This window comes from Periophthalmus magnuspinnatus, chromosome 16 (assembly GCF_009829125.3).
Source record: "Periophthalmus magnuspinnatus isolate fPerMag1 chromosome 16, fPerMag1.2.pri, whole genome shotgun sequence".
NCBI lineage: Eukaryota > Metazoa > Chordata > Actinopteri > Gobiiformes > Gobiidae > Periophthalmus > Periophthalmus magnuspinnatus.
Genome location: NC_047141.1, coordinates 20,755,088 through 20,808,354, shown reverse-complemented (window position 1 = coordinate 20,808,354; position 53,267 = coordinate 20,755,088). Strand labels below are relative to the sequence as shown.

The 53,267-nt window shown below is 38.3% G+C and overlaps 3 protein-coding genes across 4 annotated transcripts; 1 reads left to right on the top strand and 2 right to left on the bottom strand.

Annotated features, from left to right (window-relative positions):
- Nucleotides 1-556: 556 nt before the first annotated feature.
- LOC117383269 (cholecystokinin-like) lies at nt 557-4,919 on the top strand. Its single transcript, XM_033980391.2, has 4 exons — nt 557-628; nt 2,427-2,506; nt 2,583-2,748; nt 3,739-4,919. Exons 2-4 carry the CDS (start codon nt 2,429-2,431, stop codon nt 3,876-3,878), a joined length of 384 nt encoding a protein of 127 aa, XP_033836282.1. The 5' UTR covers nt 557-628; nt 2,427-2,428; the 3' UTR covers nt 3,879-4,919.
- Nucleotides 4,920-5,255: 336 nt separating this feature from the next.
- Nucleotides 5,256-19,727, bottom strand: mroh1 (maestro heat-like repeat family member 1). 2 transcript variants are annotated; one of them, XM_033980389.2, is made up of 45 exons: nt 19,578-19,722; nt 19,183-19,248; nt 18,958-19,103; nt 18,553-18,684; nt 18,294-18,456; nt 17,870-17,968; nt 17,625-17,776; nt 17,331-17,474; nt 17,155-17,247; nt 16,711-16,789; nt 16,371-16,484; nt 16,206-16,279; nt 15,950-16,072; nt 15,699-15,806; nt 15,478-15,622; nt 15,360-15,400; nt 15,145-15,286; nt 15,002-15,054; nt 14,826-14,933; nt 14,602-14,721; nt 14,412-14,534; nt 13,910-14,056; nt 13,743-13,769; nt 12,568-12,690; nt 12,401-12,480; nt 12,173-12,314; nt 12,004-12,099; nt 11,782-11,886; nt 11,566-11,701; nt 11,332-11,444; nt 10,789-10,941; nt 10,662-10,718; nt 10,405-10,502; nt 10,157-10,322; nt 9,913-10,079; nt 9,199-9,336; nt 9,002-9,116; nt 8,784-8,930; nt 8,242-8,308; nt 8,014-8,135; nt 7,794-7,943; nt 7,563-7,697; nt 7,003-7,105; nt 6,841-6,906; nt 5,256-6,776 (listed from the first exon to the last, which is right to left on the bottom strand). In XM_033980389.2, exons 2-45 carry the CDS (start codon nt 19,202-19,204, stop codon nt 6,700-6,702), a joined length of 4,911 nt encoding a protein of 1,636 aa, XP_033836280.1. In that variant the 5' UTR covers nt 19,205-19,248; nt 19,578-19,722; the 3' UTR covers nt 5,256-6,699. The 2 variants fall into 2 exon arrangements, with proteins under 2 accessions (XP_033836280.1, XP_033836281.1); XM_033980390.2 differs by lacking the exon at nt 13,743-13,769 and having other exon boundaries at nt 19,578-19,727.
- Nucleotides 19,728-23,595: 3,868 nt separating this feature from the next.
- On the bottom strand, nt 23,596-29,823 carry ncam3 (neural cell adhesion molecule 3). The gene is made up of 16 exons (XM_055227915.1): nt 29,724-29,823; nt 29,527-29,598; nt 29,242-29,439; nt 28,771-28,908; nt 28,558-28,701; nt 28,362-28,479; nt 26,882-27,036; nt 26,672-26,805; nt 26,449-26,584; nt 26,198-26,365; nt 25,950-26,069; nt 25,090-25,217; nt 24,724-24,892; nt 24,452-24,647; nt 24,244-24,372; nt 23,596-23,762 (listed from the first exon to the last, which is right to left on the bottom strand). Exons 1-16 carry the CDS (start codon nt 29,785-29,787, stop codon nt 23,720-23,722), a joined length of 2,112 nt encoding a protein of 703 aa, XP_055083890.1. The 5' UTR covers nt 29,788-29,823; the 3' UTR covers nt 23,596-23,719.
- Between the last annotated feature and the right edge of the window lie 23,444 nt (nt 29,824-53,267).

Here is a 53,267-nt window from a genome sequence, read left to right as displayed (position 1 = left end):
AAATCTGATATACTTAACTTTTTCTTCAAGAATGTTAATTAATTTTTCTATTATTTTTATTTATATTTGCTGCGGTTCAAATATTTAAGATCTGTCTTTAATGTGGACCTAGTATTATCTCTGCTACTATAAAACTGTTGCAGTTTTAAGATTACCTGCTACTTTGTTTCATGGGTTTCAGAGTGATGAAAAATTTGCACTGTTGCCTGAGAACTAAACAATTTATGACCAAGTATGATATCTTTTGAATAGTGAAACCCTCAGAATTGTACCTATCCATTCTACAAAAAACACACTATTGTGATGTACATTTTTTCAACCACTGATTTGGAAGTTAGTCAACTTTTCTGTCAAGTTAAGTTCACCTTTTTCTCATCCTCCCTTCTTTTACTGTGTGTTTTTTACGTAATATGCAGGGTTTTGTGAGTGCATGAATGCGTCTTGAATTGCGTCAGTTGACTGTAGTTTGTGCGCTAGCATCAAGCCCCGCCCCCCTTTGGCAGGCCCTCACCCTTCCTGTGTGGTCCTATAAAAGCCACCTCCTCCTCTGAGCCTCAGACTTGAACTGATCACTGGAGCAAAAAGTCTGCATCTTCTGCCTGGTCCTCCTCCACATCTACTGCTGCAGGTAAGAAATAGATTTCATGGAGAACATACTTCAATAAGATAATTATATTGAATTTAAAATTAAATAACTAAAGCTGCGCCACAACTGCTATTATGTTGTGTCTCAGTCATGGGTGTCATTTAAATAATATTAAAATTTGCAATCAGAAAAGTAAAAATAAAAATATCACTGAGCACTTTGTAATTAGGACTGATTGGGTGAATTCATTTATTGGATATTGATTTAATTTAATTTAAGAATCAATAAAGTTTATGTAATCTAATTATTGCATAACAAATTAGATTCAATTTGACTACCAGCCAATTGAATAATGAATGAGCGACTATGACCACATGCTAACTGGAACTATATTTGCATTTCGATAATGAGAAGTTGGATTCACGCTGCTTTATCTATTATCTATAACACTGGCATAAAATGTACAAGTGTGATGAGTCAAAACAACCTAAACAGGACTTGAAACAGAAAATGGTGCAGTTGATTTAATGTAGGATATGGAGTGATTGGATTGTATATTTGCACAAACACAAGTACTAGTAGTAGTCTAAAAACTTCCGGATACATTTCTTTGGAAAATCTGCACAATCTACAATGTGGCAAGAAAAGTATGTATGTTGGAAAATTGTTCAATTAAATCTCTGTATCATTGACTAGTTAAAATAAATACAGATTGGGCTACTTCCTTTGAATGCACTGAATGTATGAAGTACACACTTTTATCATTTAGTTTAATTTATTGATTGGTTGTATTGTTTTGGCTTGTGTATTGCAACTAGCAACAGTCAGTAATAATAAAAACTGAAGCGTACTGAAGCATGAATTAGTCAATCCAAGCCTCGAAGCGGCTGGTGCTATTGCTTTTATTTAATTGGATCATTTGTTTTGGATGAGCAGGAATCCAAAATATGGCTTCATTTATTACTGTACAAATAACCATGTTAAACCAGTGAGCAATTAGCATCCCCTTAGAGAGATTTTATTGATTTAAACTTTCCTATCACTGGAAAATATACTTGTATTGAAACTTGCCCAGTGCCTCAAAACCATCAGTGCATTATTGTAGCTTGTTAATAAGAATGAGAAATGCAGTCATGGACACACAAATGAGTCCCTATGGTGTGGAGCTTCACAGGCTTTCAAGTAAAACTGGTCTGGAGAAAAAGAAAAAAAACAAAACATGAAAATGAAAATGAAGATTTGCAGATAATTGGCAGATTCCCTTTGGGACGTAGCTGTTGTTGCCAGATTGCATTAATCACAACACAAACACAGACTGTGAGGGGCAAACTGCTGCTCTTTTAACACCATGGAAAACAGCGCTCACTTTGTTCAAAAGCACTTTTTTTTAACCCTAAAACCTCACATAGACTCAAATACCTAATTATTTACATAATATCAAGAAATAATGAAAACCAAAACTAATCAAACAACAGTTGATTGCATCATGAATTTTCCAGTCCTAGTTTCTATTCAATTCCTTCCTGATTTGAAGGAGTTTGTGAGGACTCATAGAGGACCTTTCCCCATTCAAAAGATATAATATTTTGATTTGATTTGCTTAATTGCTATGACCGCGGAGGACGGTTGAAACCCATGAATACTGTAATATCAAGATCAAATTAAGATTAGAATCATTAAAGACCACACAACAATTTGGTAGGATTTGATTTCACTACACAATGCTCAGGGTTTATAGACAAAAAATCCATGCTGTGTTTAGTAAAGAGATTGGTGCTGTGTGTTATAGCAGATATCACAATAAGAATGTGACATTTATTGTCTTTATTTCCTTGGCTAGACATGAATTTAGGTATGAGTGTGTGTGTCCTCCTGGCTGCTCTCTTCAGCAGTTCCTTGAGTCTGCCTTCACAAACCACGGTGAGTCATTATAAAAGATTTGTTTTGTTATGTAGTTGGTGTGATTATTATTGAACATAGTGTCATTTATTCACAGTCACAGAATACAGAGATAGACCCCCGAGTGTCAGAGACCCTTGCTACGCCCTCTGAGGACAGTCACACTCGCCAGGTCCGCTCTGTGGGTTCAGAGCTGTCCCACGATGAAACAGAGGCAAGCAACACCCTCAACCAGCTGCTGGTCAAGCTGCTCTCTAGGAAAGGTGAGCTGCAGAGGTCACTGGCTACACTTATGTGCATTTAAGCAAATCCGTCCATCTTTGGTGTCTCCTCATAACATAGTGATGTGACACAGGTACATAATGATATTCATTTGCTGCCTGCTTGTCTCCATGGAGATATTATTGCTTTGGATGGAGTGTTCCACAGTGTGGCTTTAAATGTGTCCATCTCCAAGGAGACAATTAGGTGACATTACCAGGTTAACTTATAGGCCAGATCTGTGGAGAGGTTTATCTACTCACACTTTTTGGAAAAGTGAAATACCTGAAATTTAATACATGTAAGGTTGATAGTTTAGTGCCGTACTGCAGAATATTCCAAACAAAACGTTAGCATCCATAAGAACTCAAGCAGGTGGTGAAAAGCCAGAAAGGTTACATAGTTCACCTTAAAATCCAAGAAAAATGCATTTCTCTACTGCTATTAATTAGGCCTTCATAGAAGTTATCTAATCAGATTACATCAGAAAAAAACCTTCTGATGAAATGGGCATAATTTTACCTTGATATAAAAATGAATACCGGGCATTGCCTGCCCATAAAACCTTATTAAACCCCGTTAAATACACCAGGTCAGCATGTAAACACCGTGTCCTATTTTTTTTCTCTGTGTGATCTAGCGTCCCTCGTGCCATGCTGCCGTCCCACCATCTGTCCCCTGTCCCACCTCCCTGTGTCCCCCCGCAAACCCATCTGAGGCCCCACTCTATCATTGTCCCTCCCTTGTCTCATCACAGCCACTTATTCCCATAAGTAATCTTTTTGCATATGTACTTTACAGTGCATCTGTCTTTTTACCATCACCTACTGAGCTTATTGATTTTCATTTCAGTCTGTACAAACAAGCCAGTAGGAGTTATAGAACAAGCCCACTGGGGACAGTTTTGCATTGCTGGTTTCATTGGCTGCATTTTATCTATTCACTTCATCAGTGGTTAAAATACTTTTAAAACTTCTTAATGTCTTTCCCAGCTGCAGAGTCCCACCCACGGTCCTCCCTGAGCAGCAGAGCCAGCGGGCTGGCCCCAGGACACAGGATAAAGGACAGAGACTACCTGGGCTGGATGGACTTTGGGAGACGTAGTGCTGAGGAGTATGAGTACGCCTCTTAAGACCTGTCTCCACCTACAACATCAATGACAGAAATAAGGCCTTTTCTCACTGCACTTAACTCTATTCCACAACACAATGTATCAAGTTAATTCATGTATTCAGGGCATATATACATATTGTAAATGGCTATGTTGCCATGTTATGATACTATTATTCTAAGGAAAAAACAACACAGCTACTCATATGTATCATTAAATTGTGATTTAAAGCCTTATTAAATGTGTTTTATTTTCAAATGTGTTTATGAATGTATCCTCTAGTGCTGCACAATATTCAAAAACTTTCATTATATTGCCAGATCATATAAATTAGACCTTTATAATGTCTTGTATGGGATTCTCTTTAAAAATATACAATCAGTGCAAATGGGAAAATAACCCAAGGTCTACTTTTATTGTGGGTTTAATAGTGTAATGATTTGCATAGGCTTGTATGTTCAATATATTGTGCAGCCCTAGTTTTCCTCTTGAGGTCTCCAATTTCCAAATACAAAAGCACTGAAAGAGGCTTCATTCACATTTGTGGTACACGAGTGAACTATAAAAGACAAACAATTTTGAAAATATTAGTACTGAGAGAAAAGCTGGTAATATAAAGGAACTTTTCACTTTCTCTGCCCCAGAGCAGTCTGCCTCACAATCTAATATTGTTACTTTTGGCCCGTTTTGTATTGAGAGGCTGACGCTGAGCACCTCCTCGTTTTTTAGAGGAGCAGTGTAGTACATCAACAATATGTGTGTTTGGAGTAATTGAGGAGGGGACACTACTTTTCATCAAAGCCAAGCCATGCTCATTAGAAACAAACATATTCACTACTTATATTTGCATTTCAAATAGTACCTGAATGCTTAAATGTGTTGTTGGAAACCTGCCTACTCAAAAAAGGTTCTTTATTTAATGAAATGTCTCTAATGTTTTTTGCGTTTTAATTTAAATATGTATATTGTATAAATCATGAATTATTTGGTGAATACAAGAGTTATGTCTTCACTTAATCCAGGAATCCAATTCATAAATAAAACTGAACTGCCTCACTGCTAAATGTGTTGCTCATGTTACAGTTTTTGAGGTTATTTCATAATTTGCCTGAATGACAATAAGGGTAAACAATTAGCAGAATATTGTAAGTAGTGAATTGGGAAATCTAATACAGTCGCTAAGCTTGATGTGCAATTTCAATAACTGTTGTGTTTTGAACATAAACGGAAAACAAAAGGCATACAAACAGCATACATATGATAACATACTTATAAATATATAAGAAATCAGAGGTTGTAGTAACTATTCTCCCTTGTAACTGGTACTTTACTGCCACCAAAAGGTTAAAAACTGCAAATGCAATATTTACAAGCTGTCCACACATGTACATATTTTTTAACAATATGGTTTTATTATCATTTACATATGTTTCCATGGTCCACCTAAACCCATACCTTAGTGCCGTATGTCCTAGACTCTTGCATTTTAAGATGTAAATGACATTCATAAAACAGAGCAGGAAAAAGTATAGAACAGGTTCTTAAAATGCAATAGTTTTACGTCAGTTTCAAGCAGTATGCACACTTCAATAATAGGATCATATAGTTTTGCAAAGTGCCATTGGTTTCTCTTTAAAAGTCCACATCAGGTACAGAATATGACAGGTATTACATATAATGAGATTTAATTTGAGATTTATCGCCTTTAAAATAACATTTTACAGGCCTCAACTTTAGGGATTATTTAACAACACGGAGAAAGTGCAAAAGGAAAAAGAACACAACTTACATTATAGTGCTCAATAAATGTTGATATGTTCCAAATAGATACACACAAATAAGACAATTTTCTTCAAGCATGGATTACAACTGTGTATAAAGGCATTCCTTTGGATTATTCAGTTAAAATTGGATGATAATGAAGCTATGGCACCAATTGTGAGGCTACATTTTGTTCAGATTCATACAGGACTACTGCCAAGTTGTGCACTACAGACGGGCCAAAATGTATTTACTTTGGCAACTGAGCCGTCCCCACTTTTGAGACATCCAAGATAGCAAATGATTTTTGGCTCATTACAAATTTCAGTTCATTGTTTTGTAGATGATTTAAGTGAAAATGTGCTGAGGCAGACATCTCTCAATTAAGCAACAATTCACACAATTAATTACAAATGCTGGTATGGACCAGTAACTTAAAGGATACTATTCAATTTTCTGCTGGAGATCAGTCATCTACTTGTGTCCGAGGAGATGTCATTTCTTTGCCTGGAATGCATTATATATGCATTCTTACAGTGAGTTCACCTCTCCACAGATCTAACCTGTGACTTGGCCTCATAGTCACTTGCTTGTCTTCATAGAGATAAATAGGTTCAATGCTATACTGGGAAACATTCTAGGAAAAGTTATGACTTCTATGTGGAAACAAGCAGGTAGCAGACCATAAACCAGAATTTACATAGTGCACCTTTACATAATTTAAATTTTAACTACCTCCAACACACTGTCATGTACTAAATATAGACTTTTCTATTCACATATCAAGTTATAAAATAATGAATATGTACTATACTTTTCTTCTAAAATGTGTTCTGCAATTTGCACATTGACAAAACACTGATTATTGCCCTCCTAAATGCTACAGAAACACAGTCTTTGGTCACAAAAATAAAGTTAACGTAAGCATTCAAGTACCAGAGATTAAAGTAAAATGTTTGCTGCTGACTACTCTCTATGGCTCCGTATGTACAAGAATCAGTGTAGTTAATGTCATGTACAAACAAATGCATCTCTCTGAGTTCCAGTTATTTTCAAACATTGTCATACAACTTATTTTGAGTCACTGAAAATGCCCCATGGCCTCAGCAGCTTTAACCCGCACAATGGGATCTGGATCTTGAAGCAGCATCACAAGACCTTTTGAAAGCAGCACATACGGAGTTAAAATCCTGTTGACGTAAAAGGGGAGTGATGATAGTACCTTTAGTGATAATGCCCATGTTGAGGTGGGAGAGATGCTCCTCTTGTAGGTTACCAAGCAGAAATCCTGATTAAAAACATTTAAAAAGGTTAATTTAAAGGCATACGGCTACAGGCAGCTAAAGCTAACATAGTTCATTAAGAGGTAAAGCTAATGTCATACCAATAAACATGGCGGCTCCAGCTCTGACTTCAGGCCAGTTACTTTTGAAGAACTGGATCACGGAGATGTGATAGAAGTTTAGCATGCTTGAGAAGTCCTGGATCTACAAACAAATAGTTACCAAACCTCAAAGGGGGATTATAAATGAATAACAAGCTTGATTGAGGAACCAAAACTAATCCCTGATACTTTGATTTTAACCTACTTGTTATGCAACAAAATACAACAATTTTTTCTCCATTAGTCTGTTCAAGAAACCAGCTGAAAGAGTACTATCTCTTTTTTACACAGCAGTACTGTCACTGTAATAACTATAGTCTAATTTTGCTGTAGTAATTAGATATATTGACCTATAGAGGGTCAAATCATTGACATACAAACATGATTAAGCGCATTGTGTTTCATTACAGTGTTTATTTGTTGTTGCTTAAGGGTTTTATCCTTTTAACAGTGGCATAAAGAAAGATTATCACATCACATGCAACTGAAACTACATATTTAGATTTAGGTTACCATATCACCAGTTGAGAATCACTGCATTTATGATAACATTGTCTCACCAGGTATTTAGTGAGGTCATTGATGAACTCTCCGTAGTGCAGGTTCTTGTCTTCATGAAGGTGGTTTTGAAACATGGACGTGATCTGCTCCGAGCCCACCACAGGAGCACAAATACGCATTGCATACTTACAGGCCTAAGATAAAACCACAAATACAACCATTTTGAAAACAATCGTGTAACAATAGAATCTACTTTACTTTAAATGTTATTATTAAAAGTTTTTTCTTACCTTAACGACTTCAGGGTTTGGATCAACCAGGTGCAGTAGCAGGCTCACTAGGACATTATGTATCTGGTCTTTGAAGACTGGCTCTCCTGATCCAAACTTTGACAGGTTTCCCATCAGATGTATAGACGCACAGCGAATCTCATCATTCTCCTAGATAAAATTATACAAAAGATATAAAAATAACTGTTACTTTTTATGACTGTGAAAAGATCTTACTTACACTCTCCAAGAATGGTTTAATCTTCATAAAAATATAGACCACCAGTAAATGAACATTTTTCTTATCAAGATGAAGGAGAACTTTTGACAGACCAGACATGGCCTCAAGAGTTATCAGTTTCCCTGAAGGAAAAAGGCATAATAAATGATAATCAGTAAAACATGATGGTTCTCTGCCATTCACTTTTTAGAAAGTGGAGACATAACAAAAAGCTGTTTATTAGTTTACCCGGATCATCCTTCTCCTCCATGCCTGAGCTCATAGCTGCCAGCAGCTCCTTTGCATATTTATTCACCTAGAAAGTGTAGATTGTTAATTGTACTGTCATACAAAATTAGATAATAGTGTACATACAGTCAGTGTAAAATGTGTATATATGAATATTATATATTGTAAGATTTTTTTTTTACTCATACACACACTTATATATATATATATATATACACACACACATATATACACAGTATTATACATCTATACACACCCACAATGCTGTGAAAAAGTGTTTGTGCCCCCCTTCCTGATTTCTTATTTTTTTGCATGTGTGTCACATGTAACTGTTTTAGATCATCAAACAAATTTAAATATTAAACAAAGATAACCCAAGTAAACATAAAATGCATAAATTTCTATGATGATTTTAGTTGTTAAGAGAGAAAACTATCCAAACCTACATGACCCTGTGTGAAAAATTAATTCCCCCCCTTGTTAAATGATGAGGTAACTGTGATTAACCATATTATTATGGTGCACCTAAATGAGATTTGTACCTTTTCAGGTGACCCCACCGCTATATTGCCCAACCCCCTCACAGCCAACATTCGGACCGTGCTGCAGTGGTCCGATATCCTCTCCATCATGTTGTTCATTAACACATCAATCAGCATCAGTTCTGTCACCACGTGATGGTTTAACAGCTACAGGGGATGAGACAAGCATGTTTAGTGAAAACGTGTTACTATCCCAACAATGACACCACAGGAGTTACCTCAGAAAAGAAAGCTGTGACAGTAATCCTCTGACATTCATAGATGTTACTTAGAGATGGACACAAGCATTCAACAATCGCTGGTAACCGTGGACCTGCATGCTTAGCAACAGCTCTATTCAAAACAAAAACGTGCTTTTAATGCTTCCAACATTAAGTTATAGTGACCACTACATATTTATGTAGTAGACGCAAACCTGGCCAGTAGTGTAATTCCACTTATGTGTGAATTAGGCTCTCTCATTGCATCCCAGGCCTTATCTTCATCTAGTCTTTTCATGACTTCATCCATCTGGGCTCGTGCTAATAAGATCCTCAGTGCGTCACTTGCAACCCTGTACAGGGGCAGAAAAAAATATTAGCCATATAGAGAAGTATGAAATATTATGTTATTTTACTATTTGTTAAAAGTCTTATATAATGCAAAATTGACTGTTCTGAGCTTTAAGTAATGTTACAATGTTGTCAAAAAGATACCTGGACTTGTGTTTCGTTTCATTCACATATGTTTGAATGATAATTTATTATTAGTCTGCGTACATCTTCAAAGCTCAAAATGCTTTGTTCCACCTTGTGATGTCATGTAGCTGTAGTTTTCAAGTTAACAGCTCCTTTTACCTTTAGTTCAGTAGAGAGTGTCAATTCCAGGATGGAAATTATCCAAATGATTCTGGTGGAGGTGTATGAAGTTTAAAACACAGTGGAGCATTTCCTGTGTTTTCATCAGAAGGTGGAACAGAATGTTTTCTGTTTGAGTGAAGACGTCGGAATAAATCTACAGGGTTTGTGTATTTAACATGTGCAAATGAAAAAAAGACACAACTCCAGGTATGTTTTTGATGAAGAAACATGTCATAGATCAGAAAATGGCATAATATGGGCCCTTTAAGTTTAGCAAATATGTTACCCACCCTGCTACATGGACAGTCCCAGTTTGTTTTGCATTGTCTTTAGGAGCAGCAACACCAACACTTGCCCCAATTCTCACAGTGAGAGATGAGAAAAGCTGTGGGAACAAGCTCAGAGCAGGCTCTTGACTTTGGCCATTTAATAATAGGTCTTTCAGTCCACATGTCATCTGAAAAAAGGTACATAAGACCACTTATAATCTTAAATGTTCATTTATATTAATTTAATTATGGCCCAGTAACTTACAGCAAGAGGCTGATTTGTGGCTATTTTAGTAGTTCCTCCTCTGATCATTCCATCTTTGCGGTCAACGTATGGAGCCAAAATTAGCAGTTTTTCCATCACCATTTCCATTATTTGTTTGGCTACAACAGCATCTGATCCCAAAGCCATCCACATCTCACTGGTCCAACTTGAAATAAGATAAAAGATCCACAAATATTATGCATGATATATCACACACAGAAAAGCTCCGGTTGTGTTTTGGTTTGTACCTGTCATATGGAAGTGGCTGGTTTATTAGTGTGTTGATTACAGTTTGTAGATGCTGAGAAGCCAAGATCAATACTGTCTGTCCCACTGCGACTCTGACCTACAAACATACAACATAACACACAACAAGACCATTTGAAAGCTTGAGGCAACATTTGATATTTGATGAAAGCACAATAAAGAATATCAAATTGTTAAAGTGCTGTTTAGATACAACTATCAGATTTAACTTATATGTTTACATATAACAAACACTTACCTGGTCTTCTGTAATGTTCTGCAATCGTACATGTAGCACCTCAAGCATCTCAGGGACCTAAGAAGGATAAAATATATTAAAGATACAAACGAGACTATTTTATGCTCTCTCTTCTACTGTGAGTTACCAGTTCTTGCAGTCCGCCTCCTCTGTTCTTGAGAAGAGTATTGAGGATGACAGAAGAGGCTCTGCAGCAGTTTGCCTGGCTGTCCACTAGTCCCTCAAACAGCATGAAAATCAGTGTTGTCAACTGGTGCTGTGGCAATCGTTTACTCATAACCTGAGTGCAAAAGCAGTTAAATACATTATATACGTTGCCACTTAAAAAGGTACCATATATTATTTTTCTGCTTATCTGATAGTCCACTGTATGAATATATCCAAGATGGTTAAGTATAATGCCAATTAAATGTTTTATTGCCTTAAAAAAATCCACTTCATTCATTTCTAAAGTGTGATTGCCTATCAACAGATCTGACCACTTGATCTGGTGGTGTCTCCTGCTTTTCTCAATAAGAAAAGATAAATAAGTTTAATGCCATAGTGTGGAATATTCTGGGCAAAGCAGTACGCAACTCAATGAAGACAAACATGTGGCAGAACCCTCCACCAGAAAAGGTACATATTGCCCATTTATATTATCACACGAGAGAAAAGTTCTGTTTTGTACCTTGGTGATGTCTGAACAAGTTTTATATAGGACAGCATGGTCTGGGTTTTCTAGACTTTCTTTTAATTGGAGCAAACTGTCCACACCTTCATCCTTATAATCAAGGGCAAATCCTGAAAAATGTAAAAAACGTGCAATCAGGTTTTCTTAATAATTTAATAGCTACATCTTTGATTAGATATGTGTATGTATATTTAAAAGTATAATGCACTATAAGCTTTAGTTTGACTGTACCTTCATATCGTAATTGTATGTAAAGCAGAGTATATAGACAGTCAATGGCAGCGGTTCGTACAGTGAGAATAGGATCGGAGCAACGTGGAGATAGCCGCCCCAGAAGAGCTCCAAGATTGTGGAAAGCAACCATATTCTAAAAACAAGATATTAAAATGGATTAGGTTATCTTAATTATGACAATTTATGTATGCATGTACAGGGCCATGGGTATACCTTCACTGTGAGGCTATCTAGATAGTATGATAGTATGTTAGCTATAACGGAAATGGCTCTCTCCCTCTCGTGATCCTGACTTGAACTTATCCAGGATTCAATGTGCTGAAAAATACAATAAAAATACAGCTAAAATCTGACAAATTAATTAAAAGAAATCTCAATTTCAAAGACACAAGAACTTAAAGATTTACAAGTAAAAAAATATTATATTGACCTCACCTTAAAAACACTCTGCAGGCCATCTGGAGTGGGATCCCTGGACAAGACACTCCTAAGCAGATCTTGAAGTGCAGCTAAAGTGTCTTTGTAAAGCGTCTGCACAGATTTCAAATGATAATTCATCAAAACAAAACAAAAGTGAGTTTTCCTTTTGAAGTGGATATTGTACCTGTTTTTGTTTAGGATCAAGTGTTTCCTCTTCTTTAACTTTCTCAGGTGTGTGTGTCTCAGGTGGCAATGAAAACACACTGTTCACACAAACCTTCAGCAAATCAAAAGTCTCATTCTCGCTCAGAGCAGGGTCAAGAGCGCTGGGGTGGGAGTTAAAGATCTAGAAGTACTTTCAGTACAGTTGAAACCAGAGCTTTTATATTGCACAGCCTTGTATGAAGGATACATCAGGTTGGCACAAGTTGTCATCACTAGATGGCGCACTGGGGTTCTCAAAGAGTCAGCTGCCTCAGCCTTTATGAAATCCTTTCAATCAAATGGGAAGATGTAAAAACTATTAACAATAACAATAACAATAATAATAATAATAATAATAGTTTTACTTTTACTAACCAACATAGTTGTGATCAGTTCTTGTTTGCGAGTGAAAACATAGCCCTGTTTCTTCACAGACTCACTGATGGCTTTGGCAATAAAACCAACACTCTGGATCAAGCTCAGCTTCATGGTCATGTCCTGAAGCAAAACAATAAAAAAAACTGGAGAAATAGATTCAGGTCAAGCCCAAGAGGTTAAATTTAGAGTAGCTTTATAGTTATAAAAATGCACACGGCAATGCATTTAGACACTAAGCAAAAGCAAAGCTCTACTTGAATCAAATTCAAACAACAAGCAAGAATGTTGATCAAATAGGTTTTAGAGATATACTGACAAGTGACAAGTGGTATTAGGGGAGATATGTTTCAGCAGCGACCACCAGCTAAAACTACAGGCTGAAGTCTAGAGGTAAAGATGATCATTTCTCACCTTGAACCACATCACTGATTTAAATGTTAATTACAAAGCTATGCAGAAGAGACACCTGAGAGGAAAGGAAGACAGCAAAAGTGTTGTTCAACCAAATAAGAGGAAGCCTGAAACTAAAAATATAAGCATTTCAAATTAGATTAGTGGGTTAAATATTTCAAAATCATAACATAGGATCTACAGTTTTCTTTTTGGTGCAGAACAGCAGTACAGCAATGCATTGACTAAATATAACCTAGTAGTACTTATTACAAGTAATACCTTTAAGCTTAATATTCAAATCCATAGTAGATTGTATTGCTCTTCAACAGCATAAAGAAATCTTGTAGCCAACAACTTGTAGGTTTAAGTGTGTAAATTGCCCTTTAAAGCTACAGAGCAGAAGTATGCATTCAATTCACACAATAAGAATTCTGTTTGGGTTAAGCTACACACTTCAATATGTCAGTAGGATTTCCCAATTGGGGTCACCCACTAGTGATAATATTAAATTACATTCATTGACTTAAACCATACTGTTATTAAGAAACTTTATCAACTACACTATGACAATGTGATCCTTTACACTGCAGCTTTAAAGGGTAAAAGGCCAGTGATGCAGCAAGTCACTAACTACCGGTCAGACCTTTTAAAGTTTTACCAACTGCATTGCATAAACAATACAAGAAACAATGAAAGATTTAGATTAAAGATAGAAAAGGCAGGAGCAAAGTTACTTATTCTAAAATTAGAAGAAACCCCATGTAGTTTGATGACGATACCTTAGTCTCTACTTTTATCCCCAGAACCTGTGTGGAGTAGAGGTGACAATGGTCATAAGACTGTACTGCTATACCTACCTTTATGACTCTCCTTACCAAGTATGCCTTCAATAAAATAGCAATAGCTTAACTTTACTTTATATACCTATATACCTATTCAGCATTACCTTAGTATTGAAGTGTTTATTGATGTTTCGGAGGATGTCCTGGTCGATGCGGTTCAGGATCTTTTCTGGAGGGGCGTGCAGAGCCACTTGTCCATAGCACAGGATTAAAGTACTCTTCACTTTCTCCACTTCAACTTCATTACGCTCCTGAATATAGTTCCAAAGACACTGCATATGTTAGGGACGTCATAATAACAAAACTTTCTGTTATAATTATTGTAAGAAGAAACATGAGAATTTTATGATGAATTCACATTATATAGATTACCATTGCTCTGATAAACCTTAAATGTAAAGTGTTTTTTACCATTCAGAAAGTTTATTTTTTGAGAGAATAGACTGAATTGTAACCACTTTATTTTGCCACCAATATATTCATAATTATTAGGTTTTAGTTCTTAAAATTAGATAAAGACTTTATCAATTAACCGGTTAATGTTGACAACCCAACCAAATGTATAGGAGTGGTTTAAATTTGCATTATGAATGAAGTTAAATGTACTTTTAGCAAGTTGAAAATACTTGGTGACTTCTTAAAAGCTTCTGATTTGCCAAACTCCTCCAGTTTTGCAAGTGTACCCTCCAGATGGCTGTTTGCGCACAAACCAACACCCATCGCAACTCCCTATAATGTAATAAAAATGAAAAGTTTAGAGAATAGCACTAAAATGACCTACATTGTTGGTCATTACCTCTCTCTCAGTGGCATCGCTGTGGTGTGCTGATAGGAGAATTTCATGCAGCTGTTTTTTAACTTGCTCTTTATTGAAACTATGCTGGAGAATCACTCCTATGCACCGATAAAGGAAGCTCTGCAGACAAAAAGTACAGTATATGTATTGTTATTATGCACTCCTACACTCAAACGTACCAGTAAACCTAATATAGTAAAATATTTTGTTAAGGTGAAACTTACCTTTTCCTCTAAGGCATTATTATATGTGGAAAGGTACCGAGTTGCTTCAGATGCCAACTGACAGGCCCACCTGTCATCTTCAATAGTAGCTAGTGTTTTGGACAAGAACTGAAAGATATATCAAGTTTATTAGACATTTGTTGTGATTCTGTTGCATTCCATAGTGTTGCATTTACCTTTAACAATTTATCATCCCAATTTTTCTTGTCAAGACTTTCAACTGTGGAATCTGAAAATTTTACAAATTGGTTTTACACAGAGGAAATTAAAACACTGACAGAGTGGATGGAACATATGAATTTAAAATGCCTGACCATACCCTCTAAAACTGCCAATAATGGCGGTATCTCATTGTCCCATAGTGTGTCTATCTTTGGGTGGATGTTGGTGCTGAGAACTTGAAGCAAAGACAGTGAAGGAGCGCCATGGTCTCTGCTATTAAATGGAAAATCTGCATTCACCTATAAAATAAATTAAGGTAATTCAAATCAATCAATCAGAATAAGAATATCCCTCATGTTGACCTATACTAACCAGAAGCCTTATGAATAGTGTTTGAGGGGTGGGTAAATTAACTGTAAAATAAAAAGTCAAACATGAATTTGAAAGCACTGTAGACAACAAATCACAACCAATTATACTCAACATTAACCTTCTTGTGTGAAGTCTATGTGGAAACTGCTCTCCTGGTTAAGTTTCTTCTTATTTCCAAGCACTGTTAAACTTTTACATAGAGGAGTGGTGGCACTGCTGTACTGTGGGGGAGTCAGGAAATACAAAAGTTTTGGCCAAAGAACCTGCAAACACGATTCCGAATTAAAATTGTTAAAAGATGCAGATTATTGCTGGAGGAATAATGATTTAACTACACACATCTGCTAGTTGTCCAACAGTGGTAGTGAGCAAATGGAGAGTGTTGTCACACATTGATCTAAGGGCCTCATTTGTCACCTCTTCTGGATCTGTGGTTCTTTGTCCACGCTGAAATAAATTAAAACAGGGGCGATGTGATGTTATTTATTACACAATATAAAAACACTTATTAACAACTTTGATATGCTTATGAATGAAAAAGTTAATAAGTTAAGATAATATGTAGGTCATATAATAGATGAAATATTTACTTGGTACGTGTCAGGTAGAGCACAGTTTTGAACAATGAACCGAACCAGTAACTCTCCTCCTTCCAACTCGAGGTAACCATGATGGGCCATGGCACTAATGACCTGTACCACTCGCTTTTTCACCTACAAGACAACAATGTAGTACCAGAAAACAATTAAATATACAACATTAAAACGCAACTAAACTGACAGTGCTATACCCATTTTGCTGCTCTTATAATTAAAATGGTAGAAATTCATGGACAGAATGTGTTACCTTATTGCTGTGGTCAGCCATTGGCTGTCTAATGCTGGCTAATATCAGGAGCTTTTTTGTCTCCATTGTGGAAGCTGAAAGGAAAATGTACACAGTTCCACATAAAAGGTTACAAGAAATTATGAAATTAATATTGCTAACAGTTGTCAGCATTTGTCTTCTCACTACTAGAGTTGATCAGGTGGCGAAGCACTGCCAAAGAGCCCAGTCTACTTCTTTCATTGGTGTTTTCCAACCTCTGAAGTACAAACATAATCAACCGGTCTGGAAATGTGTTAGCTGTAAAAGTAAAATGGCATTTATAAGTGCGTTGTAAGAAAGTAGCAGAAAAAACCTGATTAAAACTAGACTGAATAGGGAGCTGTCCCAGTTAATATAATTATCTTGTCAAGACACTGAGTCTCGCTCATTAAAACCTGATCACATTAGTGCTCTTGTGACTCTGTTGAGCTAAAACACAGAAAACACTGGACTGTCCTTGAATTGCATGTGAAGATCACTATACCAAGCAAACTGAAGCAGCGAAGGACCTCATTGTGGTTCTTTACAGTTGGTGGGTTACTGTAATCCACTGAGACAGACACCTGAATACAAGAAAGTAATGTTCATGTTATGATATTTTAAATAAAATAGTTAAATGTTGGTGTATAATTATGTTAATGACAATTTAACATAGAGAAAAAAATATATACTATGTGAAAGTTTGAAATTAAACTATTTCCTGTCCCCACATGACACTTGGCGTATCACATCCCTTTCTCTAAGTCACTGTGGTTTAATGTTGCAACAACCAACAGTTAAAGCAAAGAGTCAGCTGACTCATAATTGCATAGGCATATGACTATAACAACCATTCGTCACATGTGTAACGATTGTCGGCCAAGATAGATTTGTTTTAACAAAGCTGATGACAGCATTTTAGTGTGAATGTTGTTTTCATTATTTATACCTGATGATGAAGAGCAAAGAGTAAACTGTCCAGCTGTGCCTCCAACACTCGGCTGCCCATATTGACAGAGGCATCAAGCACTTGGCACAAGCTCTACATGAAGGAAAAAAAAATATAAAATAATACATTATGTTTTGCTTATTACAATAAAACAGATCAAGATACAGTAAGATTACCTTGCTTATAATATAATGCTCATTGTTGTGTTTTTTATACAAAGACAAAATTGACGGAATCAGTTTTGGAATGTGTTCCTCCAGTTTGTCACTTGCCATTAGGTGACACATAGACCCCAATGCCTCAGCCACAGTAAGCCTCAACTAAAATACATATAAGGAGAAACAAGTAAGGTACTCAGCTTATGTAAACATTACTTCAGGTGGTTGTGTGCAGATAAAGCAGCAAGTGAATACAAAGTCAAATTCTTAAGCAACAACACAACTAAGGACGAACATACCAAAATATCCTACCTTAGGCTCTCTGCTTTGTAACCAGTTTTGGAAAAGTATGTCAAAAGCAGCACAAATTTCACTGGAGAAGGTGTCTTTTCTAACCGTGGGATCTGGAGCTTTATCAAGGTTTGCCAGATATTCCAGGATGCTGTCACTGAAATGACGGAGAGCTAGAGTGATGGAAAAAATATTACAAATACAACATTTAGACTGAAACATTATATTATATATTGTAATTCTGTTTTCCTCCCGTGAAGTCTTACCAGAAGAAAAGACCCACTTCATGTTGTCCTGTTTGGCCATGTTGAGCATGGGCAGCATTGTGCCTAATATAGCATTCAAGAAAGGCACCATACCAAAAACTAAAGGAAAATAGACAGTTAAAAAGATTTTTGAATGCATGCTTAAATGTAAAAATCATCATTAGAACTTTGGTATATAACTGGCAGCCATACCTATCCAAACACACAAGCATCTGATAAAATAATTATGCAATAAAGTGGTCAGGTCTGCCACAACTTGTTTACAAAAAAGTTTAACGCTTTTAGACAGGTTTAGCAAGTTCAGGTCTATCCCAACACAATGATTACACTTGGATTCCTGTCTTATGAGGATTGTGTGGTGAGTCCTTTTCAGAGTTGACATGTGCTGTGCAATTCACAGTGTATTTAGGTTATTCATTCGTACCATTAGAGTCTGACAGATTGGCCAATGTCTGAACAACAAAGAAGTGGGGGAGGACTCCAGGCTGAAACTTGCTCAAAATCTCCTCCATGATGTCATTTATGTGCTTGTTACCCACAGCAACCAAGATATTACTTGCTGCTTGTTGCCAATCAGGGATGACATCCTGTTTAAAACAGGAACACAAAAAGGGAATGACTTTCAGCAGAAAGGGCAGTGTACAAACAGTTTGTGTACAACAGCAAGTAAGAAATATAATTACCTTTGAACGTGTCATTTCATCAGATGCAAGTGAGATGATGCTTTTGATTTTATTGGAACTGATGTCCTCTATTTTGCTGTCAACTATAAGTTCAATTGTTCGAAGAATCACAACTCTGTGGCTCACTATAAGCTACACAGAAAAAAACATGAAAATCACATATAAACAATAAAAGCATGGATTTACCCAAGTCATTACTGAAGACCAATACCTTGCTTTCTATAGAGCTGCTGTCATGTGATTTCTTAAAGGAAACTTCTTACTTTAAGAAATCACATGACAGAAGCTCTACAGAACAGATTTAACATACTGCTTTTCTTCACATTCTAGATAGTCAAATTAACCAGCTGTACAAATGACATCCATCCTTTGTAGTAATCCCAGCATCTTCCTGTGCAGTCCCACCTTGGGGTGTTTAAGCAGGTAGTCTTGGCACATGGCTAAGACACGCTCTGGCTGCTTCTTCCCCAGGGTAAGCACAGACTTCCTGACCTGCTCCTGGACCCCTGTGTCTTTGTCATTCGCAACGTCTAATAAAGCTAGCGTCACCTCTGGGATTAGAATAAAAGAAAAAAGCTATTTGAATTATGAACTTTATCATTTGAATGAATCCATAAAAAAAAATCTTACGCTCCACATCTGTGTCTTCCATGGTGCAGAGACCCTCCAGGGATTGAGGTGACTACAGCGACTTGCCTTTAACAAGAAGACAATACTAAATGAGCTGATGGTAACTTTTGAGCCATTCAAATCCTGCAATGCATCCACAATCATCCTACTGATGTTGAGGTTTCCTGAAATAACAACACTAATCACGGATATTTCCAATTATGGAGTAATTATACGTATCTAATAAACTGAATACTATACCGTATCTAGATGATGTCTTGCATATCTCCTTACAGTAGGCTATGATTGTGACTGTACAATCTACTGATGTTTCTGATGGAGCTAAGCTAATGCTAAATTAGCTGTTGCTGCTACGGAAGAGGGGAGTCCTCGCGTCAAGTAAAAGCCTGACTTACCAACCCTCTGTGACTGCCCACTTCACAAAATTATCTTCGCTTTAACACTGATGTAGTAAGTATGTAAGCAGCTGTCTTCTCTGTCATACCGCCGAACACTGCAGGTGTAAACAGCCCGGTCATGTGCCTCCACAGATCAAGCTGTGCAGTGACGTAGAGGTGGCACGTGCTTCCAGACCCTCTTGAACACGGGGCAGGACACACGCAGCATCCACACGTCTCACCTGTCCCGGGAGTCGAACCCAGGACTGTCTGGTTGCAATGCCTTGTTTACAAGACCCTATATTTGTATATTACGACGGACACTAGAACTGGTGTAACTGGTTTCAGTCCCTGAATTCTTTATCCGGAATCGACCACAGTACACTGTCCTAGTTGTTCCCCAGTTCAGGGTCTGGAGCACTGCGTACACTCTGTATCCGTGAACGTTAAAGGTACACTGCGCAAACATGAGCTGCCACTACCTGCGCACGGCTCTACAAGCCTGCAAACAAGCGCAAACAAGTGTAGAAAGCTCAAAGTCAAGGTAACAGGTTTGGTGAAAATCACGCAGACTCCTACATTTCTGCGCATGGGGGTTATGTTTAAAGGCCACCAATATAAAGTTGTACGTCCATCGTACGTAGATTTTTGTTTAAGCTTTTAACACAACTAAAGACCATTCTTTTGCATTCTGCTCGTGGTGGCGAATTGCTCTTCTGCGTTTTGACATTTCAGCCCTAATCTGGATAAAATAACGGCATTAATTTGACTACGACGTTATTCTCGTACGACTTTAGTGTCAAAATGTCATGACTTTATTATACTTTTTATATATTATACTATAATAATACATTTTGATTATTATTATTATTATTATTATTATTATTATTATTATTATTATTATTATTATTATTAATAATAATAATAATAATAATAATAATAATAATAATAATAATAATAATAATAGTAATAATAACATTATTATTATTAACAATAATAAAATGACAATTAACAAAATAAAATACTTTATTTTTCGAATAGTGAAAAGTAGAAGCCCATGCATACTTTACAACCTCTATGTTTATAACATAGACATTCAATTTACTAATTATATGTCAATGGTTAAGAGGTTATGGCTATTCCTGTAAAGTGACCACCAGAGGGCAGTGTGCGATATCACATTATATCCCATGTACAGTGGCTTGTAAAAGTATTCATCCCCCAGGAACTTTTTCACATTTTGTCAATACATTTTCTTGGCATTTTATGTGAATGAGAAACACAAAGTGTGGTGAAGGGGAAGGAAATATTTTACAAGATTTCCATTTTATATATATATAAACTTAAAAGTGCAGCGTGCCAAAGTATTCAGCCCCCTTTTTCTTGAATACAACCAATTGCTGGGCATGTGTTCTGGGCATGTCCCACCGGGAGGAGGCCCCGGGGAAGACCCAGGACACGCTGGAGGGACTATGTCTCTCGGCTGGCCTGGGAACGCCTTGGGGTCCCACCGGAGGAGCTGGAGGACGTGTCCGGGGTGAGGGAAGTCTGGGAGTCCCTGCTTAGACTGCTGCCCCCGCGACCCGGCTCCGGATAAGCAGAAGAAAATGGATGGATGGATGGACAACCAATTGCTTTTAGAAGTTGCCTTGATGATTGAAAGAAATCAACAAGAAATCTTGTCTCAGTATAAATGCAGCTGTGCTGTGGAGGCCACAGAAGTTTGTTAAGAACGTGTTGGGGAGAAAACCACAAAATGAAGTCAAAGGAGCACACCAAACAGGTCAGAGAAAAGGTTGTGGGTGAAGTTTAAAGCGGGACCAAGCGTTGAACATCTCAAGGAGCACGGTTCATTCCATCATCCAGAAACGAAAAGAGTATGGCACAACTGCAAACTTACCCAGACATGGCCATCCACCAAAACTTACAGAATGAACAAGAAGAGCACGCATCAGAGATGCAGGAGGCCCATGGTAACTCTGGAAGAGCTGCAGAGATCCACAGCTCAGGTGAGGGAATCTGTTCATAGGTCAACTTATTAGTTGTGCACTACACAAATCTGGACTTGATGGAAGAGTGGCAAGAAGAACGCCACTGTTGAAAACCATCCATAAGAAGTCTCATTTACAGTTTGCTAGAAGTCATTTGGAGGACACAGCAAACATGTGGCAGAAGGCGCTCTGGTCTGATGAGACCAAAATCAAACTTTTTGCCCTAAAAATAAAACGCTACATGTGGAGGAAAACTAACACTGCATATCACTCTGAACACACCATCCCCACAGTCAAACACGGTGGTGGCAGCATCATACGGTGCGGGTGCTTTTCTTCAGCTGGAACAGGGAAGTTGGTCAGAGTTGATGGGAAGATGGATGGAGCGAAATACAGGGAGACTCAAAGAAAACTTGTTGGTGTCTGCAAAAGACTTGAGACGGAGGTTCACATTCCAGCAGGACAACAATCCTAAACATAAAACCAAACCAACAATGGAATGGTTTAAAGCAAAACATATTCATGTGTTAGAATGGCCCAGTCAAAGTCCGGACCTAAATCCAATTGAGAATCTGTTGCAAGATCTGAAAACTACAGTTCACAAATGGTCTCCATCAAATCTGACAGAGTTTGAACTGTTTTGCCATGAAGAATGGGCAAAAATTTCAGCGTGTAAGTGTGCAAAGCTGGTGGAGACATACTCCAAAAGACTTGCAGCTGTAATTGCAGCAAAAGGCAGTTCCGTAAAGTATTGACTTAGGGGGGCTGAATACTTTTGCACATTGCACTTTCCATTTATTTATTTATTTATTTATTTATTTTTTATCTGGAAATGATGTATAATATTCTGTGTTACTTATTCACATAAAATGCAAATTAAAACATATTTACATTTGTGGTTGTGACTTGACAAAATTTGAAAAAGTTCCAGGGGGATGATAACTTTTGCAAGGCACTGTATATTCTTCTCAAGGCACATTCAAGGATTTCAGCCATCACATACAGATCCACAATAAATAAATTATTGTATTAAACATAGTTTTGTTATACAAAGGATTAGCCTACAGATAAACTGCACTCTCTCCTGAACAAATAAAAAGGTAATGTACTTTTTTGAGTCCAATAATCTGGTCGTTTTGTCCTCATCGTCGTCTAAGTGAGGAAGAGTGACTGCTCCACATCTGAACAATAACCTGGTCCCACGAGGAGGTTTTGAATGTTTGAGGAACACTTAATAGCCCCACCTGGCAATTTTCTCTCTGTAATTCAGCATCCTGCACCCACCCTTGAACATTCTTGTGACAGTGAGCGCATTTACATGGTCTATAGAATAGATAACCTGTGTTTTTACATGCACAAAATAAATTTGATAATCAGCAATACATGGTGAAATGTGTCAGTTAATCACCAAATGACCAAATTAATTTGATTACTTACATCATTTTTTTTTCAGTTTAGCAGCTGTTAACAAGACCTTTCTAATTTGCTCCATCAGAGGACTTATTATTTGACATTATTTGACTAACCTAAACAATCTAAATATGCTTGATTATCTAAAAGCAACTGTGAAATAACTGTATTCAAAAGTCATAATTATAATTTGCACATTTTACTTAGAAAATTGGTGTATGGACAGTTACTTACAATGATTTGAACAGGTTTCCGCAATATACAGTTGAAAGGCAATTCACAAAGTTAAAGCCAAAATCTAAATATTTGAAATTATCAATTACCATTTAAATATTCACTGTAGTTATTGCTATATAAACTGTTTTGCAGGTGATGTTAAAACACACACTTCAAAATTAAACAGTAATAATTCATGAATAATCCATAACCTCAAAGTTATACACAATTTTTGTTACAAATATAAAACATAGAAACACTGAACATAAAGCCGTCCATTACATAGCCTATATCAACATTCTTGCCTAAAATGTGTTGCCAGTGAATACTGTCATCAGCCTTAGCCTACACTACATTGTCCTTTAAGGTAAAAGTGAAATTTCCCTGCAATAAATGCATTACCCTGTAAGTGTTCATTTGCACCAAGGTAATCACTACATCACCTAGAGGCACTACTGTCTGTTAAGGACTGATACAGGAGCAGTTTGATCAAGTAGCAGCAGTTCAGTCTGGAGGCTGACCATCTCTCCTCTGTTTCGGATCTCAAGCATCTGCATTGGACAGCTCACGACCAGCTTGTTTTTTCCTGAAGAAAAAAGTATATAGAAATGAAGATCATTTCATCATAGGCTATAATATTTCAAATATGATTAAAATACACATAAAATCAAAATAAATGCTTAATGAAAAAGCAAATGAAGCAATTAACATAAGGTACACTTTATTGTCCCCATAGGGAAATTTGTCCTCTGCATTTGACCCATCCTTCAATGATGTCCGGGCATGGTGCTTGCGGACCCAACTTCAGAACTACCTTAGCTGGAGGATTTTACCTATTGTGCATGTTTTTGGTTAATGGGGGAAGCCGGAGCGTCCAGAGGAAAGCCACCCAGACACTGGGAGAGTGCAGGCAACCCAGGGACTGAACCTGGAACCTTCTTGCTGTGAAGCTTGAGTGCTAGCAATTCAGTCACCATGTCACAAGTTACTAAATGTCTATTTACTAACATATTTATTATCTGACCATACTGTTAGATATACAGGCGTATTTATGAATGTTTGCATACTCATTTTTGGTGAGTGGCGCCTTGTCGCAGCTGCCGTCTTTGCGCTGTGCCAGGTCCTTTGAGGCCTGAAGAGCGAGCTGAGCAAGCTGATGTGAGCTCCCCCTAGAGGTAATTCCCTTCAGCTTCACTCTGCAACCAGGCAAGACATACTTATACATGTACAACTTCACAGAGAGCTTAGTGTTACTTTACAAAAATGCCTCTATACCCATTTGCTGTAGCATCCCCCTCTTCAAGCATTTTCAGCCCTGGTACTTTCTGACCAAAGATCTTTACTGCAATAGTCATGAGGAGCCCACAGTGGTTCCTGTAGCAAAAAGTGGCATCAACCACTAAGAAAACCACCAAGAAAATCACCAACACAATACCAACTATGCTGCCTTTGGTCATGCTGCTGCCTTTGTCTGCAAAATGAAGAATAAATATCCTGTTTGTTTGAATCTGGTGGCAATGATCTTTTTGGCACGAGTAATAACTCACCAGGCCGCTCGGCAATGGTGAAGTTGAAGCAAGCAGGAATAGAGGAACCATTAGCATTGATGGCCATCACCTCTAGATCATAGTCAGAGCCAAAGGACAAATTCTGGAGGATAACTGAATCTGCATCCTTAGACAACTGTACCTCTTTCCACTCAGCAGCCTCAGTATCCTGGGAGGGATGAAAACACAACACTATTTCACATGAAAAATTATGTAAATCCAATGTTTCCACAGCTTTGGCTACAGCTAATAATGAACCTTTCATGGATATCTAAAATATTTCAGAGTCATATCATTTTTGTATTTTAAAATAGTTAAATTTTGTGTGATATTATACATAGTGTCATTTAAGCAGACTGGCTTTACCTGTTTGTAGCGTACGCTGAAGTTTAACAAAGGAGATCCACCGTCATCACTTTGCCTGAGTGGAATAAAGAAAGAGTTGCCTTCGATTTTTATTTGATCGGTCAACAGGATGGGGCTGTCCGGCTCTCCTATAAGCAAATGTACATCAACTGTTAATACCTGATACTAGACACACATAACATTACAAGTTAGAGCTTTACTAATGCGTTACCTTCTGAGAGTTGGCACGATGAATGAAAGCAGCAGCATATGATGCAAAGATGGAAACAAACAGTTAGTATTTTATTGTCATATAAAATTGATGACAGCAGTTTGACAGTCAATATATTGTAGTAGGGATGGGCAATATTGGCCAAAAAATGTTTATCTCAAAATGTATGTGGGATTATTGCAATGTTGAAATACTGTCATATACAAAAATCATATACCATCAAAAATATCCTAAAATGTTCCAATAAATCTCTGTCTGTGGACTTTACAGAGATTACAGTAAGTAACTTTTATTCTTTTTTATAATTCAAATTTTTCTATATTTCCAGAACAAGACATTTTTATATATCTCCCACCTCTATAGTATAGTAAATGCATAATAATAAACATAATCATAATACTTTACACATGTAATGTTCTGTACAGGCTTGTTGAAGTCTGTAGTCATTATTCAATCACTCCATATTTGGTGACAGTAAAATGGCCAATCTCTCCTGGAGTAGACTAAGGGACGCGAGGCTGCCAATCTGCACCATAGGCCTCCTCACTCATGTACACATCACTTTCATACAAGGCAATGTGGGTGAAGTGTATTGCTTAAAAACACAATGACATACTTATATCCAAGCAATGAGTAGTAATTCACTTACGTATTCCCTGAGTACGAACGCTGTTACTGCCTGAGAACTCTCCCACGCCCACAGCATTTAGAGCTGCCAGACGCACTATGTACTTTGTGTATGGCTTTAAGGATGTGATGGCCAGGGTATCTAGAAAATGATAAGTAAAAGTAAAAACAATAAGCATATTCATGAGGACAGGTAGATGGATGGAAAAGAGTTGGCAGAAGGCTACTCAACCTAAATTTCATCACAAAATCAAGATGGATAAAGCCTACCTGAAACTGGGACCATAGTCTCTTTCCATTGTTCATTTGGACTTTGTCTCCACTGCAGGACAAAACTTGTGATAGGTGTTCCTCCATTGAAAGGCAGGGTTTTGAGGTTGAAGCGGACTGATGTGGGTCCAGGTGAAACAGACATGTAAAGTGGAGGGCCAGGCTGCACTGTAAGTCAGATAAAACAATTACAGTTGACAAAGTAGTACTAACTGATAGACTGTCTTACAACAACATTTATCCTGACTCACTGAGGATTGCAACGTCCCTGGATGCATTCCCTGAACTGCTCACAGCCATGCAAGAATACAAGCCGCCATCTGAGGGAACTATTTCATCAATCACTAACACACCTTCCACAACGCGAATACGCCCTGAGTCTTGAACCTGGCGCCAAACATCATCAAACTTGGTAAGTATGCAAGTGAGGAAATGCATAGGTTCAACCAATATGTAGGCAACATTAAATCTTACCATAGCCTGCCCATTGAGTTTGTTGAGCCAGCGGAGCTCTGGGAGGGGATGCCCAGAGACATTACAGGAGACAGACACTCGGTCACCCACAGATGCCCTCTGCTGCTCTGCTGAAACAAACACCTCTGGGGCCTCTGAAGTAACAACACTTCAGCTCAGTTTGTTTGTTTTTATTCAACTCTTTTTTTTTATCATGGTCAAATTACTCACCAAAAACATGAAGAGTAATAGTGGCAGTGCTCTCCCCGATCTTATTTTTGCCAGTACACACATATTCTCCGAAGTCCTCTCTCGTCACGGACAGGATGCTGAGCTGGCTACGATCTGAGTTGAACTGATGCCGAGACGAATCAATCGACACTGGCCTGGAATAAGCATCAAACAGACTGCAGGTAAGTAGATATCATGAACCCCATCTTCTAGTCATTTTTATAACCAATTTGGTCGCATTTAAAGGTGCACTGCCCGCTTGTGTCCATTGAAATGCTATTCTTTTACCAGTAGTCTAATTTTCTAGAGGAATATTTCACAGTGTGACATCATACTGTGGTATGCAGCAGCAACATCTTCATGGTAACAAGCAGGTGGCAGACCTTCCACTATTGTATTTGTATATATATATACTGTACCTGAGCATCATAAATACCTCAAGAACAACGCCCCAATAGATGACATCTCAGCAAATGTCTCAGACAATGGAGTGCAGAGGAAGAGGTGCTGGAGGTACCATCATGGGAGGACAAGCCCCTACATGAGATGCACCACCTGAACATAACTGAAGTGGCCGGTATCAAGAAATCCTACCAATGGCTTGAGAAAACCGGTCTGAAGGACAGGACAGAGGCACTCATCCTGGCTGCACAGGAGCAGGCCTTGAGCACTAGAGCAATAGACACCACGCAACACCCAAGGTGTAGGCTGTGCAAAGAGGCCCCTGAGACAATCCAGCACATAACTGCAGGGTGTAAGATGTGGCAGTGAAAGCATACATGGAGCGGCATAACCAAGAAGCGGACATAGTGTACAGGCACATCTGAGCAGAATACGGACTGGAGACCCCAAGATCAAGGTGGGAAACACCTTCAAATGTAGTGGAGAATGACTGAGCCAAGATCCTGTGGGACTTCCAGATACAGGCTGACAGAATGGTGATGGCGAACCACTCGGACATTGTGGTGGTGGATAAACAGCAGAGCAAAGCTGTTGTGGTTGACATTGCAGTACCAAGTGATGGGAACATCAGGAGAAAAGAACATGAAAAACTAGAGAAATACCAGGGGCTCAGAGAAGAGCTGAAGAAGGCCTGGAACTTGAAGGTAGATTTCTTGCAGCCTTTCTTGCTGCTCACTGCTGCTGTTACGGGGAGAGGAGAGTAGCACAGGGCCATGCAGCACTAACTGCTTTGAAATCAGTGACATCATATGTTGAGGTCGCTTGTTTAATGTAGTTGTTTGTTTTGTCTCATTCATAAAAGATTTTCCCAATGGCCACGGGTTAAATATCATCACTGAATGCTTTTCAGTTTTTACCATGTTCTCTAGTTTGCAAAACATTTCTATTGGAGAGGGGAAAAAAATCAAAAATCAAACTGAAAATCAATTTTTTGGAGAAAATATCGGGAATTTTATTTTCAGGCGAAAATTGCCCAGTTCTAATCTCCATAATCTCCCCAGTCTCATTTTTCTCTTACATGGTCCAGGTGATTTGGGGTTTTGGTAGGCCATCGACTAAACACAATAAGGAAACATTGGCCTCTGGTCCAGCGAACACCTTCTTAACGTCTTCTTTCAGATATACTTTTGGAGGAGCTGAAAAAAAGGTGCATGTGTGTCGTATTAGTTCATTGGCCTCATATGCATTTACTATTTACAATACAACATACTGACCATTGATGACTACAGATACAGACAGTGACTGAAAGATGGGTCTCCCCTTTATTTGAGCCTGACACACGTATGCCCCTGCATCCTCTCTCTTCACTTGTCCAATGAAAAGAGTGTTATTTCTCTGTTGCCATACACGCCTTTCATCTAAAGTGATTGTAATTGTTATAATAATACAAAGTAGTAAAGATATTAATGTTTGTGTTTTAGACATACTGTTCATGGGAATCTCCTGTTTGTCTCTGAGCCACACAACATCCACTGCTGGTTGTCCAGACACCAGACATGGGACTACTCCATCTGTTCCCTCCAAAAACTCATGGTAAGAGGTTGTGCCATCAAATGATGGACCATCTGTCAAAGAAAAATAATATCAACATTTATTTTGAGCTGTTTATGGGATTGCATTTACAAATTACAGTAATAGTTATAGTGCATGCACACAGGAGTATATACCATACCATAACAGTATGTTTAGCCTAACATACCACTAAATGCAAAAATATAACAGTGCTTAAGTAAGCTACTGACATAACCTGAATGTTCGAATAGGAAACACAACATAAGAAAGAGTACAACTATTTTAAATCAGTACAATTCACAAACATTAAATGGTTAATATTTCGTAATATCACATAATAAACTATATAATATTTACTTTCATTCAGTGTTGGTGTAATTACTTACCAAATATAAAAAGCAGAGTCTGGGCTTCATCTGTATGTCCTGACTCAAAGTCACATCTACAGACATATCTGCCAGAGTCCTGCAGCGTAGCCTTGTTAATGTGCAGTTTAGAGGTCGTTTCATCCACCTTAGACACTTTGTCTTCATCATCTATTTCCTCTCCATCTTTGTGCCAGGTTATCTCTCCTTCTCCACTCGCTGAGAAGTTGCAAAAAATAAAAAAATAAAAAAAATAAATAATCATTTTATTGTATGTTCTGTTTACATGAGAGTCAAAATACTCACCTTTGCACAATAGCAAGACCTCCTCTCCCACATGGAAGTCTTGCTTTGAGGTTATTATGTCTAACGTGGCATCTGAAAAAGAAGAAACAAATGGTCATTTATTTTGCTCCTTTTGGCAATTAGATAATTACAGTTAAAATATTTTCTTTGGTCATCCCCCTTTCACTGTAGTCAAGAATAAAGTTGATGAATCTTACCTGAGCTGCAGATCATTATTGCCAGAAGTGATGCTGTTGTCCACAAGGCTACAGATTTCCCCATTTTATCCTTTAATACAATGCTGAACAAATAGTGCAAATTTGGATGGACCTTGAAGCATGAGTGAGACAGACACCCGTTGGCGTTGACAGATGAGGTTTTGGGTGACCAGAGGGTCTTGATGGGGTTATATAGGGGCTGATGAGCAGTGGTGATGAGAGGAAGGGAGAGGGGTGTGCCACTGTAGACAGACAGAAGCATGAAGGGAGTGCACTAACACTAACTCACAGCCATTTTCAACAAAACAAGCTATGAAGAGACAGGGCTTCTCCGATTTGCATTTTGAACAGGAAGTCAATGGATGACATAATGATTGGAGAGATTTTATGTATAATACCTATAATTTTTACGTACTTAATTACTGTATATTATTCTGGAAACAATAATGGCACAATTTGACCCCTTCCTCAGTACAACTCTGCTTCCTTCACCGGATGAAGTAAGGGAAGCAGCTGTCCTTTGGGAAAAAGAGATGGAGAATGATATTTTTATCACTTGATCATTTAAAAAAGAGAAAAAGGGGTCAAACTCTTTCTAGACACAAACAACAGTGCCTTCACATATGTGTCGACCTCTTCTATTTGTTTTACTAGAAACAACTTTAAAATTTTAAATTAAAAGGATTAAACAACAAAAAAACTTTTCAGACCATAGCCACAGTACCATAAATTTAAGGAATAATGATTTATTCAAAATTGTAAATTGTTACTCTCTACCACTAGTATCAGAATCAGTTTAATGATCTTATAAAAACTTGTATTGCGTCACTCCCATTTATCTAATCACTCTACCACTCAGCATGAACTCCACTGGGTCCTATAGCTTTTATTGGCCCATTGCCAGGAAGACCCTTCCACCTCGCCTTTGGTAGCCTATCAGTGTCTTTGCTCTGCAATACAGTCGACCAATCAAAGGATCCAGAGTCCAAAGGGGCCACCTATCACCATGCTTATCAGAAATGGCCATTATGGCTCATTACAATGGAGTGTGCCCATAACGAGGTGTGCAAGCAAGAGCCATTAACAAGGATGGACACATCACAGCCTTATGACAATTGTAGTTCTCCAACACTTCCTCTGTAATAGTACCTCTTTGCCCTAAAGTGTATTGTCTCCTCAGCAGCCCTGACCCTTCTTGACAGGCTTCCTCCATAAAATAATTAATTTTATTAAATGAATTAACTTTGTTAAATGCAATGGTAGATATTTCTGGAACAGCGTGTGTACAAAAGAGTTTTGTAATTAGTTTATGTTAAATGTTATTTATCTTTAAATGTGTACAGTTAATAGAGGTTTCATGAAGATCTTGTTTCCATGGTTACTACTAAATGAGAGAGTGTCAGATGGAGCTGCCCTCTTAAGCTGATACTGGAGATATCAACCTGTGTGTCCCAATCCTGTGTATTTTATCCATCTGTTGTTAGCACACAGACTTCACATAAGTTATGTGAAGCTGTGTTCTGTAACTACTGGCCTAGCTGTTAACTATGCTCTAGTTACAGTAGCTTACCTCCTCCTCTTTCCTGTTTAGTTTTACATTTAGTATTTCTTTGTGCCTATTCCTTTGATTGAAACATAGACTGTAATATTATGTATTCCTTTTCTCTGTCTGTGTTACAGAATATCATGCTTTCTGGGCACCAGCAGGAGGCCAGTCCCTGAAGTCCTCAGAGTGTGAGTTGGTTCATATGGCACTAACATGTCAGAGATGCACTTTGGTGCTAGGTCATGGAGATACTTGTTCACAAGCAGAGCTGCTTTAAAGTCTATTCTCTGAGCCACAAAAAGCCAGTGCAGAGACCTGAGCACAGGACTTATGTGCTTGTACTTCCTTTTTCACTCAGGACCCGAGCAGCAGTGTTCTGCTGCTCTCGTTTGGAGAAGCCAATGAGCAGGCCATTACAGTAGTCAAATCTACTGGAGACATGGATAAGTTTCTTCAAGTCTCTCCAAGTTTATACCTTCAATTTTTGCAATGCTTTTTAGATGGTAAAAAGCTGTAAATTGATCGATTTGATGTGGCTGTTAAAGTTCAAGTCTGATTCCATTATTACCCCTAGATTCTATCTAACCTGATTAGAAGGTTTTAGAAAGAGAGACTGGAGGTGACTGCAGAATTTCTTCATTTCTGTGAGCCAAAGATTATGACTTCTTCCTTATCTGAGTTTAGCTGGAGAAAGTTGTTTTGCATTCACACACTGATCTGTTGGATGCAGTGCCAGAGTGAATCCACAGGATCATATTCACCTGATGCCAGTGAGACATAGATCTGAGTATCGCCTGCATAGTTGTGGTAGGACACATTATTGCTGAATATTAACTGGCCTAATGGCAGCATGTAGCGAGAACAAAATGGGGCCCCAGGATTAACCCCCGGGGGCATGCCTCACGTCAGGGTCATGTAATCTGAGACAGTTTCCAGTTTCAACAAAGTACTCCCTGTCTTCTAGATAGGACTTGAACCAGTTAAGTGCAGTACCAGAGATGCCTACCCAGTCCAAGTCCACTATAGCAATATTAATGTAATACCAACATAATTTTAGTAGTTGGTTAAATTCATATTCTTTTCCATAAATGCAAATTACTTTATGCCAATAATACATAATTGCAACTGACAAGGTGCACTATGTAACATTTCTGCTGGAGAGTATGCTACATGTGTGTCTTCATGGGCATGTTATTGTTTTACCCAGAATGTTTCACAGCATGGCATGGCTGATGTTACCTGCTTGTCCCTATGGAAATAGATACGTTTAATGCCATATTATAGAACATTCCAGGCAAAACAGTTGCATCTGGAGACAAGCGTACGCTTCACCAAATAAATTTACCTTGGGGGTTTAGTATCTTAGCAGGAGGACACAAAGATGTAATGGACAGCATTTGCCTAAAAAATGTAAAATTCTTGTTTATTTTGCAGAAGCTTGGCTGTGGTGGACATTATGTTCCTCAGACTGGATTTATCCAAAAATAGAAACATCTGTATGGAAATAGACCATGTTAATGCAGAAACAATGCAGGGTCAAACAATGCTTTTGTGGTAGAGGAAAGACAGAAGGACGCGACAGACAGGAAGGACAAAGAGACAACCACCGAGTGCTGTGACTGTAACTGACACACCCTCCTCCCACTGTGGGCACTTTCACACTGCACACTCAAAGTGCAAAGACCTTTGGTCTGCACTTTTGGACATTCCTGTTGGGTTTGGTTCAAACTCCAGGTGTGAATGCTCTGCAGAGTGTGGTCCAAACAGCCGGTCCTTTGGTCCGGGAAAAAGTGGCGGTCTTAGTCCAGCCTACGGTCTGGTTCGCTGCAGTGTGAACGCAAAGGTGCCTCTTGGTTTCCTCAAGTGTCAAATTAGCAAACCTAGGCTTCCAGACAAAATAACTGCAAACCACTCTGCCAAAATATAGCCTGCTGCTTGTTTGAGTTAAAGATAAGCCTTATTTGGCTACATTTGCTTTTATAAAACCACATGCCAGTGCTAAGACAATGGGATAGGTAACTTTACACCTGCCTAACACTGCTTCTAATTGGTCTTTTGTCCTGTCAGTCTGTATTTTTGCTAATCACCATCAAGCCCAAGCCTTGTCTTGCTTCTGTTTACTTCTCAAAACAAGGAAAAAAGTTTGCGGCTTCTTTGTACTCTCTGCATTTGCAAGGCATGCACCCATTGTCATGACAACTGTAGAGACGAGGCCAGACAAGGTCCAGTAGTTCAGATTTGAGGGAGGTAAATAATAGAACACTGTAAGTTCTAAGTCCGGACCTTGGTGCAGACTTTCAGGTGTGAATCAGCCCTTAGTATATCAAAGAGCTACTAATATAATGTGTTCATTACTTAAAACCAGCGACAGTTCCAAGCCAGACTGACTGAAGGTGAGTTTCAAAAGGTACAAAGACCATATTCTTTCATTGTCATTATTTAACCTGCTGTCTCAAATGAGGGGGCAGACATATTTAAATGAGGGTGTAATGCACCCTTTTGCACTCCTGTAGATCCTGGCCTGCTTAAAACTTTCCATTAGTAGATTATTATTAAAAGATTTCCCTACTACATTCCACTGAATTAAAAGTTGCTGACTGTGGACTCTTTCTATGTCATGGACTTTCAGCACAGTGCAGGAAATACTCGTGCATGTGGACAGATGGCTATCAGCACCAGTCTTTTTTCTGTGACATCATCTCAGTGTGTTTAGCCTGTAGCTGTAACAATGGGACAAACAAACAGTTAGACAATACAACGGGATAAAAAATAAAACTGAGCCAAAACAATGTAGTAATGTATATATTTAGACTGCATAAGGGTATATTTTCTTTTTTTTTTACTAAATAGTAAACTGTCTTGTCAGCATTGCTGTATTATACCAGTCTGTTATGTCTTTAAAAAAAAAAAGTCTACAAATTTAACTTGTTTTGTGATCTTTGGCATTTCCTAATTAGTTTCAGTCTGGTCTTTTTATGTATCAGAGGTATTTTAATACCACATACAAATTACAAATATGAATATGCTGAAAATTGCACTAGCTCTGTGTTGTATGAAAATATCATAATTGTGTGCATGGAGATGATAAAGTGAACTACTTTCTGAATTAATCATTTTTTTACTTTATTATAGTTTCACAACTTCCCTATGTGTTCAATTTGACCTGATGTGTTCAATTTGACCTGTCACCATCTTCATATATCATGTCAATAATGGTGTTTTTGTGTTGCAGAAACACACTTGTTGTCCATGTGCATATGATCATCAGTAGCATTAGTTCTAGTGCCACACTGGGATGAGTTCTCAGACCTGCCCCAAATAAAAACAAACTAAACAAATAATAACATAGGTCCATTTAAAACATTTAAAACAGGTGCAGGTGTGACTATAAATCTCAACAGATTATTAAAGTGTATTAGTAGCACTAATGTATCCAGTTTTGCATGTCCTTGATAAGTATTCCATTTTTATTATAAATAGCAATGGTCTGGCAAGACTTCCTTCTATCCTTGTTTAGTCCCTACATTTATCCTGCTTTTATTTACACATAGAAATGACATTGAGAGTGGCGCCTCAGGGTCATCAAAATCTCTGTTTATGCCAGCCATTGTTATCCATGTACAACTAATAAACAAGCAAAGCAGGACACTGCATGTACGTGAATTGTATTGTTTAGTTTTACGGCCTATTCTGAGATGTCTGCACCTCTTTATCTCAGCTACTCATCTGATTATTTCATAATGGATAAGGCTTCTTCTGTTTCCTCCCAAATTCCTTCCTTAAAACTTGCCAAAAATGACAAACTTCCATAGAGACCCCACAATATCTGAATATTCAGACACAAACCTTAATGTTATCAGATCATAGCAATAATATGTTTGACACCTTTCTACAATGTTTTGGATTTTTCTTTTTCATCATTAGAGAAGATGTTATTAAAAGCATTCAGTAACAACAACAACAACAACAACAACAATAATGATAATATTAATAATAATAATCATCATCATCATCGTCATCGTCATCATCATCATCATCATAACAATAATAATAATCATAATAGTAGTAGTAGTAGTTGTTGTTGTTGCTGTTCTAATTATTATTATTAAGCTGTGGATCTGATAGCTACACACACAAACATGGTGGAGCTATGTTTATTTGACTCATGGTTTATTGTTCATGGCTATATTAATTCAGGCCTAAACAATAGAGGCTGCTGCTGGGACTTGATATTCTATAAAAAGGATGTTTATAGACACAACATTTACATTACATTGACATTTACGTCAATTACCTCATAAAAATAAAGTTTATAGATTTCATATTACATGAAAGTGACTTTTTGAGGTTCTTTTTGTGTTCGGTTCTCTCTTGGTTAATCAAAGGTTAAAAAAACATAACACCTCCTCCTCACCCTCCGCGGGTGTTCTCATCCAGTCCTGTCCATGCTCAGAACCTCTACCAGAGGCCTGGGAGCTTGAGGGTTCTGTGCAGTACCTTTGCTGTTAGTAGTACTGCACTTTTCTGGATTGAGATGTCTGATGTTTTTCCTGAGATCTGTTGTAGCCACTTCTCCAGTTTGGGGGTCACTGCCCCGAGTGCTCCAATGACCACGAGCACCACTGATACCTTCACCTTTCAGGCCTTCTCCAGCTCTTCTCTGAGCCCCTGGTATTTCTCTAGTTTCTCATGTTCCTTTTTCCTGATGTTAATATCACTTGGTACTGCAGCCACCACAGCGGCTTTGCTCTGTTGTTTATCCACCACTACAGTTCCATCAGTCTGTATCTGGAAGTCCCACAGGATCTTGTGTCGATCATTCTCCACTACCTTTGGAGGTGTTTCCCAACTAACCTCATACAATGATAAGTGCAAATGAAATGTAGTGGTGTCGGCTCAGACGTTGCCAAACAAGGTCTGGGCCAGGTGTTAGGGAACCAGAGCACCTTGATGAGAAATGGGCTACTGGAACAAGGCGGAGGGGTGAGATGCGAGAACATCCAACTCTGGAATGCTACTACTACTACTACTAATATATATATATATATATATATATATATATATATATATATATATATATATATATATATATATATATATATATATATATATATATATATATATATATATATATATATATATATATATATATATATATATATATATATATATATATATATATATATAGATAGATAGATAGATAGATAGATAGATAGATAGATAGATAGATAGATATAGATAGATAGATATATATATATATATATAGATAGATATAGATATAGATATAGATATATATAGATATATATAGATATAGATATAGATATATATAGATATATATATATAGATAGATAGATAGATAGATAGATAGATAGATAGATAGATATAGATAGATATATTGTGTGTGGGTACATGTATATATATAAATATATATATTTATATTTATTATGATACCATCTTCAGATTTAAAAATCAATTAAAGAGATTTATTTATGTATTTATTTTAAATAGGGACAAAACACATTAATGAACATATACAGGATATGTAAATATGTTGTCAGATTGTAGCCCAAGGCTAATTTCCATCTGCTGTCCCTAGACAGGTTGATGTAATCATAAAACAAATACACACAGTAAAAACAATACACCAGAAAGACAATACAATAAAACAAACAGACATAAAGAGATGGTCAGTCTCAAGATCACAGACTTAGATAAAGTGCAAGGTGAAATTGATAAATAACCTGGCTTATATAGTGCTATTCTACAATATATAAGGTAAAATTCTTTAGTATATTGCATATTGTACATAAGTAAAATATTGATAAATAATTAATTAATAAATAGTATATTGCATCTTGCCCATTGCACATTATAAACTATTGTACATGATCACACCTGTGTTGACTTGAGCCACGTCTTTAAATGGCCTTTAAAAGTAGTGAAGCTGGGGGAGTCTCTAACTGCAGGTGGTAAACTGTTCCACAGAACACTGCCCTTATATGAAAACACATTTTGACTAAAAGAGGTTTTTCTGTCAGGCACCTCACAGTCACCTCTGGTTGTGGCCCTGGTGGAGCGAAATGAAAGAGTTTACCTGTACCTAATATAGTCATTGAGTGGGGGTGGAGCTAAACCATGTAAAGTCTTATACATCAAACAGGCATTTCTAAATTTGATGAAATTCTGAAAGCTCAATAGATTGTATTTGGAGAGAACATTGCAACTGTGATAAGTAAAGGGTTTCTTGTCCAATATTTTCAAAGCTTTTTTATAGAGGGACTCTATTGGCTTAAGAGTTGTAACACCTGACAAAGACCAACTGGTTATACAATAACTAATGTGAGAAAAGATCATACAATGTAAAAACATCATTGCAGCTTCATTAGTTAATGACCTGCGTATTTGATAAAAATTGTATAGATTGTATTTGACTATTCTGGACACCATTTTAACATGGTTTTTAAATGTAAGTGCAGAGTCCAAAATTACTCCCAGATATTTAAACTCCTTCACAAATTTAAATTCTTGACTTTTAAAATACACATTTGATCTGATTTTTTTTTTTTTTTCTTTGAAAAAAACATACACACGTTTTTTTGTGTGCTTAATAGGAGACAGGACCTGGCGAGCCAATTCTCAACATGTATTAATGCTGATGAAATAATTTGAGATACTTCTTTGAAATTTTTCCCACTTGTAAAGAGCACAGCATCGTCTGCATAAAGCTGTATGTCCACATCTTTACAAATGTCCGGAAGGTCATTAATGTAAATGGAAAATAAAAGGGGGCCCAAAATTGACCCTTGGGGAACCCCTAGAGGGCGATCTCAAAAAGAGGACTCCACCCCATTTACCACAGAACACTGTTTTCTATTGGATAAATATGATTCCATCCATTTTATAGTTTTGTTAGAGAAGTTGAAGGAGAACAGTTTTGATAGTAATACATTATGATTCACAGCGTCAAACGCTTTTCTTAAATCTAAAAAACTGCTCCCACATATGTTTTTTATCCAAATAACCTTTAACCTTTTCTAAGAATGTTGTTATTGCAGATTCAGTGGAATGTAACGTATGGAAACCAAACTGCATGGGGTGCAAGGGGGTGCAAGGGGGATTGGCTATTATCAATATGATCAATTAATTGTTTTGCAACCCATTTTCAAGCACCTTTGAAAAAACTGGTAATATGCTGATTGGCCTATAATTTTTCATGTCAGTTCTATCCCCTGACTTAAAAATCGGCATCACAATTGCAGTCTTCCAGGCCTTTGGAACCACAGAGTGTTTTATTGATAAGTTAATCAGATGAGCAATGGGGCATGATAAGGCCACTTTATATTTTTTAAGAAAGTCTATGGCAAGATTGTAACTGTCCTTAGCTTTGCTATTCTTTGTTGCTTTAATGATGTTAATAACTTCTGATGCCGTTATCTGACTAATGTTAAAAGTTTGCTGAGTACCATTTTCAGGACTATAGGAGAACTCAAGAGACTTAAAGCACTTGGATATTTCTTCCACAGATCGTATGAAGGACAGATTCAGCTCATTTGCTAAAACAGCAGGATCATTGACAAGCTGATTGTTAACCTTTAGTTCTATATCTTTAATGTCTTGCTTTTTTGTCTCATGGTTAGTTTGTTAATATTCTGCCAAATTTGTTTCCCATTCCCTTTTGCATTTTCCATTATTGTGATAAAGTTAGCTTTAGCTCTCCGCAATTTAGATGCTACTTTATTTCTTATAGATGTATAGTTTAGTCTATCAGTGGTCAACCCTGATTTAATACATTTTTTAAGTAGTTGATCCCTCATTTTCATTAATTTAAAACACTCTGAGTTCAACCATGGAAGAAAGTTGTAGTTTTTTTTCCTATTAATTGTGGTTTTAGAAAAGGACAGGATTAACTTCCTGAATTTTTTAAAGAAATAATTCTGAACAGGTGTCAGTGTCATCAGTTGACAACAAATTTCCCCAATTCAAGTCACTTAATGCTCTTTCCACATTTTGACTGCTTATTTGAATGATTAGTAATTGAATTTTCAAAACATTGTTTAATTAATTTTCTCAAACAGAAGATTGCGTTATGATCAGACAGACCAGTCAATAAATTTTGTGTTTTAGTGATTCTTTCAGGTTTGTTGGAGAAGAGCAGGTTAATTCTGGATGCTGAATGATGAGTGACTCTTGTGGGATGCTGTATTAGCTGGGTGAAATTAAATTTGTCAGTTATTAGTTTTTCCCTGTCCTTTTGTCATTCCAATTTATATTGAAATCCCCTATTAGAATGATTTCTTTTTTGTGGTTGCACATATTTAGGAGGGCTTTAAAATGGTCATAAAAGTCTATTTTAGCAGAGGCCCGGCTAGCACATGTGGAGGTCTGGTTAGCAGATGTGCAGGGGCTAGCAGAGGTGGAGGCCCGGCTAGCGGTGGTGGAGGCCCAGCTAGCAGAGGTGGAGGCCCGGCTAGCAGATGTGCAGGGGCTAGCAGAGGTGGAGGCCTGGCTACCTCTACATGTAGCTGCAGAGGTGGTAGCCCAGGTGGTGTCCTGGGTAACTGTAGAGGAGCTAACCCAGTTTGCAGCAGAGGTGGTGGCACATGTAGCTGCAGAGGTAGTAGCCTGGGTAGCTGAGGATAAGCTAACGCAGGTAGCTGCAGAGGTGATAGATCAGGTTGCTGTGTTAGCCAATTTAGCTGTATCCCATCCAGGTTCAGAAAAGGCCCAGGATTTACCTCAATATCACCAGCCAAAAGCAATATCATCGCAAGATTAACCACCCCCAGGAATGGTCTACAAAAGACAGATTCCTTTTTACCTGGGGGTGGCCTAGCATGGCCATAATCCAACAGTCTTGTGAATAGGAGGTGTTGGCTGTGTTTGGCTGGGCAGAGAATTAGATTATTCCTTTTGCGAGGGCATGTTGAAATCAAGAAAATGTAGAAAGATATAAAAGCGACAAACAAACAATTTGATGGCAAAATCCGAGGTTGTTTGATGGTTTTAAAGAGATTTCTGGGCAAATTCACAGGACCTGCCAAACTGTGTGCATGCACCTCGGCGGCCATCTTGAAAAAGTCATGGTGACATGACATCATTAGGGATTTGTAAATGAAATGTAGTTCATACTATGAAATTAGATTCAAGTATTTTTATATATTGTAATTGAATGGAATGTTTTATCCCATTTACAACTTCAAAAAATAGAGCTTATTGTCATTCATATCTTTCATTCTACTCATCAGATTCATCAAATGTGCTTATTGCAGCTCATTCTTTCACATTGTGCACTGACACACTGTCAGCCAGTCTAGGGCATTACATTTTATTCTTTTGAAGATACAGATGTGGTGGATGTTGATATGAGCTTTTGCGTAAATAAAATCAAAGACACTACTGTCTGTGTGTCAGAGCATCAGCAGCAGCATTGTGACCTGAAGCTGGTGTTAAACCTACGTGACTCTTGTTGTGTCTAAACATTACTCAGGGGTTCGTATTGTTTATTTTTCTTTGCATTTAAGGCGTTCCTGGACACATCCTCTTAATCTCAAGTGCTACTCTGAGCGTCATCCAAGTGGTCCACCCACAGTTTACACACCCGCCCAGGCACCCACTGCCCAAGATGTGCTCAGTGTTAAGTGATAGAACTAAACTTTTATGACATCATTTGTATAAAATAATTATATTGACTAAAAATAAGCATTATAATTTTACAGCAATGAAGTACAGAGAACTTACACTACATCACAGTTATCAGAATCAGAGGTGAGACCAGGTCCTTGTTTTGCAAGTCTCAAGTGAGTCTCAAGTCAAAGTTAAATCAATTAAGTCTTTATACTAAAATACCAAACACAGCTTGTGTGTGTGGGTGTGTGTGTGTGTGTGTGTGTGTATATATATATATATATATATATATACACCACCGGAACATAACTGCAGTGGCTGATATCAAGAAATCCTACAGGACAGGCACTCATGCACTGCATAGGAGCAGGCCTTGAGCACCAGAGCAATAGAGGCCCAGATCGCTGTGCAAAGAGGCCCCTGAGACAATCCAGCACATGACTGCAGTGTGTAAGATGCCATATATATATATATATATATATATATATATATATATATATATATATATATATATATATATATATATATATATATATATATATATATATATATATATATATATATATATATATAAATATATATATATATATATATATATATATTTCTCCTGGGGGACTTCAATGCCCATGTGGGTAATGACGGTGACACCTAGAGGGGCGTGATTGGGAAGAACGGCCTTCCAGACCTGAACCCGAGTGGTGTTCTGTTATTGGACTTTTGTGCTAACTACAGTTTGTCCATAACGAACACCATGTTCGAGCACAAGGGTGTCCATCAGTGCACGTGGCACCAGGACACTCTAGGTCAGAGATCGATGATCGACTTTGTTGTCATGTCATCTGATCTCTGGCCGCGTGTCTTGGACACTCGGTTGAAGAGAGGGGCAGAGCTGTCAACCGATCACCTGGTCGTGAGTTGGATCCACTGGCGGAGGAAGCCGGACAGACCTGGCAGGCCCAAGCGTATCGTAAGGGTCTGTTGGGAACGCCTGGTGGAGCCTTCTGTCAGAGGGGTCTTCAACTCACACCTCCGGGAGAACTTCTCGATGTGGCCGCTCGTAGCTGTGGTCGTAAGGACTGCGGTGCTTGTCGTGGCGACAATCCCCGAACCCAGTGGTGGACACCAGAAGTAAGGGATGCCGTCAAGCTGAAGGAGTTCTACAGAGCCTTGTTGACTCGTGAGACTCCTGAGGCAGCCGATGAGTACCAGCGGGCCAAGCGTGCAGTGGCTTGTGTGGTCGCAGTGGCTTGTGTGGTCGCAGAGGCAAAAACTCGGGGTTGGGGGGAGTTCGGGGAGGCCATGGAGGAGGACTATCACACGACCTCAAAGAAATTCTGGCAAACAGTCCGACACCTCAGGAGAGGGAAGCAGTGCTTCACCAACACTGTTTACAGTGCGGGTGGAGAGCTGCTGACCTTAACTGGGGATGTTGTCGGGTGGTGGAACAAATACTTTGAAGATCTCCTCAATCCCCCGTCATGTCTTCCAAGGAGGAAGCAGAAACTGGGGACCCAGAGGCGGAATCGACCATCACCCTCGATGAAGTCACCGAGGTGGTTGGCAAGCTCCTCGGTGGCATGGCTCCGGGGGGTGGACGAGATCCGTCCCGAGTACCTCAAGTCTCTGGATGTTGTGGGACTGTCTTGGCTGACATGTCTCTGCAACATTGCATGGCGGTCGGGGACAGTACCACTGGACTGGCAGACCGGGGTGATGGTCCCTCTGTATAAGAAGGGGGACTGGAGGGTGTGTTCCAATTATATCACACTCCTCAGCCTTCCCGGTAAGGTCTATTCTAGGGTACTGGAGAGGAGAATCCGACCGATAGTTGAACCTCGGATCCAGGAGGAGCAGTGTGGTTTTCATCCCGGTTGTGGAACATTGGACCAGCTCTATACTCTCCATTGGGTCCTCGAGGGTTCATGGGAGTTTGCCCATCCAGTCCACATGTGTTTTGTGGACCTGGAGAAGGCATTCGACCGTGTCCCTCGTGGTGTCCTTTGGGGGGGTGCTCTGGGAGTATGGGGTCCGGGGCTCTTTGCTAAGGGCTGTTCGGTCCCTGTATGACCGGAGCAGGAGCTGTGTTCGCATTGGCGGCAGTAAGTCGGACCTCTTCCCAGTGCATGTTGGACTCCGCCAGGGCTGCCCTTTGTCACCGGTTCTGTTCATTATATTTATGGACAGAATTTCTAGGTGCAGCCAGGGGCCAGAGGGTGTCTGGTTCGGGAACCACAGGATCTCATCTCTACTGTTTGCAGATGATGTTGTCCTGATGGCTTCTTAGAGCCAGGTCCTGGGCAGGCACTGGGGTGGTTTGCAGCCGAGTGTGAAGCGGCTGGGATGAGAATCAGCTCCACCAAATCTGAGGCCATGGTTCTCGACCGGAAAAAGGTGGTTTGCCCTCTCCAGGTGGGTGGTGAGTCTCTGCCTCAAATGGAGGAGTTCAAGTATCTCGGGGTCTTGTTCACGAGTGAGGGAAGGATGGAGCGTGAGATTGACAGGCGGATCGGTGCAGTGTCTGCAGTGATGTGGACGCTGTATCTGTCCATTGTGGTAAAGAAGGAGCTGAGTCCAAAGGCAAAGCTCTTGATTTACCGGTCAATCTACGTTCCTACCCTCACCTATGGTCATGAGCTCTGGGCAATGACCGAAAGGACAAGATCACGGATACAAGCGGCCGAAATGGGTTTCCTCCGTAGGGTGGCTGGGCACACCCTTAGGGATAGGGTGAGGAGCTCAGTCACACGGGCAGAGCTCAGAGTAGAGCCGCTGCTCCTACACGTCGAGAGGAGCCAGCTTAGGTGGCTCGGGCATCTGCTCAGGATACCTCCTGGACGCCTCCCTAGGGAGGTGTTTTGGGCATGTCCCACCAGTAGGAGGTCCTGGGGAAGACCCAGGACACGCTGGAGGGACTATGTCTCTCGGCTGGCCTGGGAACGCCTTGGGGTCCCACCGGAGGAGCTGGAGGATGTGGGGGGTGAGGGAAGTTGTCGAGTTTCTGCTTAGACTGCTGCCCCTGCGACCCGGCCCTGAAAGAAAATGGATGGAGATATATATGTATATATATATATATATATATATATATATATATATATATATATATATATATATATATATATATATATATATATATATATATATATATATATATATAATATATATATATATATATATATATATATATATATATATACATACACATGCACACACACATAAACACAAACACACACCTATATATGTGTGTGGGGGTGTGTGTGTGTGTGGGGGTGTATATATTGTGTTGGGGTGTGTGTGCATGTGTATGTATATATATGTGTATGATTCATCAATCCATAGTCTATGGCTTTCATTTTAACACACTGCAATTGTAAATACACTAGTCAAGCTTAGGATTTGTGTTTTGCAGGAAGCTGAGATGATTGTGCTTCTCTGAAGCAGTTGGCTGCAGGCTTTGCCACTTCCTCCTGGGCTTGCTGTCGGACGGTCTGCCCCTCTACGTGACTGATTCATGGTCTGTGAGAGCCAGTGAAGGCTGCCACTGCTGCAGATAACACTAACAACCTTCCTGCCATTACGGCTAATTGCCCCACAGCCCGGATCTGAGCAGACACCCAGTATGGGGTGCAATGCAGAAGTGTGTTCCACTGAAACTCTGCACTGTTCATATGTACGGGTCAACGTCATATAGCCTATTCTAAATGCAAAATAGAAAATAGTTGAGCTCAGTTTGATTCATTTTGACCAAAAACTAAGTGAAAAAAGCTGCTAAACGGTTTTGTGCCTGAGCCCCCCCAGGCCCCACCCCCAGACTAATGTATGTTCTGTCTACAGGCTGCGGCTGATGACTTGAGTCTAATGACATTCATGAGACATAAAGAAAATTAAAAGGAGGATGTTTAGGCCACTGTATGTTATCTGCCCATCAAGTGTGTATAGTGGCTTTATGTGGCCCCTGGGAGAGCTGGCAATGGTCTGTGGCGACATCAAGCACATTTACACATCAAAAATAATCTAATATTTTATTTGCCTTCCTATAAGTATAATGTAGTCCTGACCTGAAAATCACACAAAAGCCAAACAAAACAAAATGCAAAAATTGTCACATTATGTCAGCTACTATCACATATTTTATTCTGCATCTTATACAACTAACTGGAATAAAATGAAGATCAAGTTGATCATAATATTGTTGGATCTTGAACATCTGTTTGTGTTTGGTTCAAGGGTTCAAGGCAGAGGAAGTTGGAGACTTGGACCAAATGAATGGTACAAACTTTAAGATTGTACGCCTCTGCATTGGCTCTATAATGTTGTGTGCTGATGAGAAAAGATCATCAAAGTGCAGGGGCATCCTGTGGGGCAGCCATGGCAGGGCAAGGCGGCCGACTGTGAGGTGGGTGTCCTGAGCAGGCACCACAGGGTCTGTAGAGACTACACACAAACCACACACACAACACACAAACCAAACACACCTTGTAAAGCTGAAGACCATGCTGTAATTGGACCAGTGTTTCTAGAGGGTTCGTCATCTGCTTATCTCCTTGGAAATATTATTGTTTTGCCTGGAATGTTCTACACTATAATATTAAAAACATTTCTCTCCGTGGAGATCAGTAGTGAAGTGACCCTGCTCACACAAAGACAGCATATTTATTTCAAGGTGACACAAACACCTGTAACTGACTAAATGTAAAGTAAATAAGTTAATAACATGTCCATGTCGGTGGTGGTCCAGTGGACCCTCCACTAGACAAGCTACATAGTGATGCGACTGAAAGGTGTCGTAACAGTGCGGGAAGGACCAAAGAGTGCAGACTCAGGTTGACAGTGTTTATTTACAGGACAGTGAATTTCAGTCTTTAATAGTTCATTCAAACACACACGAGGAACCAGGAAGCGGGAGGCAGGCGGGACGGGCGTAGAGCAGGTCGAGGACGGGAAGCCAGGACCGGAGTGAAGACAGGAGCGGGGACGAGACCAGGACAGGCAGGGCCGGCGTAGTCCAAAGAGCAGGACCCAGAGCAAGAAGCAGGCAGGACGCCGGAAACCAAGACAGGACAGGTGGCAAGGCAGAGGGATGACTGTACCGGAAAAAATGAATAAAAATGTAAGATAAAATACAAATACACTAGTTACGGCTTTGTGTTGCATAGTGCAAGGCGTTTTCCCTTAAGTTCAGTTCTTCAACCATTTCAAAACTCACAGTATCACAGCAGTCCTTTTTTCATATATTTCAGAGATGAAAAGAACATGCAAAGTTCTTTATGAAATACATGGAAATTTGGCTTACTTTTTAAATACTTATTTTTGTGTATAAAAAACTTTCTTACCATTAATATGGAGTTGATAGATATATCAACATCAATATCAAGATATATACAGTTATTTACATTCAAACCATATAAGACATTTTCTAATCTCATATCTGGAGCTGGCATATACTTGGACAACCAGTGATGTAAATCATCCCAAAAAACATTACTATACATACATTCATAAAAATGTGAGCTGCAGTTTCAGCATACACATTACAAAAGGAACAGTTAGCACTCAAATCCAAAATGTTTACATAGAAAATCAGCAGAGGAGCATGTACAATTACCAGCATTTTTTTTTTTTTTTTTTTTTTTTTTTTTTTTTTTTTTTTTTTTTTTTGGGTGGGGGGACTTAGAATTACATCTACAAATGGAAAAAGTGGTTAAATATACATCTAATAGCATGATTGTTAATTTTAGAATTAAGTACATTTTGATCATTCAAGTGATGGTAGACAATGATGCACACTGAAATTGTGCTTGTAAATCATTCTCCAATATAATAACACCTGTTGGTGAAAGGAGGAAAGTTTTTGGGGTCGTAGTCACACCTAAGTAGCAATTGAAATTTTGTAAATATTTCACTGGGAATATGATACCAGAAATGTTTTGGTTGTTTTAAAAATTGCCTTAACCAATTTGTTTTTATTGTGCCATTAATGTATTCATGGCACATGCATTCAAAGTCTATAGCCTTTCCACCACCTTCCTCATATCTTGCATCATAGCACTCTTTTTAATGTAATGCATTTTCCTTTCCAAATGCAATTAAAATGTGTTTGATTTATAATACAATAGAATAGAATTTAAGAGAACCATTGGGTATTGATAATGAGTAAACTGGGTAAATACATTCAGAGATGCACACATTTTTGTGAGAAATGTACAACCAGTGTTAGAACTTTGCAGAATTCTTGCATGATGCAGATGCCGGCTTGTTTGCAGAATTTGGAGTTTTTGGTCCTCCAAATTTCATCACAGCGGTATCTCATAACAAACTGCATGAGAACCTGTCAGCTCCTCCCTTCTTTGTGCTTCCCAAGCCGATGAACACTGTCAACAATGGAACCCATGGATGAGGCCTACTACAGTGCGATCTCAGACAGGATACACATGACCTCTTCATGGGTATTTTCATTGGATTTTTCTTTCAGGCAGCGCCTTTGACCTCTGTAATTCAGTCTTTGAGATCTTTGCACGCCCTGATTTCTTGGCAGTTCATTTCAGCAAGGTTGGAGACGTTAGCCACCATAACTGTCTTTCTCTTGAACTGCTCCCCAAAATCATCAACTTTTAGGTGAGTTTGTCAGTTGTTTCGATCAGTTTGTTCATAACCTGGTCCTGGATCCGCCACTGACCTCCCATTGACTTCCATTCATTTTAGCAGTAATAAAGATGGCCCATGCCTACGGCATGGGGGCTTGGATAGGGCTCGATGTCAGGAGTGTGTTTGGGGACATGAGCCCTTCGCGCTGAGTGCGTCAACTCAATGTTGATGCTGACATGCTAGCAAGAACAAATATGCATGTCCCATGCCTACGGCATGGGTTTCTAGGATACAGGAGTCTGTGCACGGTGCGGTGCACGGTGCGGTGCACGGTGCGGTGCTGCCAGTCTGCAAGCAATAGGCCCTATGTATGGGCTCGGGCCTAAAAAAATAAAATTAAATAAAATTAAATTTAAAAAAAATAAATAAATAATAATAATAATAATAAAGCTAACTTTTAATAAAATAATACAAGAAAAGAAATAGAAATACAATTATAGACATGCATTTAGAAACATTATATTTAAGAGCACCACCAGGGGGCAGACTTCCTTGGACTTCCTTGTTAGAAATTAGCCCATTGAAGTTTTAGGTTGATGTAGAGACCATGCAGACACAGGTAGAACATGCAAACTCTACTATTAACGAACTATCCACCTGTCCATCTAGCGTTAGGTACAAAGTTTTACTGCTGGCCGCTTTTCAAAATCAAAACCCTGTCGAACACATGACCTACATGACCAGACAGTACCAAAAAAAACTAACTCCCTGAAAGTTTCACAAATTGGTCCACAGCGCTCGTGTAGAATCAGACTTCAGAACATGAAGCGTAACGAGCAGAACAGCGGAAGAAGAGTTTGTGTTCTGTGGGACTCCGGGGACGAGAAAGACACTGGAACAAGCACAAAGTGGACAGCCACTTCCCCGGGGTTTTCTGCCTGACTGCGTCTCCGGATTATACTTACATCACTGTCTACAAGTACTTTTCTGTGTACAATTACAAGTCACAACCACAGACTGTGTAAACAAGTGGAGTAAGAGAGTGTGACGTCCCCCACATGAAGCTCGTCGAGGCTGGAGCAGTTATAGCGGCAAATTTGGGGCCCGAGTTCTGTATTTGGAATTCTGAAAATGAGTATCATAGCAACCAAAGAGCCAATCAGGAGCGAGGGTGTTGAAAGTAACCCTGCCCACTTTGCTGGTTTAGGAAAAACTGGGTGCTTAGTAACGCTGTCAAACCTGTTGCTAACGCTAGCTTTTGGAGAAAACGAAAAATAAACACAAAATTAAAAAAAACAAAAAAAACAACTCAAAATAACAAATGAATAAAAATAACAAAAAAGTAAAGAAAATAAACTAAAAAACTAAAAAATAACAAAAAAATTACTAAATAAAAATAAAAAAAATTCGAGGGTGTTGAAAGTAACCCTGCCCATTTTGCTGGTTTAGGAAAAAGTGGGTGCTTAGTAATGCTGTCAATTAAACCTGTTGCTAACGCTAGCTTTTGGAGAAAACGAAAAATAAACACAAAATAAAAAAAAAACAAAAAACCTCAAAATAACAAATAAATAAATGAATAAAAATAACAAAAAAGTAAAGAAAATAAAAAAAAAATAACTAAAAATAACAAAAAAAAAAAAACTAAAAAAACAAAAAACAACTAAAACAAAAAACAAAAATTCAAAATAAATAAATAAACTAAAAAATGAACCCCAGGATCATGTAGAGCGGGTTAATATGAACATTTAAGACCAAAATGAAGAGTCAATTGTATTAACCCGCTCTACATGATTCTGGGGTTTTTATTATGTCCTCTAATTCTAGTTTTGACCAAGACATGTCCAAATCTCTTACAGAAAAGTCCAATTTTGTTTTGTATTGTTTTGTTTTTTTTGAAGATATATAGTTTCAGCATTAGTTTGAGTTTTGATTAGTTTATGAGTATTGATATTTTTGACAGCCCTATTAAACTTCAGTCCAAGTAAAAAAGGCCGAGGGCATTTCAAACCTGATTAGAGAGAAACACAACTTTATTTTCCTTCACAAAATACTTCCCTTATCTGCAGTGGCTCAAGTAGAAGTAAGCGTAAGTATTACTCTAAGTATTAAAGCGAAAGTTAACACCAAGGTTGTGTCCAAATGTGTGTATATATATATATATATATATATATATATATATATATATATATATATATATATATATATATATATATATATATATATATATATATATATATATATATATATATATATATATATATATATATATATATATAGTATGCACTCATCCTTGCAGAAGCAATAGGCCCTACGCCCTGTATGGGCTCGGGCCTAATAACCGCAAAGTGCCTGTGATGAAGTGAGAAATTGTTATATGAACATAATTTTACTCAATGTTATAGCCAATATTTTTATACAATTATGTATACTAATCCATTAACACATGACTGACTTTAGTCACTTGCTCTTGGTAGGGTTTATCATAACATAAATATATAAGGAAAAATTATATTTAGTGGGTCTTATGTGAAAACTGGTTTAGTCTAAACAACCTGTTCTTGTAAAAATATCAATCTCATAAATCATTTTATAGCTTTTATAACTGTGAAGTTTATTCTAACTGTTCTACTTTGTCTGACTAAAGATTCATGATGTCTATACAAAAGCTTGTGATCTGTAGAGTATGAAGTTTCAAGATGCAATGTGGGATCTGTGACATCAACAGCTGAACTCAGTTAGTGTTGCTGTTGTGGCGAGGGCCCTCAAGGAAAATTCTGCTTTGGGCCAACTAAAGGCTAGGGAAGGCCCTGCCTGTCAGCCGGGCACAAAATGCATTAATGCATTACGCTCTATGGGAGAATTTTTTCTGGGTCCAACCTCCTGGGAGCTGCAATACCTATAGAGCGACCATAAGTCGATCTTGGGAGGGAGAGAGACTTACCCAGTTCTTATTATAGATGGAAAGAACAGAGGTCTGGGGAACTTTATACTATGTGATAGTGCCACCTGCTGGCAACGGAGTCATATATCCCATACTGCCACATACAGCTGAGACCAGAAGTTTACATACACTAAAAAGACACACACATTTTTTTCTGACATAAAATCAGACTAAATTTTTCCTGTTTAAGGTAGGATTAGGATTACCAAAATTATTTCTATTTGCTAAATGTCAGAATAATCAGAGGATTTATTTTATTTATTTATTTTTGACAATTTTTCCATTACTTTCTTCAAAGTCAGATGTTTACATACATTTTATTAGTATTTGATGCCATTGCCTTTAAACTGTATGACTTGGGTCAAACGTTTTGGATATCCTTCCACAAGCTTCTCAAAAGAGTTGGCAGGAATTTTGGCCCATTCCTCCTGACAGAACTGGTGTAACTGAGTCAAGTTTGTAGGTCGCCTTGCTCATGCTTGCCTTTTTAGGCCTGCCTATAAATTTTCAATAGGACTGAGATCAGGGCTTTGTTATCCTTAAGCCACTTTGTAACCAGTTTGACAGTATTCTTTTCATCCTTGTCCATTTAGAAGACCCACTTGGCCCCAGGCTTTAACTTCCTGGCTGATGTCTTGAGATGTTTCTTCAGTATTTCCACTTAATGTTCTTTCCTCATGATGCCATCTATTTTGTGGAGTGCACCAGTCCCTCCTGCAGCAAAACCCCACAACGGTTTTTCACAGTTGGGATGGTGTTCTCAGGCTTACAAGCTTCACCCTTTTTTCGTCCAAATGTAATGATGCTCATTATGGCCAAACAGTTCAGTTTTAGTTTGGCCAGACCACAGGACATGTCCCCAAAAATAAGGTGTTTGTCCCTGTGTGCATTTTCAAACTGTAATCTGTCTTTTTGAGTTTTTTTATTAGAGTAATGGCTTCTTCCTGGCAGAGTGGCCTTTCAGCCCATGTCTGTACAGGACTCGTTTCTCTGTGGATATTGACACACTCTTACCAGCCTCAATCAGCATCTTCACAAGGTCTTTTGCTTTTGTTCTTGGGTTGATATGAACATTGCGGACCAAAGGATGTTCATCAGAAAAAATTTTGGTAATCCTAACTGATCCAAAACCGGAAAAGTTTAGTCTGAGTTCATGTTCATGTCATGTTACCTCTTACTTTTTTTGTTACCTTTTTTTTCTTTACTCTTTAGGGAAACCGGTAATAAGGAGAGCCCGATGTCCCGATGTTATGTAGAACACACAACTCACAGTTTAGACAGCTGCTGCGGTGAGGGGAAACAAACTGATCAAACATTCGAGATCCAATGAGATCCATGAAAGAAAGCCACAAGTAACCTTCTGCTCACAAGCTTTGAATAGATTTGTTTCATAGAGCCCCGTTTTCTTTCACACTGATCCTGTAACCTGAGCTGTGTGGGAAAAGACGTACCTTTAATGGATTGTACGCCCTGAGAGAAACTGTACTTGAACAATGATGTATTATTTTTAGGCCTTTTCGTATCTTAACTCTATTCAAAGTATTTATTTATCATTATTATTTTTCTATGATGATATTAGAGACAATACAAACAATAAAAGACATTTGACTTGAGGGTTTTAAGGGGGCCATGAGACAATAAAAATGTCATCTGTTCTCATCATATATGGGAGTGTGTGGGAGTGTTCAAAGTATTTATAATATTCCAGTTTGATTGGGTAAGATCTATGAAATAGTTATTCATCACGATTATTGATTCATTACATATTTTTATTCTTCTGTTCTTAGTTGTGTTGCAACACTAGAATTTCCCTATTCTCTTATTTTACCTTATAGGAGAAAATATACTGTCTATAAATCAAAAGTATGGTATTAAAATGTGTTTATTGTACACAACGCACTATTCGACATTAACAATATTTAGTACAATTCTGTTAATACATATCAGGCATGGCCAAACTTTTTTTTTTCATTGAGGGCCACATATCTGAACATAAATGAAGCAGGTGGCCACAGACTGGTGAACCAAGCAATGAATCTTTCAAATATGTGCCTTTAGCAGAAATTTGACACCACACCTTTAGTAAGGCATGAAACATAAATAAGGCCGTCTCCAACCTAAACATTTGACACTGAGATTATTACGGTGCAGGTTTTCTAAAAATGCACTGAGGTTCTGGTAATTCACCAGGGCCACATTTGCCTCCCAGGCCGTTGTTTGTTGTGGTATAAAGAAACTGTATATAAGATTTTGATTTTAAATTCGATAAATATGACCTGAGCATGTCCCAACATGAGAAAATAACAATTATCATGCTGATTTTATTGTTAATTACAAAAACATTGGACATGATAGCCAAGTTGTTTATTTGTAATTTATTTTCATTCTTGTGATGATTCAGAAAACATCCTAAAAAGCACACAAGGTAAGATAATGCACAAGTCAATGGCCAATATCTAGTACAAATAGAAAGAAATTTACCTGAATCTACCATATATATTTGAAATGTAACAAATAGCAATGCTTCCTAATGTTTTGGACCTCCGCAGACTTTGGCCCTATTTACTTTTTTATGTCTTATTTTTTTTCTCGTTCATATTTATGAAATTAACTCAACTATTAACTAAATTAACTGATCCATTTGATTGCTATCAAGATGATAAAACTTGCTCTGGACCAGGCTAGATTCAGTATGAGTTAGACTGACTCAGGGTTTAGGCTAACTCTCTCTGTGAAACTGAAAACTCTGAGTTGACCTGTTTTTGGGGTTAACAAACCCTGAGTTTTGACTAAACCTGCTTCCTGAAAAGGATCCTGGTTGTTTGGCCATGACAATTCAGGCCTAGTCACT

What these genes read in the sequence shown, in the direction of transcription:
- LOC117383269 (XM_033980391.2), top strand. Translation starts at nt 2,429, where the DNA reads ATGAATTTAGGTATGAGTGTGTGTGTCCTCCTGGCTGCTCTCTTCAGC. An exon ending in GTCTGCCTTCACAAACCACG is followed by an intron (nt 2,507 to 2,582) that starts GTGAGTCATTAT and finishes ATTTATTCACAG; the next exon opens with TCACAGAATACAGAGATAGA. An exon ending in CAAGCTGCTCTCTAGGAAAG is followed by an intron (nt 2,749 to 3,738) that starts GTGAGCTGCAGA and finishes TGTCTTTCCCAG; the next exon opens with CTGCAGAGTCCCACCCACGG.
- ncam3 (XM_055227915.1), bottom strand. Translation starts at nt 29,787, where the DNA reads ATGGGGAAATCTGTAGCCTTGTGGACAACAGCATCACTTCTGGCAATA. An exon ending in AATAATGATCTGCAGCTCAG is followed by an intron (nt 29,599 to 29,723) that starts GTAAGATTCATC and finishes CTTCTTTTTCAG; the next exon opens with ATGCCACGTTAGACATAATA. An exon ending in TGTATCTGTAGTCATCAATG is followed by an intron (nt 28,480 to 28,557) that starts GTCAGTATGTTG and finishes CCTTTTTTTCAG; the next exon opens with CTCCTCCAAAAGTATATCTG.
- mroh1 (XM_033980389.2), bottom strand. Translation starts at nt 19,204, where the DNA reads ATGGAAGACACAGATGTGGAGC. An exon ending in AGCATTATATTATAAGCAAG is followed by an intron (nt 17,248 to 17,330) that starts GTAATCTTACTG and finishes TCCTTCATGTAG; the next exon opens with AGCTTGTGCCAAGTGCTTGA. An exon ending in TGGAGCCGCCATGTTTATTG is followed by an intron (nt 6,907 to 7,002) that starts GTATGACATTAG and finishes GTTTTTAATCAG; the next exon opens with GATTTCTGCTTGGTAACCTA.